The 69800-nt window shown below is 52.3% G+C and overlaps 1 protein-coding gene, 2 long non-coding RNA genes and 1 pseudogene across 7 annotated transcripts; 3 read left to right on the top strand and 1 right to left on the bottom strand.

Annotated features, from left to right (window-relative positions):
• Positions 1 to 4031: 4031 nt before the first annotated feature.
• On the bottom strand, positions 4032 to 42343 carry RPS6KA1 (ribosomal protein S6 kinase A1). Of its 4 annotated transcripts, none has more exons than XM_036089391.2 (22): positions 42215 to 42343; positions 35878 to 35922; positions 27304 to 27420; positions 26958 to 27039; positions 25146 to 25226; positions 24890 to 24969; positions 23263 to 23369; positions 22325 to 22362; positions 21826 to 21968; positions 21348 to 21418; positions 20967 to 21055; positions 19896 to 19960; positions 19563 to 19665; positions 18012 to 18142; positions 16765 to 16890; positions 16466 to 16555; positions 15917 to 16075; positions 7047 to 7208; positions 6745 to 6821; positions 6417 to 6534; positions 5345 to 5482; positions 4032 to 5013 (listed from the first exon to the last, which is right to left on the bottom strand). In XM_036089391.2, the coding sequence occupies exons 1-22, from the start codon at positions 42275 to 42277 to the stop codon at positions 4891 to 4893; spliced, it is 2208 nt and encodes a 735-aa protein (XP_035945284.1). In that variant the 5' UTR covers positions 42278 to 42343; the 3' UTR covers positions 4032 to 4890. The 4 variants fall into 4 exon arrangements, with proteins under 4 accessions (XP_035945284.1, XP_077929728.1, XP_035945285.1 ...); XM_078073602.1 differs by lacking the exons at positions 35878 to 35922; positions 42215 to 42343 and adding exons at positions 29370 to 29447; positions 30124 to 30183; XM_036089392.2 differs by lacking the exons at positions 35878 to 35922; positions 42215 to 42343 and adding an exon at positions 30124 to 30268.
• On the top strand, positions 27793 to 33028 carry LOC144381962 (uncharacterized). Of its 2 annotated transcripts, XR_013448325.1 has the most exons (3): positions 27793 to 27902; positions 28622 to 28754; positions 29558 to 33028. It is a non-coding gene; the product is annotated as an uncharacterized LOC144381962 (long non-coding RNA). The 2 variants fall into 2 exon arrangements; XR_013448324.1 differs by lacking the exon at positions 27793 to 27902 and having other exon boundaries at positions 28554 to 28754.
• A 295-nt stretch (positions 42344 to 42638) lies between the features above and the next one.
• LOC144381963 (uncharacterized) lies at positions 42639 to 53602 on the top strand. The gene is made up of 4 exons (XR_013448326.1): positions 42639 to 42938; positions 44682 to 44900; positions 46806 to 46914; positions 51542 to 53602. It is a non-coding gene; the product is annotated as an uncharacterized LOC144381963 (long non-coding RNA).
• Positions 53603 to 59822: 6220 nt separating this feature from the next.
• On the top strand, positions 59823 to 62861 carry LOC118533912 (cytochrome b-c1 complex subunit 8 pseudogene; annotated as a pseudogene).
• Positions 62862 to 69800: the final 6939 nt, after the last annotated feature.

Below are 69800 nucleotides of genomic sequence, written 5' to 3' on the forward strand. Positions count from 1 at the left end.
AATGTTTGGATATCTAACATATGTAGGAAACCAGGCTTTTTTCTGAGGTTGCCTGCTTAGAAACGATCATGGAGAACATGGTACATAGTGGGTAAAATGCAAGAAATGCTCAGGGACTTTGAGGCCTGTGCCAACAACTGAGAATCTGAGTCTCTGACTCAGGGGGGACGTGTAAGACCATTTAAACAGTCCCGGACTGGGGACTTAGAATCTCTTCTAAGATCCGGACAAGGCTCATTAGTTCTGTGTGAGTGCAGCCCAGGCGATGGGGAACTCACTACCTTATGAGACTGTGCATAGGAAACTCCCCGCATTTTCCAGCATATTCTCTGTTGTTTGCCAGCTGGGAAATGTAACTGCCTAACAACTACATCCTCTAATGGAGACCAGACCCCAGTATTATAGAAACGTTTATGACCACACGAGACAGATCTGTGGAACATTTAAGTAGATTTGGGGCATTCTCGGAAGCAGAGAGATGGGACAGCACACTCGTTGAGTGAGTTTCAGAATCACACAGACGTCGTTTTGAGTTCTGCTCTGCCACTCACCCATGTCCTTGGGTAAATCAACCTCCAAGCCTCAGTTTTCTCATGTATGACGTGGAATTAATCATTTCTCCTTCACATGAGGATCAAATGAAGTAAAGCAAGGAAAACACTTGGTGCCCAGCACTTCCACATAGTATTCCTTTATTTATTTAGTTTTTAGAGAGGGAGAGAGGGGAGGAGGGGCAGAGAGAGAGAATCTGAGCTCGGAGCCCAACGTGGGGCTCCATCCCACGACCCATGAGATCAAGACCTGAGTTTAAACCAAGGGTCGGATGCCCAGCCAACTCAGCCCCACAGGCACCCCAGGAGAGAGAGGATCTTAAGCAGGCTGTGCACTCACACAACCCTGAGATCATGACCTGAGCCGATATCCGAGAGTCGGGATAAGCCACCCAGGCGCCCCTAGTATTTGTTTAACGGATGGGAGCCAATATCTCATGGGAAGGGGTGTCTTACAGGGTAGGCGCTCAGGGATTTTTATTGAGCATTAAAGGGAAAAGTGACTCTAGAATTTAGGGACACATGGATTGACAATTTGTTTCCCCAAGCCAGGTTATTTCTATTAGTGGGTTTTACCCAGGGAGTCAGCACTCAAGAGAAGGAAGTTCCTAGCTGAGATGCTGGCAGCTGGGAACTGTTTCTGGAGTCCATTGAGTTCTTGGGAGTTGTCTTGACTTTGTGAAAATTAGAACAAGCTTAATGGTACAAGCTGCTCTTTTAACTTCCTAAACATGTTCATATTCACTTGCTCATTGATCTTCAGGTACGCTGTGAGATGGACATGAAATAATGATCCCATTTAGCAAGTAGGGAAACCAAGGCTCAGAGAGGTAAAGTATTTTATGCTTTAGAGTTTAGCTGCTGAGAAAACACCTATGGGCTCCCACCCTACCCATCACCAATTCCTGGTTCTTGAATCTTCCCTTTGGTGCCTGGGACAGGACATTAACTGCTCTGGGCCTCAGAGCACCAGCTTCTCTTCCTCCTCCCCAGATGCCTTTCCAGGCTCCTGCAACTCTGAGGACGTAGTTTCTATGCTTCCTCTAGTACCACCCACCATCAAGTCCACCGTTCCTGCTTTCTCTTGTGCTGACCCATTCAACAAATGCCAGCTAAGGACCAAAATATTGTGTGCCAGGCCCGGTGCTAGGTGCTTGGGGTACAAAATGAACAAAACATAGTCCATATCCTCAAGTTCAGTCTGGTGTGGGGGAGGGGAGGAAGACATCATCAGCTGTTTCCAAACAGTGTGACGTACAAAGAAATGGAACATGAGGGTATCTGGGGATCCCAAAGGAGGACTGCCAAAGTCTGTGTGGGGTATGCTAGTTGGTTTCTTGGAAGTGTCATTCAAATTTTCCTAAAGAATGAGTAAAAGTCAACCAGAACACATAGCAGCAGAATCCAAGGGAGGCAGAAGCATGGCAGTTCAGGTTTTGTGAGCAGTATGAGGATAGGTTATGAGAGCTGATGCTCAGCAAGGGCCAGATCACACAGGATACTGTCAGCCTGAGCTCTATCTTGTGGACTATGAGGAGCCACTCCAGGGCAGATGCTGGGTCAGATTTGTAATTCTAAATGGAGGATGTTGGGAACACAAAAGACTGGAGGGAATTAGTAGGCTGTGGCAAAGAACAAAAATATGAGGACAGGGAGGATGGAGAGGAGGGGCTAAATCCCCCAAATATTTTAGGAGACAGAATTGATGGGGCCAGGATGCAGATGGGATGTGGGAAGTGGGGGAAGGGGCCAGGGATGATGCTCAGGATTCCAGCTGGGGTGAAGAGGCCCAGGATGGACAACCTTGGGCAGTGGGCAGGGCAGGACATGTTGGTTTCACTGCACAGATGGAGAAATTGAGTCTCAGGGGAGTGGAACATACCCAGGTCAGGGGCTCAGCACTGTGTGTCTCAGTGGGTGTTCAGTGCCACCTTGAAGTGCTAGCATGCTCCGGGGCTCAGTGGCAGTCCCTTTTCTTCTCTGCTCTCAGTCCCTACAACAGCACTTCTCAAACTTCAGTGTGCACACAAACCGTATGCCGATCTTGTTCAAATGTAGAATCTGACTGAGTAGGTCTGGGGATGGGGCTGAGATTCCGTGTTTCTACCAAGTTCCCAGATGCTGCTGCTGCTGGTCTGTGGGCCACACTTGGAAAAGCCCAGCCTCTTGGCTCTATAAACTTCCTCCCAGCTAGTGACTCCAAGATTTATACGTCCAATCCAGACCTCTCTCCAGAACTCCAACTTCTGGTTACAACTCTTAGTTGACATCTCTACTTGGGTATTTAAAAGGTATCTCCCACAGAATTCTCAAACCTGTTCCTCCACATTTCCCTCCGTGCTCAACTGCTCAAGTCAAAAATCTGGAAGATACCGTAAGAATCTCCTTTCTCTCTTAGTCTCTCTATCCAAACTGCCAATAAATGCTGTCTACTTTACTTATAAAGCATATCCTGCCTGTTCACTCCCTCCCCATGCCCTCTCCCACTTTCCTAGTCCAGGCCACCCCATCTCTCATCTGAGCCACGGCAGTAGCCACCGATCCGTCACTCTGCTTCCTGCCTCCCCCGTCCCCCCATTAACTCTCTACACATGAGTCAGAGCCATCTTTTAAAAATGTAAATCAAATCATGTCACTCTTCTGCTTAAATTCTTCTAGGAGCTTACATTTTACTTGGAATTAAACCCTAATCCCTTTCCCTGGGCCACAAAGCCCAGCATGACCAGCCCCACCTTCCTTTCCAACCTCATCTCACGCAAACCCCCTGGCTCTGATATCACAACCACTTTGGCTTCTCTTTGGTCCCTCCCTGAGCATGCCCAGGCTGTTTCCTCCTTGGAAACAGTGTTTCCATGCCCACCTCCTTTGCTGCGCACTCTGCCCCGCCTCCCAGTCTTGGAGAGCCCCTTATCATTCAATCTCAGCTTCTGGGTCACCTCCCCAAAGAGGCCTTCCTGATCATGCCATCTCCTATCCCAATTTAATTCTGCGGATGTCTTATCCATAGCTGACCTCAGTTTGTTAATTGTCCATTTCCCCTATTAGGAGGAAAGACCCATGAAAACAATGACCTTGTTTTCTACTTGCTTCCCCAGTATCTGGAGCAGGGCCAAGGTGGGTGCTCAGAAAATACTTAGTGTGGACAAAACGTCATTCCCCTCTCTGAGCCTCTGTTTCCCCATCTATAAACAGAGTTGATAATAGACTAGCATTAAACGAGATATACATGTAAGGCCCAGGCACAGTGCCTGGCACTTGGTCGCTGGGGGCTAATAATACCATGACTCTTATTAATACCATAATGGAATCCCCTGGCAGGAATACGCAGGAAGGGCCGGTGGGACTCCCACATGCTCCCCAAATGACCTGAGCTCCAAGCAGCTGGGCTCATTGGCCCGGGTCCATTTCTTGTTGCTGCCAAAGTCCTCAACACCCAGTAGCAGAGAGGGGAAATTCAGGGATGAAAAGCGGAGGCGAGCGTGCTTCAACTCAACTGCAAATTTATTAGAAAGGCCGTGGACAGATGAACCCTGAGTAACCAGCTGAGGAAGAAATGAAAAAGAGCCCCTGCCTCTCTCGGCCCGCCCCACAGGCCTCCTGTGAACTCTGTCCTGGAGCAGACTCCAACACAAGTCCGCCCAAAAGTGCTTCCTGGATCCTCCTCCTGCGGCTGCCCCATCTCCCTGCGGGGAACCCCCTGGCGGAGCCGGTGTAGATGCTGGTGCCTGAGCTGGGGGCCCCGGGGTCCTGGTCCTCTCTTCCAGCAGAAAGAGGTTTAGAGCGACCCCGCCACCCGCCAGCAGAACAGAACGGAAAAGGAGCTGACTGCGAATAGAGCAGGTTCTGCTAAACAGCCGAGGGCTCTGGAAGGTGGTGCCGGACTGCCTCGGAGGTACGTGCAGATGGCTGCAGATGGCTGCAGATGGCCCGTCGTGGGGTGCCCCGGGGTAGGATACCAAAGCTCTAAGGATGCTCAGCCGCAGAGAGCCTTGGTGTGACTCAGTGCCCCTCCTGGGGCTGCACTGGCTATTTCTGCTCCCAGAAAGGCAAATGGATCTTGTAAAAAATCCATGGCGGTTTTTGCCATTTTTTTCCTTAAAAAAAGATGAGTTTGTACAGTGAATTGATTTCAACCAGCAGAGCATGAGCCGAGAAGAGTCCATCCTGGGGAAGGAGAAGGCACTTCTCACACCCTCGGTGGGGGTGATCTGGGCTGGCTGCTTCCTGGGCCCCTTGGGGCTCCGCTCCCGCTGGCCCCGTGACTCAGGCCTGCTCCGTCTGGGAAGTATGCGGCCTCCATCGAGCCAGCGCCGCCCTGCGGCCCGGACGCTCTGGCTTCTCACAGGGTGGTGGACGGCAGCTTCCTCACCCGCCGCTGGGCCAGGATCGATGACTCGATGGGCTTCAGCTGAGGGGTGGGCTTGGAGCTGTTGAGTGCGGAGTAGGTAGCTGCCATGGCCCCCTGGGAGAGAAGCGGGGCGGTCAGACCACAACGGCGGCCGGTGCGGGGACACGCGCACCCCAGCCGCTCTCAGTGTTCCACACCCGCCCGGCCCCCTGTTAATCCAGCCTTGGCGGTCCTTCACGGTCAGCAGTCCTGCCTCCTCCATCAGACTGGAGGCTTCACAGGTCAGAGCCTGGGTCCCCCAGAGGACCGTGGACACCCTCGCATATTACACGGGAGCTCCCTGAGGACAGATAGATACGGCATCTGCAGCCTATGCCGCCCAAGTTCTTGCCCTTGGAACCCTGGCCTGGGCCCCCAGAGGCCCAGCAGCCCGGAGTGGCCGTACCTTCACAAGTTGCAGGTCCTGGTGGGACAGCTGGCTCTGAGGGAGCTTGTCTTTCTGGGTGATCCATGGGTGCTGCAGGACCTGCTTGGCTGTGAGGCGCTGGTGAGGGTCCACGTGCAGCATCTTGGACACCAGGTCCTGCGGGCGCGGCGGACAAGACGGTTGGTGGAGTTGGCAGCGGAGCACACAGCTGTGCCCCCTGATGAGAAGCGGGCGAGCGGCCCCCTCCTGCCATCTCCCGCCGTCTCCCGCCGTCTCCAGCCTGAACCCTCCCGGTCGCCCCTGTAATCCATCCTCCACATCACTCCAAGGCCTCCCCAAGCACATGCCCTTCTTTGGGACTTCTTCCTGGAATGTCCTTTCCTTTCTATTTCACCTTCTAGAAGCCATGCAGGAAGGTGGGGAGAACCTAAGATTGAGATCAGGCAGACTCAGGTTCCAAACTGGCCTCTCCTGCTGATCAAGTGAGTATCCTGGGCAGATTACTTCAACACTCCGAGCCTCAGTTTCCCCTCTGAGAAAGAGGGAGGGCAACAATATCTGCCTCATAAGGCTGATATGAGGCACTATTTATTAAGGGCTCGACCCGTTGTCTGGCACAGAGGCTCCCATAACTGGAAGCTTGCTAATACTGAGAGCTCAAATGCTCCCTCCTCTGAGAAGGCCTCTCTGCTTGACGTGGTCGGTAGCTCGGCTCCATGCCTCCAGAGCCTGCACCCCTGGAGGAGGACTTGCCTTTCTCTGCTGCCTGGCATCTCTGTTCCTTGTATGCAAGCCCCGATCTCTCCCCACACCTGGTTCCCTCAAGGCAAGGGCTGTGATTATGCAGCCTCTGTCCCCTCGCAGGGCTCAGAACATGGGAAGGGCTGTGAATGATCACCAAGTTGTCCAAACAAGGTAGGACGGCAGTCTGCCTGGGAACCTTCCACTTGGAGAAATATAGCAACAGCGATTTGTGGAACATTCCACTTGAAGAAACGAGGTTGCAGGTTACCTCTTCATGAACTGCTAAAAAGCCCTGGGATGGGACCCTGCCTCCCCACCCCAAATGAGCTGGGCCTCACAGACTCACCTTGGCTGTCTCTGAAACTGTGTTCCAATTTCCCCCACTCAGGGTGAACTTCCCACTGCCGATCCGGGTCAGGATTTCCTCCGGTGTGTCACTGGGTCCATTGGCAAATGGAGTGTATCTGGAGAAAAGTCCACCCAGTTGGGGTATAGCCTCTGGCCTCCACCCTGGGGCTAGGGGTGGGGGTCGGGCGCTGTTTCTCCCTTCAGGCTGGGTACTCCCCAGGGTGGTGTCTCAGCCCAAAGGCAGGGCTGAGTCTCTCCCCTCAGCCAGGCACCAGCCCCGCCTGTGCACTAGGGCTGGACGGAGGGCCGGGGGAGGGGCCGCTCACCCCGCCAGCATGGTGTACAGCAGAACGCCCAGGCTCCAGATGTCGCAGCCTTCGTCGTAGCCCTGGCGTTTCAGCACCTGGCAGGAAGGAAGGCAGGCGAGGGTGGTTAGTCTGGGGGGCAGCAGCAAGTGGCCCCATATGCTCGTGTGCTGCTCCCCAAAGGGCAGGACAAGGATCCCAACCATGGGCTGGATCCTCCCTTGGTACCGAAGCCAAGACCATACAGACTGGAATCCTGGCCCACGTGGGGCCTCTGTAAGAGGGCACAAGGCCTCCCGTGCCCGGCTCCCCGGAGCACTCACCTCGGGGGCCACAAAGTTGGCAGTGTAGCAAGGTGTCATGAGGAGCCCATTCTCAGCCCGCAGCTGCTTGGCAAAGCCGAAGTCGCAGATTCGCAGGCACTCGGGGTTCCCAGACTCGTCCACGTACAGGATGTTGCTGGGCTTGAGGTCCCTATGAACAACCTAGGGGCAGGGGGTCCGGTCAGTTCTCAGTGTGGGCAGGCTGCTAGTGGCCCAGGTCAACTGCCAGGGATGAGACAGTTAGGAAGACGGGCCCAGAGAGGGACAGAAGGACCCAGAATCTGAAAGGAAGGGAAGGGGCTGAAATGGGGCCCTTAGTGCTGCTGGTACTGCCGACTTGAATTTCGTGTGGATGTCTGCGAGGCAGCCCTAATTTCACCTGTCCACACCAAACTCTACTTATTTCTCCCCTCAAGTCTGCTCATCACAGTTTTCTCCCTAAAGACAACTCCACCGATGCTTCCCATTGCTTGGGTCAAAATCTTGAGTCCTCCTCAATTCCTCTTTGTTTCTTATATTCCTCAATCAAGGCATCAGTAAGCTCTGCTGTCTCTACCACTGAAATATATCCAGAGCCCAACCACTTTTCAACCCCTCTACTGGCAGCACTGATCCCAACCAGGGACGCTATCATCCCTCACCTGTGTTACGGCAACCACCTCCTAACTGGTCTCCCTGCTTCTGTCCTGCCTCCTACAGTCCTAAATACAGCAGCCAGGGCGCCTGGGTGGCTCAGTTGGTTAAGCGTCTGCCTTCGGCTCAGGTCATGACCCGGGGTCCTGGGATCGAGCCCCGTGTCGGGCTCCCTGCTCAGAGGGGAGCCTGCTTCTCCCTCTCCCTCTGCAGCTCCCCTTGCTTGTGTGCACGCTCTCTCTCTCTCTTTCAAATAAATAATCTTTTTTAAAAATACATACATACAGGGCGCCTGGGTGGCTCAGTTGGTTAAGCGACTGCCTTCGGCTCAGGTCATGATCCTGGAGTCCCGGAATCGAGTCCCACATCGGGCTCCCTGCTCAGCAGGGAGTCTGCTTCTCTCTCTGACCCTCCCGACCCTCCCCCCTCTCATGCTCTATCTCATTCTCTCTCTCAAATAAATAAATAAAATCTTAAAAAAAAAAAACAAAACATACATACATACAGCAGCCAGAGGGATCCTGTTAAATTAAGTCAGATCATGTCATCCTGGCTGGAACCCCCCCAAGGCTTCCCCTTTTAAGAGGCAGAGTCCTTCCAAAGGCCTACATGGCCCCACCTGATCTTTCCCCTGCCCCTCACCCACATCTCTTGCACTCTGTTGTCCTCTAGCACCCTCCTCCTTGCTCAATCAGCTTCAACCACACCAGTCTCTGCACTTCCTTCAACATGCCAAGCACACTCCTGCCTCAGGGCCTTTGCACTCACTGTTCCCACTTTCAGGAACATTCTTCCCTCAAGCATCTGCCTGGCTCATTCTCTTGTTTCTTTCAGGTCTCAGCTCAAATGTTACCTTATCGGTGGGGACTTCCCTGGACCATTCCATATAAAATAGCAAATACCAACCAGTACTCCTTAGGCTCCTCATCCTGCTTTATTTTTATCCATAGCATTTACCTCCATTTGACATAATATTTACTTAATTGTTTTTCTGAATCCACCCACTGGAATATAAGTTCCATGAGTGTTTTGTCCACTGCTGTATCTCAACAGTTAAAACAGTTCCTAGCACACAGTAGGTATTCAAGGAGCATCTGTCCAATGTCATTCGGGCCTGAAGCAAATGACTCCTCTGGCCCCCCTCTGCTCCTCTGTAATCTGAGGGCTGAACCACTCCACTTTCCATCCTCCCCCCGTCCCTCTGTAGGGTTCTATGTAGAGCCAATCCTCCATTACCTCATTATCGACAACTCTCAGATCGCCAACCCTAGCCCAGAACTTTCCTGAGTCCAGAATCATATAGCTGCTTGCCAGAGATCAACCACTGAATGTTCCACAGACCCTCGAACCCAACACATCCCAGACTAAACTCGGTCTCACCCTCTTGCTCCTCCTCCCATAAGCTAATAGGGTGTTGACAAAAACCTTCAATGGCTCCCTACTACCTGCAAGATAAAGCCCAAAGTCCCCATCCTGGTGTGGGAGGCTCAGTTATCCATTCCAGCCTCACTGTCCACCACAACCCCTCAAGTGTCCTGAGCTCAGGCCAGTGGAGGCTCCCTCGACCATAACCGTATCTGTCTGTGGAATGGCTGCTCACCTCTAGCACCCCAGCACAGAGCAAATGCTAAGTGAACTCTGTGCAATGAATGAACAAATCCACCTCTAAAACACATAGAGATCTTGCAGGTGAGGTTAGTTGACTCTCACAGATTAGCTGGCTTTATGAGATGATCCTTTCATAGCCCCAGTTGAGCCCCAAGCCCTCTAGCAGGTGCCTGTGGGGCAGGTAGGTTGGAGGGTAGACATGGCCCTGACAGTCTACCTCCACAGAGGGCACAGTGCCGGATGAGGAGAGGGCTACACCGGCAGGGTGGTCTGGGTGACACCTGCGAACTGTATCCACACTCTTGGGAAGCCCCTTCCTGGGCTGTGCCTGACCAGCTCCTAGGGCTCTGTCCTTCTGATACAATCATATGGCCCCAAAGACAAGGCCAGACCCCAAGAATGTAGACTCTCTTCCCTGCGGAGGGCCCAGCCAAGCTTTCCAGAGGTCAGGGATGCTCAGCCTGGCTGAGGGTATGAGTGATCTTCCTGGTTTCCAAAGTATTCTCCTGCCCATGGTCTCACGGGGGCTGCCGTGATGCCTAGGTCAGTGGGCAGGGCAGGGACTGCCGGCTCTATTCTCCAGAGAAGGAAGCCAGGGCTGTGAGAAGAGAATGGACTTGCTCATGTAAACAAGAAGCAGAGGTAGGGCTTGAACCCAGCTCTGACCTTAATTCCACAGTTTGCAGTTTGGTGTGACAATGACACTTTTGGGAAACTGGGATACGGAAGTTTTCGCTCTTTATCCTGCCGTCACACAACACAGAGAAGCGGCAAACGCCTCCAGGTACTGTGGCTCACTACAGCAGGAAGCCCCCCGGCCCGGTGATTCTGATACCTGTCCCCCCCAACCCCGGGTGTGTGTGGGGGGAGGGGTAGCGCAGGCTCCCATCCCCCTGCCCTGAAGACCACAACAGGCGGGGCAAGCGAGGAGCGAAGCCAGGCCGAGACGGAGCCAGGCCAACCAGTCTAGGGGGCAGCTGTGACCTACTCCACTCCAGCTGACAGTCCCCGCGTGGCAACTCAGGCCCAGGTTTCAAAAGGAGCCCAGTTACCCGACTCAACCAAACCCAAAGCAAAGAAACCACCCCAAGCCTGCAGGCCAAACAAAATGCGCATGCAGGTCAAATGCAGCCAGCGAGCAGTAGGCTGCGGCCTCTGGCAGAGCTGTGATTTCAGTCGGGCCAGAGTGCGAATCCTGCCTTTAGCAGCCTGTGTGATCTTGGGCGTGTCACTTAAGCTCTCTAGACCTCAGTTTTCTCACCTGGGAAATGGGGCTGGTGATAGTGCTGAGGCCAGAAGGAGCATATGAGTATATGAGTTATGTACCGGGACTATTTAGCGCCGGGCTTGGGAAATGGCAGCTGTGGTCACAGTGACTCCAGCACTCCCCGGGCTGACCCCACCGCCGGGCTGGACCTTAAGCTACAGAGCGCGCTTGTTAAGAAGCACTCAAAGGGGCGCCTGGCTGGCTCGGTCGTTTGGGCGGCTGCCTTCAGCTCACATCATGATCCCAGGGTCCTGGGGTCCAGCCCCGCATCGGGCTCCCTGCTCGGTGGGGAGCCTGCTTCTCCCTCTCCCTCTGCCGCTCCCCCTGCTCGTGTGCTCGCGCACACGCTCTCTCTCTCTCTCTCCCTCAAATATTTATTTGAGGGAGAGAGAGAGAGAGTGAGAGAGCATGAGCAGGCAGGAGGAGCAGAGGGAGAGGGAGAAGCAGACTCTCTGTTGAGCAAGGAGCCTGATGCGGGGCTCAACCCCAGGACCTTGGGATCATGACCTGAGCTGAAGGCAGGCGATTAAATGACTAAGCCACCCAGGCACCCCAAATAAATAAAATCTTTAAAAAAAGAAGCACATAAGATTAGAGGACAACAAGGACGGGCAAACTAGAGGACTGGGAAGCCGGATTAGCGAGGAGACTTTTACTTACCCCTGAGCCTCAGCTCCCTCACCTCTACAATGGGCATGATGACAGTCCCCACTTCCAACTGTCTGTCGGAACAGTTAGGTGAGTTGGTATGTAAAGTGCTTAGAACTCTGTCTGGCCTGTGGGAACTGCTGTGTAGCGCCCGCTACCATTAGCAGCCACCTCTGTCGTCCTCCCCGTCACTGGAGGATGTGGCGCCTGGGACCAGCCACACACACACACACACACACACACACACACACACACACTGAAGTTCTTTTATGTAAATCATCTGGTTAAACAGAGAAGCCAAAGTGTGACTCTCTACTGACTTCTCCAACAGGCTGTCCCGGGCTCAGTGGGGCCCTTCTGGCGACAACATGAGGGAAGCTAGGCATAAAAGGACTCCATGTGTTCAATAAAGAACTCTTGCAAAATAAGATGAAAAAGACAGACAACCCAATTTTTAAAAATAAACATAGGACTTGAACAGGCAATTCATGAAAGAGGCTATCCAAAATGACAATAAACACACAAAGAGGGGCTCAACTTCACTGGTCATCAGGGAAATGCAAATGAAAACAGCAACGAGAAAGCCCTCCCCACCTACCGGAACAGCTAGGATTCAAGCCATGCCATAACCCAAGCCTGGGCAAGGACCAGAACTCCCGCACGCTCTGGAGGGGCTGTAAGCGGGCAAAACAGCTTTGGAGAACTGTTTGGCATCAGCTGCTAAAGATGAACATACACACACACACATACACACACACTGCAACCCGGAGGGTCCACTGCTAGGTGTGCACACAGCGTCACAATACCCATGGGTGGTCACCAAAAGACAAGCGCTAGAATGTCACGGCAGCATTATTTACTTGTCATCATCGAAAACTAATAACAATCCAGAGTCCCTTAACAGCAGAAGGGACCACAGAAGCATTGTCTGTTCACACAGCAGAAGTTACACCGCAATGAGGATGAGGGAGCGACAGCCGCACGACGACGTGGAGGATTCGCAGAGCCAGAGGCAACAGGGGAGGGAGGTGTTTGTAAAATTCAAAGACAAGCAAAACGAATCGAAGCTGTTAGCAGTTAGCTTAGAATGGTCATCCTTGGGAAGGGGGCAGGGACTGGCAGGGATATGACGGAATTCGGGGAAACTGGAAAAGCTCTGATTTTTTTTTTTCTTTAAGATTTTATTTATTTATATGACAGAGAGAGACACAGCGAGAGAGGGAACACAAGCAGGGGGAGTGGGAGAGGGAGAAGCAGGCTTCCCGCGGAGCAGGGAGCCTGATGCGGGGCTCCATCCCAGGACCCCGGGATCATGACCTGAGCCGAAGGCAGACGCCTAATGACTGAGCCACCCAGGCGCCCCAAAAGCTTTGATTCTTGATCTGGGTGCCGGTTATGTGGGTGTATTCACTTTCTGAAAATTTACTGACTTGAACGTTGGGATTCGTGTTTATGTCATACTTCAATAAAAAGGTAACATTAAAACAAATAGAAAGTCCCAGTGGACCCTGTTGCTGGTCATCCCCTTCCCATCCCTCTTAGGAGAGTCCCAGCTTCTAAACCACAGATACTGCCAATTCATAATCAGCTCAAAGAATCTCCCTCCAAATACCTCAATGAGAGTTTCCCATTTCCTCATCATCTCCCCTGGTATTTGGAAAGGGCCAGAAACTTTAGAGACCCACAGACTCGCAACATTGGGAAAGAGACCACTTTCTCCCATAACACTGCCCCCCCACGTGGTTGTCTGTACTTGGAGTTTATATGTCCTTAGTAGAGGAGGCAGCTCTCACTCTACAAAGTCCTTCCTTGCTTTGAGCTTGACCCATTGGAAACTCACTGCTTTGGCTCTGTCTTCTAAACCTTCTTGGGGGTAACTTTAACTAGTACTCACTTGAGAACAAAACAGGAAAAGGAAACATTTACTACCTGACCTGACATATTTAAATATTAGTCTATTTGCACTGGCCATTTCAAAAGCCAAAACCACTTCGAACATGACCATTAAAACGGTACATGTGGTAACCAAATTGAAGCTCTGATTTTTTTTTTTTTTTTAAAGATTTTACTTACTTTTTTTGTCAGAGAGAGAGAGAGCACAAGCAGGGGGAGCGGCAGGCAGAGGCAGAGGGAGAAGCAGGCTCTCCGCCAAGCAAGGAGCCCGATGTGGGACTCGATCCCAGGACCCTGGGATCATGACCTGAGCCGAAGGCAGACGCTTAACCGACTGAGCCACCCAGGCATCCCACTCTGATTCTTTTTTACAAAAGAATCCCCCTCATAAATTAGACCGAATCAGACATGGCCATCTTTGCAAACCCTAATGAACTGACTGATGCAGGCAAAGATCGTGAAAGGATGAAACCATTGCATGAGAGGTTGGTGAGGGTCTTCACAGTACACCGTCGGGCTCACCCCCTGCCTGCCACCCATTCACCCATCCCTAGACTGTTACCACCTGAGGGCACCAATGACTAATGGGGGCAAAGTGACGCTGTGCTTGGGGATGTGATGCCGTGTGAAGTACACCACACCTCCCATGAAGTGTTTTCTAACTCCTTGCTTCTGAAAAGAAGTTGAAGCAGAATATAATTAAGATTTTAGAAATACAGGCAATAGAGAAACAATTTAAATGATGCCATAGGGCACCTGGGTGGTTCAGTCGGTTAAGCGTCTGCCTTCGGCCCAGGTCATGATCCCAGGGTCCTGGGCTCGAGTCCCCAGTTGGGCTCCCTGCTCAGTAGGGTCTGCTTCTTCCTCTGCCCCTCCCCCCACTCGTGCTCTCTCTCTCTCTCTCTCAAAAATAAATAAAATCTTAAAAACAAAAGAGAATGCTTTTAAAAAAATGATGCCATAAGGAAGCAAACAGACACATTCAGAATGTGGGACATTCCACAGAACTGATCTCTTCAACTAGTCAGCGGCATAAAAAAGGGAGGTTTTACTATGGAGGTTATGTGGATGTATATATTTAACAAAACTCTTCGGGTTATACACTTAAGCTCTACCGTGTGCAAAATTTATCTCCGTTTTTGAAAAGAGACTTAAGGGATTTAACAAGTGAAGGAAAGGTGTAAATCTTACAGAGATTGTGATTCCAATATACTAATGGCAAAAAGATTTTTTGAAAGGACAATAGGGAAATGTATCTACTGACTAGGTACTATGTGAACACAAGTAATTGTTAATTTTGAGAGTTGTTATGAAAAAAAAGTCTTTTTTAGGGTTAGAGATATACAACTAAGATTGTGTGAGGTCTGAGATATGCTTTAAAATACTTTAATTATAGGTATTTATGGGTCAAGTGTCATAATGTCTGTAACTTCCTTTCAAATGCATCTGTAAAAATATATATTTATATGCAGAGATAAGGATATAGAGGTAGAGACAAAGACAGAAACAGAGATAAAGAAAATGTGGCAGACTGTTAAGATTTGGTGAATCTAGAAGAGAAATGGTTTTCATAAGATTCTTTTAACTTTTCTATAGATTTGAATGTTTTCCTCAATAAAAGGTTGGGAGAAATACTTCAGCAACAACAAAAAAAGAAAGAAAGAGAGGGAAGGAAGAAGAGGAAGGAATGAAAGAAGGAAGGAAGGAAAAGGGAAGAAAGAAAAAAGAAAAGAAAGAGAGGGAGGGAGAGAGGGTAGAAAGGAGATAAAAATCTCAACAATTCTTTAATCTGGGTGATGGGATCTGGAGGTTCATTATACTCTTCTCATAGTTTTGTATATACTTAAAAATTTTGACAATAGAAAGTTAATTTAAAAAAAAAAAGGCACAGCAATGATCTGGCCCTATTCCTCCCTAGGCAGCATTTTCCACGGGGCTGCTGTGGCCCGCGGAGCCTTCCAAGGGCAGCGAGGTGGCAGCTCCCGCTGTCCTGAGTTCGCAGATGAGGAAACGGCTCAGAGGTGAGAGGCCTTCCCAACAGTACACACAGGACTTGGACACAGCCGATCACTGGATTCCAGAACCTGCATTCTTAACCCCAAGGCTGTCTGACCGCGAGCACCCCAAAACATCATCTTGTCCAGAGAGAAACTCACGCTAACTCTATTTTCAGCTTCTATACACACCACAGGAAATCTTCCACCTCCATCCCATGCAATGATAAAGGCCAAGTCGTATGGTTTGGACAAATACCTCTTCTCCAGCACCTGCTGTCTTTCCCGCAGCATTTCCTCCTGCATCCACCTCCTCTGTCCTAGCAGCCGAACCCCCAACCAGATTCAACTCCCTGCTGACCCTGCAGCTTCCTAACTCACAGACCCACACCCGCTCTGCAGCCCCTCAACCACGTTCCTCAGTCAGACATTCTGGCTCTATTCTTCTCTGGCTGTGTGACCTTGGGCAAGTCACCTCACATCTCTGAGCCTTGGTCTTCTTACCTGTAAAGTGGAGCCAATAACAGTACCTACCTCCTAGGTCTGTTGTGAAAATCAGCTGAGATAGCGTAAGGAAAGAACTTAACATGGTGCCGGGCACGCAGCAAGGACTGTGTTAACATTCCTTTTCACCACCCGGCCTCATCTCTCCCTCCTTCCCTTCCTTACATCCATCTCCTTACCCCCCCCACCACCCATCGTCTCCCCTCTGGCTGGCTGCCTGAAGACAGCTCCTGCCTGGGCCAGCCATGGCTCATGCACTCTGCTGATGGTAAGACCCTCAGCAGCCCGCCATCCCCACTGGCTGCCCCCTACCGCGGACTTACCCCCTGGGAGTGCAGGTACTCCACGGTTTTGCTGATGGTGTGCAGGACAAAGCTGGCCTCCCGCTCTGAGAAGAATTTCTGCCGCAAGATCTTGTCTAGCAGCTCCCCACCCCGCATCAGCTCTGTCACCAGGTACACATGTTTGCCATCATCGTACACCTGTCAGAGACCTCACCGTCAGGGCCCTCCCCTCCATGCCAGGCCTGGGTCCCTTGGTTACCCGTTCACCAGGCCAGGAAAGAAGGACATGAGCCTTGGATATGTGTTCTGCTCCGTGCTTCAGTGGCCCTCGTGGGGCCACTTCTCTGGGCCTCTGTCCTCCCTAGACAGGAGGATATTGGCCCTGGTCCCCCAAGGGGCAGGAAAGCGGTCAGAGAAGGCCCGAGTCGGAAGTGGAGAGCCTTGGGGCGCAGCCAGACTGGAGGCACAAAGATCCTTCCCTCCCACGAGCAGAGGAAAATCCGAAGTCAAAGGAATGGCAGTCCTGAGACAGCTCCCAGAGTTGAGCGCCCCAGGCCCCATCCCGGTCTCAAGGACCCTCCCACTCACATCTTTCAGCGTGATGATGTTGGGGTGCTGCCCGTACCGCAGAAGAATCTCAATCTCTTCTGAGGGATCCCGCTTGCTCTTGTCGATGACCTGAGGAAAGGGGGCACATGGGCGACATTCTCCAGAGTTCCTCCCTGCCACAGAGCCCACACGGCAGGGCTTGGAGGGGGGTCTCAGCCGCATTCCTTTCACCCACCCAGAGAGCCTAAGGCACCCCCCCTCCCCCGCCAAAGGGCCAGGGCTACACTGGCCTCCCCCCAGCCCAGCAGCCTTGGCTGAGACATGGTCAAGAAGCCCACCTTGACAGCGTACTCCGTATTGGTGGCCTTGTGGACACAGCGCTTGCACACGGAGTAGGAGCCCACACCGATCATCTCCTTTACAACGTAGCCGTCGCTAAAAACCAGGTTCTTCCCGTGGAGTTGCTGGAGGAGACCAACAGGCGGGGCTGAGCCTCTGCTCTAGAACGCAGCGGTCGTCCCCCAGCGCCCGAGGCCTTGGCGCAGTGGAGGTGGCACCAGGCAAGAGCTGGAGGCCTGGGGCAGCATCTGGGTCCTGTAACCTCGAGCAAAAATCTCCCTCTGGGCCTCGGCTTTCTACTCTATATGGGCACACGCAGTGGCTCCGGGCTGTGGTCAGACGGGGGTGACGAGGGCAGGCAACAGAGTCACCACACGCACGTCAAGAGGTCTGTGGCTCTGAGAACGCTGGGCAGGCCTGAGGGACGTCGGGGCCCTGAGCTGGGTCCCGGCGCTGCCACTTCCTGTGAACCTGCGGGAGTTGCCTCCCCCTTCTGGCGTGTCAGAGCCCGGGTCGTGAGGTGTCTTAAGGTTCTGAGCCATTAACAAGAGCAAATACTTCTGTGGTGCTTAGTGTGGGGCAGGAACCATTCTCAGCACTTTTCAGCAGTGACCACATGCCCTGTGACAGCCCTGGTTCATGCCTGTTGTCCTTACACCCAGTCTGGTGTATTGTCTGTCCTGGACAAAGGTGTCCAGCTGTATAATAAATTACATGGTCACCTTAACTTTCGCACACAACCACCTATGGAGAAGGTTCTATCATCACCCCCATTTACAGCTGAGGGAACCGAGGCCCTGGGAAGGTAAATGTCTCACTCAAGGTCCTTTACCTTAGAAGCTCTGAACCTGGGCAATGAGCTCCGGAGTCTACACTCAGGCCTCTCACTTCTAAATCTCCCATGGAGCTGGGAAAGTGCACTCATGGGGGACAAATGTGAGGAAACCTGAGCCCTCTGCCCCCCGTCCCCGTCAGGGACCTGTCAGCCACCCCACAGCACTAGCACCCTGGGCACCCCTCACATTTATTTATCTAGGCTTTACAACGTCCCCGGCTCTGTGCTCGGACATTTCTATCCACGTGGCCATCCAAGCAGAGAAACTGGGGCCCAAGGAGGTTGGGAGGCCCACCGGACTACACAGTGACAGTCAGGGTTTGATCTCCAGAGCCTGTGCCCTCAGCTGTTCTGCCCTGGTGGCTCCCGGGGAGGGAAGACAACAGAGCAGCAGTCTCCCACCCCCCTCACCTGTACCACTGAGTGCAGTGGGGCCTGTGTGGCCCGAGGCTTGCCGTCGTCCTCCATCAGGCCAGTGGCCACGAAGCTGAAGCCACGGAACAGCTGATGGGCACCAGCACTGGGGGGGATGCCCGGGGAGTCTGCAGGGGTGGGAAGGAGATGTGACCCTGAGAAGGTGCCCTTGACCATGGGGCTTCCAGGCCTGCCTCAGCAGCTGGCTGTGGAGGGGGCTTGGGTAGGCCCCTCATGCCAGGCCTCAGTCAGCCCATCTGTTCATGTGTCTTTAGACCAGCCCAGCCCTGACACACGAGAAACATAGAAGACCCCCCACACTGGGCGTCTGGCCCAAGCCAAGACACTTCATCTCTTTCTGGAGGCCTACTGCCTCAGGTCTGCCCCTTTGGGTCCATCTTCTGTTCAGCACCAGGAGGGATGGTCCCAACTACAAATCTACCCCCTGCCCGAACCCTTCAAGTGCTCCCCTCGGACCTCAGAAGAAAGCCCAACTCCTCAGCTGGGCAACTGAGGTCCTTGCGATCTTAGCTTCCTCCGTCTCCACTCTGCAGCTCAGCCTCACTGGACTCCCCAGGTCCTTAAAGGAGCCCCTGAGCCCCCGCACATGCTATTCCCTGTAACTGGGTACTCCACAGCTCTTCTGTCCTTCAAGGCTCGGCTGTCACGCTCCCCTCTGAGAAACCCTGCCTGAAGCTGCTCCTCCAGCTCCTCACCCCTGTGAAGCTGCACTCGTCACACTGCCCAGTTTTCATGTCTCTCCCCCAAATAGTCTGAGCCCTATGAAGGCAGGGCCAGCCCCCCGTGGCTGATGACTGGCAACAGCAGGAACCTGGTACATATGGGTCAGATAAGTGAATCAAGATGAGACAAACTGTTGGAGAAGTGCTAAGCTCCCTGTCATCAGAGATGTGCAAGCCACAGTGAGAAGAGCACCCCCTCTGCTAAAACCCATCCATCTGGGAATCCCTCCAGAACTAACACTACCCCCCCCCAATATCTGGCCAAAATATTGGTATTTATCAAACTCCCTCCCAGAAGCCCCCTCCTTGGCTTCTCGCAGTAATCCCAGGAACTGAGAAGGTCTGTGGCTGAGCCCATGTTCTAGATGAGTACACTGAGGTCCAGTGATCAGAGCAGCCAAAGGCGATTCCCACACTTGCCCCTGACCTGTGGGCGCTGTCACCTCTGCTCTGCCAGACTGTCTCCACCTCATGTTTCTGCTGGGTCGGATTCTTTAGTCCTGACGTGAATGTGAGCCTCATGTGTTCGGTCTTCCCAGCGGGCTGGAAGATGCCCCGGGGAAGGGGGCCTGACTTTTCTACTGTGGCCTTAACCACCCACTCCCCCACCCCCTCACGCAGACACAAAGAGGCCCATAGAGCCCTGGAGTGGGAGAGTCAGGCCGAATGAGATGGGGACAAAGAGTCGGAGACCTATCCTGCAGTCTGCCCACACACCTGGGCCTGACCACCCTACATCCTGAGGGGCCCCCGACTCCCTGCTCCCTCCTGTACCAGCCCAAGACAAGCCAGACCACAGACGCACCCTTGGGTGTGCGGGACGTGAACTCGGTGTCAAAGTAGAAGGTGTCGTCAGGTTGCGCCACGGCCGGCTTGAAGGGTGGCTTGATCTCACGACGGTACAGCTTCTGCAAGGTGGGGTGGGCACTCCGGTCACCATGGCGCCCCCACAGCCCATCAGGAGCCTCGGGCAGGAGAAGGTAATTGGCCTGGAGTGCAGGCACCCTGGAAGGCCGACCTCGCCTCCAAGGCCATGCCGTCACCCTCTGCTCCACATCCGGGGCCCTTGTTGGTAGAAGCCCCCTCCCGCCACAGGCGAAGCCCTGATGGGGGCTCTGGGGTGGACAGACACACTCACATTCCAGTCAATGGTAGAGTAGAAGGCATGCCGCTTGATTTCCTCTGCCCCATCAGGGCCGGAGCCTGAAAGAGCCCAGATGAGGGGTCTGCCCTTGGACGGTCCAAGCCCCCAGACACCCACCCTGTCTGCTGCGTGACCTCACCATGGTCTGGGACCAGTGACTGCAGCAGTCTACTGGGAGCATGGGGGACAATGGGCTCCCCCTGTCCCCAATCCACCCAGCCATGACCCCAAAGGCCTACTGCCCACTCAGCATTTTCCACTTTCTGGAGACCCTTATGATCAAGCTCCAGTGTCCTGATGGAAGAAGAAAGGCCCAGAGAGGTCAGGCAACTTGCCCAAGGCCACACAGAATAGAAATTGGCCTTGTTCTGAGATCTGCAGAGGCCCCCATCTCCCTCCCAGCCCAGGCCTCCTCTCTATTGCTCTTATCGCATGTCCTTGTCAGCCACCAGGCAGACTCTCACTCCATTCAACCCCAGGGACCCGGACTGGACCTTACAAAGCCGGTCATGGTCCAGAGGAACCCAGGGGCCAAGCAGCCAAGACACAGTGAACATCTTCTACACAACAGGCATGTTCATGCAACTTCATTTAGTCAATAGGGTTCAAGAGCATCATCTCCCATGGATACGGGGACCCGGGGCTCGGGGAGGTGAAGTCAACTGCCTTGGGTCACTTAGCTCATAAATGGCCCTCATTCAACAAATATTTATGGAGGGACCACTGTGTGGGGGCGGTGAGGACCTGACACGGGGCCAGGATTGGGACCTGAGCCTCCTGACTCTTGAGCTCATGCTCTTTCTGTTGTGCCAGCAGCCTTGGCGAAGGAGCTGTGTGGGGGCTCTGTCCTTGTCCCCAGGGGGAGTGGGGATGACTCAGTTCCTGCCTTCCCCCTACACACAGGTCACCCCCCCCAAACACCACACATGGAGCCAGAAAGCAGGGTGGCCCGCGGCATTGTCTGCCCACACAAAGGACAACAACGGCCCCTTTCAGCCCCAGATGTGGCTCCGTGGCCTAGGCTGCAGCTGTACCCCGCTCCCCTCCCGAGCTGGGGCTGCTTACCGAGCCGGTTGGCAGGATTCCGCTTGAACAGGGCCCGCAGGAGGCTCTGGGCTTCCGTGCTCAGAAACTGGGGCATGCCTAGCTTCGCCCTAAAATAGCCCCCAGGTCTCATCAGGGCTGAGCCCGCCCCAGAGGCCCTGTCTCCCCTCCCCACTCTGTCCAGGTCGAATTTCCAGCTCAATCCAGACAAACCATCCACCAACTCACCTCCCAAAGACTTCAGGGATTCCCCGCCCAAGCCCAGGAAAGCATAGTGCTTAACCCAGAGGAGGGTCTCATTAATGGGGAAATCTGAGGCAAGAACAGGGTATTATTCTGGCCCCCAAGCTGGGGCCAGCATCGGGGGAAACCCTAAAGTGTCAGGGCAGGGCTGGTGCTTACTTCAGAATCAGCGTCATGGTCTCCTTCCGGTCCTTCCCCTGGAAGGGCAGGGAGCCCGTCAGCATCTCAAACTGCAAAGGACAAGGGTCTATGAGGCTGTGGTCTCCATCTCCCATGTCCCCCACCTCCTCCCACCCAGGCCACTCAGCTCCATTCCCAGGATTCTTGCTGGACTGTGGCGGGTCCACCTGGATCAAGAATTGTGACTGTCTCTCTTTCCTCTGCCAATCAGAACACCAAAAGCAGTACTAGGGGCTGAGGCTGAGGTGAGGCCCAGTCTCGGGCTGGGGGCAGCCCACGTGGGGCCAAGCCTGGAATCCTCCCAAGGAAGGAACCTGCAGCTGGGTGGAGGGTGAGGCAGCTTGGCTGGGAAAATACAGGAGGAAGTCTTAGAGACTATCAACCCCCTCACTGTACAGAGGGGAAAACTGAGGCCCGAAGCATGGGCTGAATGCTTTACCCCTGTCTGGGCACTCACCATCAACACCCCGTAGGACCACCAGTCGGCACTGTGGGTGTGGCCCTGGCGGTTGACGACCTCGGGGGCCATGTACTCCACCGTCCCACAGAAGGAATAGGCTTTTTTCTCATGGTCAATGGCCTCCTTGCTCAGGCCAAAGTCTGTGGCAAGGAGGGCAAGAGGACACGTCTTTAGGAACCCCCCTGCCTTCCTTGCTGCCAACCCCTCCACACCCAATGCCCCTGCCCACAGGCCTGAGGACATCACCCCCATGACACTCGGGAGGAGGCTAAGGCCCCGAGAGGTTAGGTGACTTGCTCAAGGTTACCTAGTGGGGAGCTAGGGTTCACACCCAGGCCATCCCAAGTCTAGGGCCTGGACTTTTGACCACTTCCAAGTGCCTGGCACAGCCTCTCAGGTAGAACGGACGTCCTGGCACTCAGCCCAGGCCTATCAAGAGCCCATCCTGCCCTCCCCTGGGACTTGATGCGGGGGGGAACAGGGGCCCTCTACTCACCAGTGAGTTTGATGTGGCCCTCCTCATCCAGAAGGATGCTGTAATGGAGAGATGGGTTCTGGTGACACCATGGGGGTTGTGGGGGGCTGGGCCTGGCCCAGAGAAGGTGATCCACCCAGATCCATCTGATGGGAGGCAGGTGGAGTAGACGGGTCCTGCCATGCAGACGTGTTGCCTGCCTTCTTTGCTAATCCTTGAAACAACGGGCTGACGTAGGGACTATTATGGCCCTATTTTAACAATGGGGAAACTAGGGACACCTTGGTGGCTCAGTTGTTAAGCGTCTGCCTTCGGCTCAGGTCATAATTCCAGGGTCCTGGGATCGAGCCTCACATCGGGCTCCCTGCTCAGCGGGAAGCCCGCTTCTCCCTCTCCCACTCCCCCTGCTTGTGTTCCCTCTCTCACTGTGTCTCTCTCTGTCAAATAAATAAAATAAAATAAAACAACCAATGGGGAAACTAAAGCTCAGGGAAGTTAACTGCACATGGTCACAGAACTAACAGATGGTGGAGATAAGATCTGAATTCAGGTCTGCCTAACTCTAAAGCCAGATCTCTTTCCAGCCCAGCGCCTGCTCCCCTGGGCTCCCCCAAGTTACCATTTGAGGATATTTAGCTATTAAGGAAAATTCTAGAGAGGACCATATCAAGGAACGACTTTCAGTGATGGCATCTCAGACATCGCACTGGATTAGCAAAAAATGTAGGCAATCGCCTGCACGGAGGAGCCTCAGCCTCGTCAACGGCAGCAATGGTGATTAGGCAGCCCCCCAAGGTGGGCCTGCTGCCGCCACCACCCCACTCCAACCACCTATTCATGGGGCAGCCACAGAGAGGGAGACTTGGTTGGGGAGAGTCACACCCACCCCTCAGGAGAGACCCCAGGGCCTGCCTCTGCACTCCCTAGGGAGGCTGGCATGGAGCTCGCGCTTCACTCACTTTTCAGGCTTGAGGTCTCTGTAAATGATGCCCAGGCTATGCAAGTGGTCCAGGCCCAAAGCCAGCTCAGCCAGGTAAAACTTCACGTCCTCCTCTGTGAACATCACCTACGACAGGCGGGAGGGGGCGTCAGCGGGGAGCGCCTCTTCGTCAGGAGCTAGGGCACGGGGCAATCAGCAGCTTCCTGGTCCTCAGGGCCCACCCTGGGGAGGACCCTTAGACACCCCCAGGCCATCCTCTCTTCTCTTTATAAAGGGGGTTGAGTATGAAATGACTAACATACAAGTCACTCATCGTGGCATTGTTTGGAAATAGCAAAAGGGTTGCAAAGAGCCCAAGGGTTGAGCAGAAGACTGAAATGAACTGTCTCTCCCCGGCATGATGGAGTGCTATGTAGCCCTAAACACACAAGGAATCTCTCCATGTGCCGATATGGATCGATCTCTAAGATACACTGTCTTGAGCAAGGCAAGATACAGAACGGTGTACACAGGGTAGTGCTTTTTCTGTAAGAAAATGGGGGTTGGGGGGCGCCTGGGTGGCTCAGTTGGTTAAGCGACTGCCTTCGGCTCAGGTCATGATCCTGGAGTCCCTGGATCGAGTCCCGCATCGGGCTCCCTGCTCAGCAGGGAGTCTGCTTCTCTCTCTCTGACCCTCCCGCCTCTCATGTACTCGCTCTCTCTCATTCTCTCTCTCTCAAATAAATAAATAAAACCTTAAAAAAAAAAAAAAAAAAAGAAAATGGGGGTTGGAATTCAGAACACGTATCAGAATGGTTTGTATTACTAAAGAAACATGGGGTGCTTAAACAAAAAATCAATAAAAATGTTTACCTATGGGGGGTAGAGGGACTGGGGTGGGAGGAAGACTTCTCAATGAGATTTTTCTTTTCAATCATGTAAACGTATTACCTATTCAAACATTAAAATAACATTTAAAATTTTTTTTTAAAGTTTGTTTCTCTTCTGAAGGTTGACTTGTATTAATGGTCCCATTTTTATATCTGGCTCAAATTCTTTTACGTCAGTTAAAATCCTTTTGGTTAGGGGCGCCTGGGTGGCTCAGTCAGTCGGGCGTCTGCCTTCAGCTGGGCTCGTGGTCTCGGGGTCCTGGGATTGAGCCCCACGTCAGGCTCCCTGATCAGTGGGGAGTCTGCTTCTCCCTCTCCCTCAGCCTCTGTCCCTCCCACTCATGCTTGCTCGCTCTCTCTCTCAAATAAATAAATAAAATCTTTAAAAAAAAATCCTTTTGGTTAACACATAGGACATAATGTTAAAATATCCAGATTTCTGGGAGGATTTGCGCTTCCCATCCTCAAAGCTTTGCCGGGGGCAGCCTTGGAAGAATGGAGGTGGAGAGGTGAAAGACCCCTTAGCTCCTGGGAATCAGGGTGGCGTCAGACGCAGGCCCTGATCCTCCTCACCCATCCTGGGAGAAACTCTGAGGCTTGGCCAGGGTGTACACTCTGTCCCAGGGTGGGTTCCTAGGTCAGGGTCTGCTAGGCAGGCCTGGGTGGTCCCAGGTCCAAGCCACACTGGTCACATTCTTCACAGAGCTCTGGGATGAGAGGCCTCGTTGTCTCTCCAGCTCCATCCCGGGGCCCTATGGCAGTGGGGTGTCAGCTCACCTCTTTAGAGAGCCGTGTGAAGAGGTCCCCGCCACGCAGGAAGTCCAGAATAAGATAGAGCTTTCCCTCAGTCTGGAAGGCTGGGGAGAGGGGAAAAGGCAATGGTGGAGCCAGCTGGGCCCTGGGCCCTGCCCCTCTACCCTAAGCTCCCTTGGCCTGCTGGGGGTGGGGGCAACATAGGGGGAAGGCAGCAGCCCACAGGCAGGGCAAAGCCTGGCAGGCAGGGTGGGAACTCAAGTAGGGTCTGTGGTCTCACCATAGTGCAGCTTCACCACAAACGGGTGGTTTACATCAGCTAGGATGTCTCTCTCCATCTTGGTCCGAACGCGGTCACGCACTGGCCAGAAGAGAAAGGCAGTCACGGAGAATCTAGCCCCCCCAAAACGGTCATCCCCAAGCCCTGGCTAAGAAGGGCTGCTCTCTTTTCCAAGAGTTCCTCACACCTCATGGCTGTGCCCAGGGCTGGGCCCTAGGCGCCCTGCCCATCCCTCGAGCCCCATCTCCTGCCGTGCCCCATCAAAGACCATTCAATCCAGTCCGTCTGAGCAACCTGTTCTGTCCTCTGCGTGCCCTTAGCTTTTGCCCCTGAGGCTCCCCCGGAATGCTTTTACCAGCCCCCTCCCCAACTGGCACAAAAATCCCTAATGCCGGTCTGGGGGATGGAGAGTATAGTCACCTGGGAGCTAGTTAGGCAGATTCTTTCCCTAGGCCTAAAATTCAGACTCATGGGTCTAAGCGGCCACCCTCACATCCTTTTTTTTTTTTTTAAGAATAAAAGTCCCTAGGCATTCTGATCACCAGCAGGTTCTTCTTTGACTCAGCTCAGGCCTCACCTCCTCCAGGAAGTCTTCCTTAAACTGCTAAGCTGAATTAGGGCCCTCTCTCCGACAGTGCTCGTGCTTGCCCCTTCAGAGTACTTTTCACCCTCTCTGTTAATTTTTTCTTTTCCCTCACCAGATGCGGCATGGACCATGCTGGAGTTGGACTATTCCAGCCACTGTTTCCCGAATATACCTTACATTTTTACACTTCTGCTCAGGCAAACAGCTTCTCCTTCCTGGGGTACCCTTCCTCTACTATTTTTAGCCTGGAGAACTCCTAAATCCTCCTTCAAGGCACAGCTCAAACGGCCCCTCCTTACGTGAGCCCACCCTCTGTGGGCTCCCCGCTCACAGCCCCAGCTGCTCCACACGGCAGGCGTGGCTCGGCCACTGCTGCCCTGGCCTGGGAGACCTTCACAGCAGTGCCCAAGTCCTCCATCCTCCCCCCCCATGGCTCCCATCATCCCTCCTGGGGAATGACTTCTGCCCCTACCAGGTCGGCCTGAGGGCATCAAAGCTACAGCACCCCACAAACAACCCTTCATGGGCCACAGGACCCCTAAAGTCTGCAAGGCCGACACTTCTGATCCTCCCCGCCTCACCGCAGCCAGGGCCCACTCCCCCTGGTCAGTGGCTGCACTGGTTCCCAGGCTGCTCCAAGGGTCACTGCCCAGCCCAAAGTCCACTACCAACCACTGTCATGCCCTTTGTGAGCCTGGGAATTCTAGACCTGGCCTTGGGCTCCCTTCTGAACCTCCCTGCGATCCATCTCTGGGGCCCTGCCTCCACTCCCCCTCTCCTACCCTCCCTAGCTGCCTCCCTGGACTCCCTGCCCCTTTCCTCACACCTTTCTCCACGCTGAGAGGGTCTCCCTCAGACTCTCCAAGCACCGTGAAGCAACTCTGCCCAACTAACCTCAATATCAGGCATGAGAAGGCCCCTGCCACAAGCACACTGCACTCACCCCTTGCCTTCCTTCCAGACATTCACCTTCAGCTATGGTAATTGGTGCTTGGCTTGGGGGAAGAGGGGAAGGCTGAGGTTAATCCCCAGAAGTCTTTTCTTCGAAATGGACCCTGTCTCTGCCATGAGGTAGGAGGGGCGAAGGGGGAGGCTAAGGACAGGCCTCTTTCTCTACCTTTAGACCAGGTGCTCCTCCATCAGACCCAACACTCTGGAGAACCGGGCTGTCTCCCTCAATCCTGTGCCCAGCCTGGGCTCTGCACAGGGAGGTGACCTTCACTCACCTTTCAGCGTTGCCTTCTTTAGTACCTTCATGGCATACAGGTGCCCACTATCAGGTCGGGTGACCTTCCGCACGAGGAAGACCTGAGAAAGCAATGGGGAAATGGCAGAGGAGAAGCTGGGGAGGGGGCCGAGCCTGTTAGCTCCCATCCTCCAGGTCCCAGGCTGACCTCTAACTTCCCTGAGCCCCAGGTTGACCTTTTGCCCTCCCTGGGTACCAAGGTGACCTCCTGTCCTCCCCTCAGACCCATCAACCCTTGCCCTCGGATCCTGAACCCCAAGGTGACCCTTCACCCCCACCTCTGACATGACCAGTGCTGCCCTCCCAGCTGTGGGCTCAGGACTCACTTTGCCAAAGGATCCCTGGCCCAGGACCTTGAGCAGCTCAAAATGGGATGGGTCGGCCTTCTCAGAGCCAGCCTTGACGTGGTGCGTGATGGAGATCTCCTTGAGGATGCCCTCATCCTGATGGAGGGACAGAGCTGGTGAGCATGGTGGGGCCCATCCAGGCCGGCAGGAGACATGGTCCCCATCCAAGCCCACTCCCCCTGGAGACAGGGCCCTGCTGGCCACACCAGACAGCTGTAGTGATGGGGCCAGCCTCCTGGTTCATCAATCCCAAGAGGGCCTTAAGGGCCAGGGAGGGTCAAACTACCAAGGTGCCGAGTCAGGTGAGTCATGGCTCCCACTGCTCCTGCTCTTCTGGCCCAGTGAGGCCCAAAGGGATGCCCAGGCCCGGCGCAGGTCCTGCCTGTGGGACTCCCCTCCCCCCGCTGCAAAGGTTTTCGTTTTGCCACAATAGGAAGTAGAGTTTGTTCTCATACCGGGGAGGCAGAGCCAGGCTTTTGTTCCTGGTCAGAGTAGATGATAGGATCCTTCTGGCCAAAAGGGCAGGGCTCAGATGCACAGGGACCCAAGAGTCAGCAGAGACTACCCCCATCAACCCGGTAAGTGCCAGTCTGGGGTGGACAGGAGCTAAGGCCAGAGACTCCATGACCCACCCTTTGAAACTTCCTTCATAGGAGTCTACCCCAAAAGCCCCTTGCCAGGCCCTAGCTGTTCTGGGACCCTTCTGTCCTCCCTCCAATCGGCTGCTATTGCCCTGGAGCCCTGAAGCGCCTCCCCACTTCCCCAGGAAGCAAGTCTGGGCAGGGTCCAGTCGTCCGGCAGGCCCAGGCCGGGGCCAGGACAGCTGAGAGCCAACCGAGGCCAAGTTCACTGCCCAGGCACCTGCTCCAAGGGCCACAGCCAGGCCAGGACCAGACATCTGGGCACACTCACCGAGTCCCGCCTGGGGCCAGAGCCAGGGCCAGGGGCAGGCAGAGAGGTCTGGCTGGTCCTGGGCCGCTGCTTCCTGGGTAGCCAGGGGAGCAGGGCCCAGAGCCGCAGGCGGGGCGGCTTGGGATCCTGCTCCATTCGGCCAGCAGGGCCGAGGCACCATGGCAGGAGCACGCAGCGTCCGGGGCTGCCTCGGAGGTGGCCGGGCCCAAGGCGGATGTGCAGGGTGAGGGCGGGGGCTGGGCCTAGCTCAGGGCCGCCAATCACTCGGGGCCTGTGGTTTCCCAGCTCCAGGCCTACAATCTTACCACGTTCCCTTCCTCTCTTCCCCCCCCCCACACTGCCTGAGGGCTGCCCTCTGGCCCTTTCCCCCCTCATCCTCCCCCAGGGCCTGCAAAGGGAAAGCCCTACGCCAACGCAGCTGCTGAGGGGCAACAGGTACCCAACGGGCAAAGACAGGCATCTAACGTGTAGAGGCGGATAAAGAGGGACACCCAACAGGCAGAGGCAGGCATCCACAGGTAAAGACAGATGAAGGTGGGCATCTATCAGGCAGAGGTGGGAGAGTACACAGGCCCACCAGGCAGGGATGGAGCTAGGGGAGCTCCACACCCAGCAAGGGGAGCTAGGAAGAACACACACCCAACAAGCAGAGACAGATGGGGACATGTACCCAACAAGCAGAGACAGATGGGGACCCATACCTAACAGGCAGAGGCGCACGGGACATATATCCAACAGGCAGCGACAGAAGGGGACATGAACTCAACAGGCAGAGACAGACGGGGACCCAACAGGCAGAAGCAGATGGGGGCTGGCATCCAACAGGTGGAGACAGATGGGGACACATACTCAACCAGGGAGAGACAGAAGGGGACACAACCCAACAGGCACCCAACATGTGACATGTACCCAATAAGTGAGGACAGGCACTCATCAGGTGGAGACAGAGACAGGAACCCGACAAGAGAGGCAGATGGGCCGCAGAAAGAGAAAGCCAGTCAGTGAGGCCCAAGGAGACTGACAGAGACCCGGGCCCGACACACAGAAAGCCAGACCCAGGCAGGACTCAAGGGCAGAGCTCCGGGTTCTTGCTGGCCTGCCAGGGGCTGGGGGAAGAGGTGAGGGGACATCACCTGCAAACACCCCGCATCTGGGGGAAGAGTCCGGTATCTGTGGCAGGCACACCTCTGAGGTTTCATCCCTGCCAGGGCCTGCAGAAGGCCCAGGACCGAGACAGTGGGCTGAGAGGAACATCTCCTGAATGCAGTCTGATGGCTTTGACTCTGATCCAAATTTCCCAAATCTGTTATCCCCATTGCAGATACAGGAAACCGAGGCCCAGAGGCCAGTGATTCACCCAGGCTGAAAGTGGACCAGCGGCAGAGCCGGCCTACACTCAAATCCTTCCCCTAGTTACTGCCTGGCTTGGGGTCAGCAGGCCTCCAGTGCCAGGAAAGGGTGAGCAGGTAAGTCAGCCAGAGCCCTGCCCCGCCTCACCCCCTCCCTCAATACTGGGATCAGCGCAGGGACTTCCCGTTCTAGGTCTAGGACCTGACAGACACAGCCCTATCTTCAGGGGACCTTGAACAGCCACAAAATCTGCAGCCATCAGAATCTGCAGCCTCTGCAGGCCCCTGAGTATAACCCTGGGCGGGACAGGCAGAAATCCTGGCTCAGAGAGGGGCTGAGCTGAGCCAAGGCCACACAGCAACCCTCGCCCACCCCCGCCCTGAGGTTTTAGACTCCGCTCGCCTGCCTCTGAGAACACTCCCTGGGGACAGAAGCAGTCACCCAGAAACCCCAGGGGACAGGGCCACTCCCAAACCCATTCCTTGCCCAGGGCCACGGTGAGAGATATTGCTGGAGGCAGACCAACCCTCTGCTCACCTTTCTGGGACAGGGGAGTGAGTCTCTCTCACCCCTGGGGAAATCTGCCGGGGTCTGCATGGTGGGGCTCAAGCTGGTGCCCAAAGGGCCCCGTTACTCCTCTACTTCTGCTTTTTCAGCCTTCCCGGCCCAGAAGGCAGGGTCCCTGACCCCCTCCTTCTCACTTCCCCCTCTGCAGGGAGGAGGGACAGAAGATGGGTCAGGTTCCCCTGCCGAGGAGGGGACACTGCAGACCCCACGCCCGTCACTCCGCGGGGGGGCCCGGGGATACAGCCCTCCTCATCTCCTCTGATCCTAAGGAGGGGAGACCAGAAGACAGACAAAAGTCACAAGATAACAAGGCAAGGGCACATGGGGCACCCCAGCACCTGCCAACATCCCCTTGAGGGAGTGCGGGGCAGACGTCAGCAAGGCCACCGTCTCCGAGTGCCCCAGGCCAGAGCGCAGAAGCTCCTTCCCTGGCAAGTGACCTTCCTATGGCTGGGCCCACCCAAAATGGCAACCCTCTGAGCAGGCACCCCGCAGCCGGCCCCGCCTGGGATGGGCAAGGGAGCCACAGGGCCTAGCAAGGACCTCACAGAAGTGTGAGAGGGGGAGAGGTAGCGGTGGGGCAGGCGCCGACCAGGCCCAGCCCCCTTCCACGTGGCCGGGCCGCATCAGTCCCACCAGTAGCCCCACAGGAACGGGCACACCCACAAGTACACACAGGCCGATGATCGGAAACCATTTCCACAGACATGTGGAAACACACGCCCCCACGTACACACGGACTTCCCCTTCCAGCCCTCAGAGGGCCTCCAGCGACAGTCTGGTGAGGGCCTGCTGGCGGTTGTGAAAGGGGCCGCCTTAGACCGCTCGCTGCACCCAGCGCCTGCAGGCAGGGCTGTGGAGGCCGGGACAGCCCGGGGAGCCCCAAAGCTCTCCGTTCCGGAGCCAGTGGGGCCCCCCACCAATCCTCAAATCCCAAAGCAAAGGAAGTCTCTGTGGCTAGCAGGGTGCAAGAAGGGGCAACAGGAAGGAACCGGTCTCAGACCTGCCTTTGCTGGAGGGTCTGTGCTGGGACCATGAGGCCTCTGGTGGCCGGAGCGGGGGAGGACAGCCACCAGACCACAGCCCTTGGTCCCTGCCCCATTCCCCACCATATACTTCCTCTTACTTACTTCCCCCCACAGGGCAGCTGGGAGAGAACCCCAGAGCCCCCCAGCCTGATCCCTGGTCCCTAGGGTCCTTCCACCAGCTGCAGCCCAAACCCAGCTGCCAATCCCCGCGGTAACGGACACCAACAGCCCCTTCCCCAATTGGCAGTATTTGCAGGGCCTCCCGGGCCTGCCCCTTCCGGTGGGACAGATCGCTCCTGATGGGGCAGGTGAGGAGAGGTCCCAGGCGTCCCTGCTGCACTAGGCCAGGACTGGGCCATGAGTGACAACCAGAACTGTGCCCCTTATAAACACAGCGTGTATTGCACAAGGCCGTTCTTTCCTTCAACCTCCACTGGTATGGCTTCTGCCAGGCCCTGTGTCTTAGCTTCGAGAGAGATCCTGTACTTCAGAGACATGAAAACCAGACTCGGACAGAAAGTGACTTGCCCAAGGCCACATGGCTAGAAAGGGGGACAGCTCAGAGCAAAATCAAAGAGTGTTTGCTTCCAAAGCCCACACTCAAGCGTTTCATTATCGCCCTCCATGCAAGCCCGTTTCCCCTTTGGACATCCGTCACAGCTACCGACCCCCTGCTCTGTCCCCAAGCCCTGAGCCTGACACTAGGAGGCGCACATGTTAAGACTCAGGCCTTGTTCTCAGGCAGCTCCTGAAAAGACATGATAACAAAACACAAGTGGCTACAAATCTACAATGGCGTATTATGGGTGCTCAGAGGCAGGAACTATCTGCCCGGGGTGAGGTCCCAAAGGACCTTCTAGAGAGGGTGCAGTCCAGCTAAACCCTGACGATGAACAGGAGTTGGCCAGGCAGAAAGGAGGAAAAGAAAGACACTCTATGCAGAGAGAGACCTGCATGAAGAAGAGGCTGAGGCCAGGAGTGCAGGGTAGGAAGTTAAGAACTGTCCACTCACTAGCTGAGCGCTCCCAAGCAAATTTCCCTCCCCGTCTGAGCCTCAGTTTCCCCCTCTGTAAAACAGAGCTCACAACTAAATATTCCACCCTTGGAAGGTTGTTGCTACAAGTACAACGGGCCACAGAGACAACGGGATGTTGTAAACAGGACTCCTCCCTGGATTGGGTGGGCAGTCTTACTGCTGCAGTCTCCTGTGGGCAGGCTGAGGGGACACAGCCCAGCCGCATGGTCCCGGGGCCTGGGAGGGTAGGCTAGCCTACCCCGGCCAGTCCAAGGGAAGTTCCCCCCAACACCTGAGGCTTCCAAGGCTCCCCGAAGTCCGCAGTCACATCCTGCTTGTGCTCCAGCCAGAGGAGCAGGAGGGATCCGGGATGGATCAGGGTTTCATAAACAGGAAGAGAGGAGGGGAGGGGGGAGACGCCCAGCTCTCAAAATAGACCTGCAGGCGCTTCAAAGGGGTCCAGCTCCGGAGATAGCCAGGGGAGGGGGCCGGGGGTGCCCGGTCCACCCTCATGGAGGGAGGGAGGGTGAGCGGAGCCCCAGTCCGCCTGAGGACCCCAGGCGTGCCAGGGTGCCAAAGGGATCCGGGAAGCTCTTGCCCTGGACTGCTGTCCGTGCTAGGGCTGCTAAAATCCAAATCCCCCTTTCGGCCTAAAATGAATAAAATAAGCAAACATTAAACACCACACTTTGGGGGTGTCCGGCTGGCTCAGTCGGTGGAGCAGGCGACTCTTGGTCTCGGGGGTTGTGAGTTCGAGCTCCCCACTGGGTGTAGAGATGACTTAAAAATAAAATCCTTAAACAACAACAACAACGAAACAAAACACAGCAAACTTTGTGGGACTGTTTAATTTATACATATCACACTCCTCCTCCGGGTGGCCCTGAGGGGTGGACCCTGTTCTTCTATAGGAAAGGCATCTAAACCTCAGAGCAGTACAGTACCCGCCCAAGTCCTACAGCAAATGAGAAAGGGGCAAGGTCCTGAACTCAGAACGCCTGACTCCCAAGGGCCCCCCCCCCCCCGCCTCTTCTCCACCTGGAAGGCCCACTTCTCTCTGGAGCTGCCAAATCCTGCCTTCGGAGGCCCAGCCAAATGCCAGTTCTGTGGGGAAGGTGGCCTGCAGCCCTACTCCCCTGCCACACAGAACCGTAACCATCCATCTGGCCCCTGCTCAGCCCCAAGCGCAGGTGCCCCTGGCTGGTTCCCCAGGACATGCTCCTCTTACCATCTCACTGGGAGAAATGTGGGCACCAGGAAAGGGGTACATTTCTCTGCCCGATATGGGGCCTGGCGCAGAATGGAGATTCTCTGTGCCCACAGTCATGCTCCCCACCATCACGGCACCCACCACCACACAGCTTGCCTGTCTCCCCCGCCTGAGAGCAACCTGAGGCTGGGGGTACTGACTTCATTTTAGGGCCTCCCAGCGCTCCAGCATGGTGCACCGAACATCTCTCTGATGAAGCAAAGGAGAAACTGGCCTGCTCCCAGCTCCTTCCACCACACAAAGTGATGAGGGCCTGACCACAGGCTGAGCGCCCCCTGGTGTGCCAAGCCCAGAAGTAGGCCCTGGAGATACTGTGAGGTTCTGGGGGCAAGAGAAAAGACAGATGAGCAGGTGTCTAGAAATGGTGGAACCCAGAGTCACAGGGACTCAATACTCTCCCTCGTCAACATGCAGTGTTCTCTGGGCTGGGAGAAGTATGGGCTCTGTGGTCAAGCAAGACCTGACTCCATTGCTCACCAGCTATGTGACTTTGGGCCTCAATTTTCTCATCTGTAAAATGGGAATAGTAACAATCTCTACATCAGGGGTGTTTGTGAAAACTAAATGCAAAGCTCCCGGGGTGGTGCCAGGTATGGGTTAAGCTCTTTCTCTTCCTTAATGTGGCATTCAAGGCTCTCCTTGCCCATCCATCTCCAGCCTTGTCTCCCCTCCCATCCCAGGGTCTTCTGCTCGAGAGCAGGGGTCATAGGCTTGAGATCAAATGTAGGTTACCCACCCGAGTAAGCACCTGCCCTCTCCCAACAAGCCCCTCTAGCTCCCGAGGTAGCTTACCACCTGCCCCCCCAAAGCTGCAAGCTCCTCTGCAACCCCCAGAACTTGAGCCCCAACATCTGAACATCCTGGCTGTTCCTTGAATCCCTTCGTTTTGTGACGAGGCAACTAGAAGCAGCTATTTTGTGGAACGAGATTCTCCAGACAAGGGACCCGGTCTCTGCCACTTGGTCTGGCCGCTGTTGGCCACGGTGGCCGCAGTAACCAGCAGAGGAGGGGTAGGGGCCTACTTATCTCACCTTGCCCGACCCCAGGCAGCTCAGCTCCCTTCTCTTAGGAGGCTGAGACGAGGCAAACATCGGGACCAGCCCCAGGTCTATTTTAAAGGTCAAGCTTATGGCAAGTCTGGTGCCCAGGCTGACCCAGGTCTAGAGGGTGTGGCCCCTGGAGGGCACGGAAGCGGAGCAAGACACTGGGGTACCCGCGCGGCTGGTGCTCAAGTCACCGTGCGCTAGGCAGTTACTACCCCATCTGTCCTTGCCACCACTCCCGTGACTCAGGTACCATTGTCCCCAGTTTACAGATGAGGAAACTGAGACTCAAAGCAAGAACGCCTCTGGCCAAATAGTGAGGGTGGAGCCAGGACGTGAACGCAGGTTCGCCGCCTACTGTCAGGACCCACGCTCCGTCCTTCCTCGGCAGCTTCCCGAGCCCCCCACGGCCAGCAGCTCTGGGGCCTGACAGCTCCTGAAAACCGGGTGTGCTCTTTCCCAACAGAGAGATGAGAAAGCCCAGGCCCAGAAGGAACAAGGGACCCACCCAAGGTCACACAACTGCCACCCAGCCCCTGGTGCTTTTGTCCACACACAAAACCAGCGACAGGGACTGACGGGCTAAAGGGAGGCGCCCAGGGTAAGCAAAGACAGTAGTGGGGAGGGAAGCAGGGCTGGGAGGTGGGAACCCAGAGAAACGGCCAGGGTGCCACATGCCGAGCACTGGGCCATGGTTAGACTTGGGGGGCCACCAGGTGCCCTCCCTTCATGTACCAGCACCACATACCCAGAAGATTCTAGGCCCTCATCATGCCCAGCTGACCTGAGCCTCTCCCATCACCCCTTCAGCCCTTTCCTTACAGCCAGCCCAGCTGCCATGAGGAAATAAACCAAGGAAGTGGCCTGGGTGAGGAGGAGCCAGAGTTCTAGACTGGATTCTGCTCCTGACCCTCTCTGGGCCTCAGTCCCCTTGCCTGAGAAATAGGAAGGTTGAGGGGCGCTTGGCTGGCTCAGTGGGTAGAGTGTGAGACTCCTGATCTCAGGGATGTAAGTTCAAGCCCCACGTTGGGTGTGAGATTACTTAATAAAATCTTTAGGGGCGCCCAGGTGGCTCAGTCAGTTAAGTGGCTGACTTCAGCTCCGGTTGTGATCTCAGGGTCCTGTGATCGAGCCCCGCATTGGCGTGCACATCTCTCTCTCTCAAATAAATAAATAAAATCTTTTAAAAATAAATAAATAAAACAAAATCTTAAAAAAGAAAGAAAGAAATAGGAAAGTTGGAGCAAGTGATCTCTGTGCACAGGGTCACCTCGAGGATTTGGTGGGACCAGAGAGGGGGTGGGCCTCCCTCCTCCTCCACAACCATGCGAACGGTCCCTTGCTCAGGGTGCTTGCCTTGGTCCTCACCTTGGACGGCTGCAGTCCAGCTTCTTCCCCTGAGGCCTGTCCATTCTGGAAAAGAGAAGGGAGATTGGGGAATTTAACCAGAACTTACCAGGGTGGGAGAGTGCAAAAACAGACCCACCAGAACGCCCCCTGCCCCCACCCCGTGAGGCTGCCCCCGGATAGCTAGGGAGGCCATATAGGCCAGGGCCCTCTACCTCCACTTTCACTGGGGGGCGCAGGTGTCAGGCCTCCCACAGCAGCCCCTCGCCAGCATGTCCCACTCCTCCCGCCCTCGCGCTCTCTGCCTAGCAAACCCCTCGTCTTTGAAGACTGAGCTCATATGTCACCTCCTCCCAGAGAGAAGGAAAGGGCATGTGTGGCTCCCAGCTCCGCTGGAGACAAACTGTGACTCTGTGCCAAAGAACCAACTGCAAAGAGGCCTCAGTCTCCTGATCTGTAACATGGGGCTAGTTACCCCACCTCCCAGAATTGCTGCAGGGATATAATGAGACCAAGTCTGCGCAAGTGTCCAGCCTGGAACTGGTGGCTGCCCTGTCCTTGCCCCAGTCTGGGACTCCTCCCCTGCCCCTGCCAGGCAGAACCACGGTCGCCACACTGCGCCCCTGCATTCCTTCCCTGCGCCACTGGCCACACGGCAGGGACTATGTACACAGAGGCCTGCCCTTCCTAGTAGAGGTGGGGTCAGAGATTAGGCCTTGGCGCTAACAGCTGCTCTCTTCCAAGCCCCTGCCACATGCCAGGCACTGGGCTCGGAGCCTCACACCTGTGGCACCATTAAATCCTCCTGACCTGGGAGGTAGGTCCTGTCCCCATTTGGCAGACGAAGAAACTGAGGTTCAGAGGAGCATAGTGATGGCGCACCTAAGGTCACATGACTGGTAAGTGGGGATTCAAAATCCGGTCTCCGACACCCAGGAGGTGCCCCAAAAAAGGTCTGCTGAAGAGCAGCCCACACCTCAGCACGGAAACTACCTGTAGAGAGGCGGCCACTGGGGCCCATTTCTAGGCAGTCCTGCTTCTTCCAGCCCCTGGACTTCGCCCTCAGGGGTATACCAACCCCAGCCCATCCCTTTCCTGCGTGATAGGAGGTGAGTAACCAGGCCTGGGGAAGCAAGGAAGGAGCCGTCCCCACCCCTCCTGGCACAGCAAGAGTGTGGTGAGGCAGCCGGAGGCTCCCACCGGTAGTGAGACCCAGCCTAGGGCAGGTCAGGACTTTGGAGCCAGGGGCTGGGTCCACAGGGCCGCTGTGGCTTTGCCTGGCAGAAGCAGGCACAGCTGTGCTCTGCCCATTACATAATCTCCCTGCCCCTGGAGCAGCTCCTCCCTGCTGCTTGCAGAACATCCTGCCCCCTGAGCCCCTTTAATGCCCCTAATCCTCCCCAGGGGCCGCTTTCTGCAGGCCCCTTCACATGCACACACACATACATTCTGTCATCTCTCAGCAACCTGGGGGAGGGCTGGGTTGATCAGGGCCGGGGAGTCGGGAGTGGGGGCCATGATGCATTTATGTATTGAGTTCACCCGGCATTCTAGACTCTTGCTATAATTCCCGCAAATGGTCATAACAGCCTTCTTGCATACCAGCCCCACTCCCTGCCCTCCTCATTCCAAACCCCCATCCTTCCTCAAACTCAACTGTGATCCTTGCATTGAGCAATCAACTCTCTAGCTCACGCACTCCTGATTGAGAACCTTCAATGGACCAGGCCTCAAACCCTGCCATGGCTTCCACTGCCTGCAGAATAAAGTCCCAGCTCAGTCCCCAACTGCCCAACACAGGTGATTAAGTATGTGGGTTCTAGAACCTGACCTTCGGGGTTCAGATTCTGGCTTCTACCACTGCATGACCCTGAGGTTACTTCATTTCTCAGGGCTTCAGTTTCCTCATCTGTGAAATGGGAGATGAAAGTAATGTATCTCATTGGGTGGCTACAAGAAGCAAACAAAATAGCGCCTATAAATACCTAGCCCTAGCACATAACCAGTCCACAAACAATACCCATTATTATTACTGGGTCTTATTCTTGAGCTTTAACCGAATGACCTGGGACCCTGGGCAGACCAGCTTGTTCCATATCCCCAAGCATCTGTATGGTGGCTCCTTCTACCAAGAAAACCCTTCCTGCCTTGTCACTTTGGCAAATGCCTGGCCTTCTTTCAGCACTCACTCCCAGTGTCCTCTCCTCTGTTCACAAAGCCTCAAGTCCTTTCCTCCCTCCTCTGGGCCCCAACGGCACCGAGCAAACCACAGGTTAACTTAGGAAGAAGCCATGGCTTGTCCGTCACCATTTCCCTAGCACCCAGCTCAGGGTCGGGCACACAGTTGGTCACATGAAAGCTCAGCTCAGCAGAGAGAGCAAGAAGACCAGAGCAGCTACTAGTACTCCTATTTTTCAGACGAGGCTCGGAGTTAAGGGACTTACCTGAGGTCCCTCAGCCAGCAGGTGATGGACATGAGGCCATAACCCAAAGTCACATGGCTGCAAGCCTAAATCCCCAGTGGGGGAGGGGAGGAGGGCTCGGATGTACCCAGAGGTGTGGGCTTACTGAGCAATATCTGGACGATTCAGGGGACCCCACAGGTCTTGTTTGGCTGCCTCCGGTCCTAACCTCTCTGGCCTGGGTACCATCCTCATGAAACCCTTTGCCTGTAAGAGCTGATTCACAACGTTTCTAGAAGGGGATGGGCAGCCCTGGAGAAAGGACTGGGAGCACAGAGACCACAGGCGAGCATCCCCCTTAGAGCCAGGGTCCTGGGAAGACAGGGTCCACGTGCCCCTCTGGCCTGACTACCGCACAGGCAGGTGGAAAGAACACAGTTCTGCAGCCACAAAGACAGAGCCGCTAATCCCAGCTCTGCCGGCCACTCGCTCTGACCTTGAGTCTGTCACATCACTCCTCTGACCCTCGGTTTTCTCATCTGTGTCATGAGGCCAGGTCTGTCTTGTTCACAGCTGCACTGTTGCTTGGCAGAGTACTTGTCACATGATAAGTACTCAATAAATATTTGCTGAATGAATGAATAAATGAATGAATGAAAGGGGACAATGATGCTGACCTTGCAGAATCCCAAGTCAAAGACCTTGTCTAAAAAGTCTGGTACAGGGGCGCCTGGGTGGCTCAGTCGTTAAGCGTCTGCCTTCGGCTCAGGTCATGATCCCAGGGTCCTGGGATCGAGTCCCACATCAGGCTCCCCGCTCGGCGGGAAGCCTGCTTCTCCCTCTGCCACTCCCCCTGCTTGTGTTCCCTCTCTCGCTGTGCCTCTCTCTGTCAAATAAATAAATAAAATCTCTAAAAAAATAAAAATAAAATAAAATAAGAAGTCTGGTACAGGAAGGGCCCTCTGGCCTCTCCCACTCTCCCCACTCTTCTTCAGAGAGCACTGCTCCTAGGACAGCTGCCTAGGGCCCCCAGACCACTGTGCCCCATCCCCAGAGGTCAGAGATGGATTCCAAAAAGCATTCTTCCTTCCCACCCAAGCAGCTCTGTCTTGAGAAGCAGGGCTCAGGGCAGCGTCTGGACAAGCCAGGCAGCAGATGGACAAAGACAGCACGTGCCCCACGGGCAGGAAGCAGCCCCAGGAGCTGGGGTCAGGGCCCAGCACTGGCAGCCCTGCACACTGCTAGAGGCTGGGGGACAGGTGCCAGGGCTGGCTGGCACCACCGGCCCTTCGAAAAGGCTGGACAGAGGCCCTGTGGGACAAGCAGACTCGGCCAACATCCGGAGCCGCCTCTCCTGGACTACCTTCCACCTGGGCCAGTTTGATCCCAGCCCTTCCCCATCCTTGAGCCCTACCCCCCCAACTTGTTGGAAGACAGTGGGAGATCTGGACTCCCATCCTGACTCTGACAGTAATTCATACGCCAGTTCTCCTCTCTGAGTTCAGCTGTTTCATCCGAAACTGGGGGTAATAATCCCTTTTTTTTTTTTTTTTAAAAAAGAGGCTCCTCACCTAACATGGTGCTTGAATTCACAACCCTGAGATCAAGAGTCGCATGCTCTACTGACTGAGCCAGCCAGGCGCCCCAATAATCCCTACTTTGAGAAGCTGTTTGGAGAATTATTTTATTTTAAGGAGGTAACAGTGGTGAAGCAGGGCCGGGGGCACACAGTGAAGCTCTGTACATGGCAGGGCTGCGCCCCCTGAGAAGGTTCCTGCTTCCAGCAGGGCCAGGGAAGGCCCAGGCAGAATCCTCACCCACACCGCCACCTGGGCCAGGCCCTGCCTCCCAGCAGCCCATTTTCGGCAGCGTCATGAGGAGGGCAGAGCTGTCCAGGTCCCAGGCCTCTGCCAAATGCCCCCAGCAGCCCCTTGCCTGCCTCCTTCCCGGCCAGGAGCCCGTGACAGCGCCTGTACCTGAGGGTCAGGCTACTATATCGCTTACATATCACCTGGGCTAAGAACAGCAAGGCCCTGTTCTCCAGTGAGAACGGCCCAACCGGCGCCCTGGCTGCCCCATGGCTCCTATTACCCAAACAATAACACCCAGTCGCCTGGCACGTCCATGGAGTGGGGGAGGGGGAGAAAAGGCGGCCCTGCCCAGGGCCCTGCACCTCTCAGGCCCAGGAAGCATTAAGCTAGGACTCAGCACTGGCCACTGGAGGAACAGAGGTGCAGAGAGGCTAAGGGCCGGCTGAGGGTCACACAGTGTTTCCAAGCTGAAGCTCTGAGAAATCACGATGTCCCCAGTCCTAGGAAATACACTAATCTTCTCCTCTCACGGAACTCAGATGCAGTTGTACTCAAAACTGAGTTGAGTTTCCTATTCAAACCTGGTCCCCTGCCCCAGGATTCCCCAAAGGGAAGCAGGAAGTAGTGCCCTGCACTGGGAATCAAGCTCCTGGGTGTCTGCCCTTCCTACGAGTATAACCCAAGGTAAGTCCCTGGGTTAAGTTCTTCCCAGTCTACCTTCCTCTAGGGAGGCCTAAGTCACAGGGGCATGCCAGGGCAAAGGAATCCACCTTTGAGCGCCCCCCCAACCAGGCCCTTATGCCCCAGGCCTCCGAGGGGGGGGGTACTGCAGAGGGCAGTGTTCCTCACCTCAGAGAGTGAGTCAGCGAGAGAGAACCTCCGAGAGTCGTGCAGGGCTTGTAAAAACCCCATGGCAGGGATCCCAGAGCAATTTACTCCAAATTGCACCTTCAGGTTGGTTACCTAATCCTGCCGCGCCCACCCTCCAATAGCCAGTGTCAGCTATGACCATCCCTTTAAAGGGGTAGCACACCCTGGGTGCTGGGGACCTAGGGTCCTCACTCTAATCACAACCTGTGGCCCTGAGAGGCAGGGTACTTGGTGGGTACTGGGTGGTTGCCCCAGGTAAGAGGAGGCAGAGGAGGGAAGCTAGGCAGGGGCTAGGGACCAAAGCCAGGAGAAAATCACCTTGGCTCCCGGGCTCAGAGGTCTTCACACCCTCCCAGTATACCCCCACATCCCCTCTGGAAATGGAGTTTCACCTGCCTCCTTCCCAGCATGAGGCCAAGGGGAAAGTTTTCTTAATCTGCTGGTTCAGGGCCTTGACCTTGACCCTGGGTGTCAAAGGGCACAGGAAGAGCTGGCCTTCTGCATCCTAGGGCTTGGCACCACAGAATCTTCAGAGGAGGGCCAGAGCTGCTTCTGGGAGAGGCTGGGTGACAGAGGCTAAATGCCCCAGGGGCCCAGCCCTTCCTCTGGGAGGGCTCGCAAGAAAGAAGGCAGGCACCAAGGTCCTCCCTGTCTCCGGGAATAATCTGCACAAGGTCTAAGGGCTTTTCCCCACTGTCTTCTCCACAGCCTGGCGTGGGGGACACAGGTATCCTCTGGCCCTAGCCTTGGGGCAAAGAAAACCAAGAGTTCAGCCTTAGACAGGTGGTGTCACCCCATATTCCACAACTGCCAAGGGTCAAGAGGGGTAACCCTGCTAGGGTCAGCAGCGGAGAAGCGGGGAGCTCTCGGGGTAGGGCGCTGGGAGACATCAAGGAGACGTGGGGTTCCCATGACGCTTGTCTCCTGGCACCTCAGCCCTGCCCATCTGCGCTGATAGAGGAAGCTCCGACAGCTCCCGGTACAGGTCCTAGGTGTGTGCGGTGAGGGGGGCCAGATCTCAGGGCCCCGCGGGATCCCCTCTCCGGGCTAAGGGGGTTCTGGGCGCTTGGCGGAACTGTCCCTCGCGCGCACACACACACACACACACACACCCGGGGCATGGGGGGGTGGAGCCGAAGAAGGGCAAGAGATCGGAGTGCACTCGCGCCCTCGAGGGCGCCCTCCAGGCTGCAGCGGCGCCGCGAGCCGCCCCGCCCCCGTGGGGGACCCAGGCTCGCCGGCCGCCGGCGCCCGTCCCCCGCCCCGCTCACTCACCTCCGGGTCCAGCGGCACCAGCTCCATGAGCGGCCAGGGCTCCTTGAGCTGGGCGAGCGGCATCGCGCCGCCGCCGGGCCGCCCGCTCTCCTCCGGCGGCCCGTGCCGCGCCGCCTCCCGGGTCCCGGGGTCCCCGGCTATGCGCCCCCGCGCCCTCCCCGCCCCACGCGAGACCCCCGCGCTCGGGCTGGGCCGTCCGCCGCCGCTGCCGCCGCGGCACTCGCACTTCGGCTCCCTCCGTCACCCGGCGCCGCCGCGCCCATTGGCTACCTGCGCGAGGGGCGGGACCGCCTAAGCCCCGCCCCAGCCCCCGCGGCGCGGCTTTCCCGAAGCGGACCCCCGCCCCCGGCGCGCGGGAGGGCTGGCCCCGCCTCCGCCGCGAGCCCCTGGCGGGTGCTCTGCTCTGCTTAGAAGAGGCCTTCCCGGCTCCTCCCTCCCAAACCTGGTCCTCCCTGTGCGGACCACGCCGGGGTCGTCGCTCTCCCCTCATCAGCTCGCGTGGAATCACGCCCCAGATATTCCTTCTTCCTCCTGCGGGAGGGAGCCCCTGTTCACCTAGCCCTCGTCCGGCCGCCTCACCCCCCGCCCCCAGGCAAGCACTCACACCGAATATCCCGGGCCTGACCCAGACAGAGGCTTGAGAGGAACCTGGGCCCCACGCCCCTCAGGCCCTCACCTCCCGAAGCCCTAGAGATCCCCGGGGATCTTAGCGCCCCAGCTCCAGGTACGTTCCTATTCTTCTGTTGCCATCATCCGTACCTACAGCGCCCCCAGAGTGATTTCTTAATACACATTTTTTGGTAATCTGTCCTTGAGGGGACCCCATTCAACCGTGCCTCCCCAGAATCTCTCCAACTTCAGGCCCAGCCCTGGGTTGATTTATGTTTGTGACTCCCAGGGTTGAGGGACACTTGGGCTGCCCGTGGAGTAAAAGGCCAGGGAAAAGGGTTCCTCTTGGAGAGATTCAGCCTCCATCTAAAGAGGTGTTAGGGGTCCAGGTGTGGTGAGATTTATTCACAGGTGGAGGAGTGGAGGGATGGGGTTGCAGGTTTCACGGGTGGGGAAGAATGGCCAGTTATTTGCAAAGCTGTTCTAAGGCAGGGGTATGGTTGGAGTGCCTGGGTGGCGCAGGGGGTTAAGCATGGGACTCGGTTTTGGCTCAGGTTGTGATCTCAGAGTTGTGACATTGAGTCCTGCCTCGGGTAAGACTCCCCCACCCCTCCTTATACCCCTCCCCCACTCTCTAAAATAAATAAATAAATCTTAAGGCAGGGGGGATGGAGAGGATTTTTTATCAAAAACCTTCTGTGAACCAGCTCCATCAACCTGTGATTTCTTTGAATTCCTACCACCACCTAGTTTACAAATCATAAAACAGCCTCACAAGGATGAGATGATTTATCCAAGATCACACAGCTGGTCAGGAACAGATTAGGACTTTTAAGAAATCAAAGTGTATGAGGATTTCTCCTAAATCTAGATGCTCCCCTTATTCCACGACTTTTCTAGGGTAGCAAGTGAATTGAGTTTTCAGTGGAAAAGACTGGAATCCAACAAAAAACTTTTTTAAGATTTATTTATTTATTTATTTATGGGGGGCTAGACAGAGGGAGAGAGACTCAAGCAGACTCACCGCTTTAGCTCAGAGCCCTACTCAGGGCTTGATCCCACAACCCTGAGATCATGACCGGAGCCAAACCAAGAATATGTTGCTTAACCCACTGAGCCACCCAGGCGCCCCCCAACAAATTTTTTTTTGAAGCAGGCTCTGTGCACAGCATGGGGCTCAAACTCACAACCCCAAAATCAAGACTTGTATGCTCTATGGACTGAGCCAGCCGGGTGCTCCAGAACCCAACAAATCTTAGCTCTATTACCTCCTTAACATTGGAAAATTAACTCGCTTTATATCTCTAAACCACAGTTTCTTTATCTGTGAAGAATTATAATCCAAATCTTTTAGGTATATACTGAGCGCAATATTCATTTTATTTTATTTTTTTTAAAGATTTATTTATTTATTTGAGAGAGTGTGAGCAGGGGGAGGGGCACAGGGAGAGGGAGAGAATCCCCAAGCAGACTCCCCGCTGAGCACAGAGCCCAATGCAGGGCTTGATCCCAGGACCCGGAGGACCATGACCAGAGCCGAAATCAAGAATCGGCCGTGCAGGGGCGCCTGGGTGGCTCAGTCGGTTAAGCGTCTGCCTTCGGCTCAGGTCATGATCCCAGGGTCCTGGGATCGAGCCCCGCATCGGGCTTCCTGCTCCGCGGGAAGCCTGCTTCTCCCTCTCCCACTCTCCCTGCTTGTGTTCCCTCTCTCGCTGTGTCTCTCTCTGTCAAATAAATAAATAAAAATATTAAAAAAAAAAAAAAAAAAAGAATCGACCGTGCAACCGACTGAGCCACCTGGGTGCCCCTACATTCATTTTAATTCAATAAACATTTATGCCTGTATATTACATGACAGGCCCTCTTCCTGAGCATATATCGTATACCGGGACTGCGTCTAGATCCTAAGGATAGAGCAATGAACAAAACCAAGCCCCTGCTCTCACGGAGTTTTCGTCCAGTCTGGTGTGATTACATAGATAATTACAGCCAACGCACACCCAGTCCTTCCTATGGACCAGCACTGTTCTAAGCACTTTGCCTGTATAAACTCATTTAATCCTCACAACATTATGAGGTAGGTGCTCTTACTATCTCCAGTGAACAGATGAGGAAACTGAGGACAGAGAAAGTAAGCATCCCATTCTCTGGGTCTCTCTGAGTTACACAGCTTGGAAAATGGTCGAGCTGAGAGACCACCCTGGCAATGTGGTCAGACTCTGTTCTCTTGTTCACTCACTCTCCACCACCCTGATGAGAATGGGTGGGGTCTACACCAGCAGCAGCTCAGACCAGAGGGGGCAGCCATTATTAACATCCGTGTTAGTATGGGCCAGTTCAGTTGCCTGGAACCAGTTTGCAGTCTCCCGGCCCCTGCTTCTCAGGGCTAGCATTGTAATATGTGGACTTACTTGCGCTAAAAAACTGTTGCTGTCTATCTGAAATTCAAATTTAACTGGGCATCCTGTATTTTGATTTGCTAAATCTAGTGATCCTACTTCGGGTATAGAAGAGATGGCACATGGTGCCAAATATCTGACTGCAAGCTGGACTGAAGGGAGACAGGAAGAGACCCCAGAGCATTAGGGCAAAAGACTGGGTGAGGGAGATGGGGTAGATGGTCAGGAGGAGAGGAAGTGAGGGGAAAGCAGGAGTAATTTTGTCTTCAGTCTGCCCCTTTCCTGGGGCCCCTGGCCCTCTTCCTTTCCCTTCTTATAGGAAAAGGTTCCCTATCAAGTGCATCATCTCCACTTAAGGACTGAGTAGTGATTGTGCTTTCCTATGAATAAGTTTCCCTTCCTATGTCCCCTCTCCCAAAGGTATTGGAAAGACAGTGGTGGGTCATGCTGGAAAAAGGAAGCCCAGAGGACACCCGGGCCCAGCCTCGGCAGCTTGGGCCGGTCAGCTTGCCTATCTACGTTGTAGTGACAGCCGTCACTCAGCAGAGAGCTATGGAGACCAAACCATCGCCTACACGGCAGTGACCCTGCTATAGGATCAGCTCACAATTTTCCCCATTTCCCTCTAGACTCCAGCCACACTGACTTTCCTTTGGTTCTCCTGCCACAGGGCCTTTGAACATGCTGCTCCTCGTACTTGAAACTGTCTTCCCTCTTCCTCAAACCACCTTATCTCCACAATCACTTCCTCCAGGACATCTTCCTTTACCCCCTGGTTATACAAACTCATAGCAATGGATACTTCTCACGGTTGTACCTTTCCGTGTGTTTATGTGATTATTTGATTAACACCTGGCTCTTCAATTAGACAGTAAGCTCTGAGAGGGTAGGGGTCGCATCTTGGTTCTTTATTGTCTTCCTGGCACCTGACATACTGCCTGGCACCTAGTAGGTGCTCAAAGAGGCTAAGTGATATTCCAGCATCATCTAGGTATGAAATGGTAAATCCAGGACTCAGACCCGGGCAGTCTAACCCCATGCCCTGAAATTCTGTACTCTGAGTAGTGGATAAATGTTAGCTAATAATAATAATAATAATAGGGGCGCCTGGGTGGCTCAGTCGTTAAGCGTCTGCCTTCGGCTCAGGTCATGATCCCAGGGTCCTGGGATCGAGCCCTGCATCAGGCTCACTGCTCAGCCGGAAGCCTGCTTCTCCTTCTCCACTCCCCTTGCTTGTGTTCCCTCTCTCGCTGTGTCTCTCTCTGTCAAATAAATAAATAAAACTTAAAAAATAATAATAATAATAATAATAATAATGGGGTTAGAACAGGCTGTTCTGGGCGGTCACTTGAGGTGTTTGTTAAATGAATGACTCATGAAAGGGCTTTGCTGGACACAAGTGAGGTTATTATTTTGTATCCTGTTGAAGAGATTTTTCTGGCATGGAGCAGGGGGGCTGAACTGACAGGGGCTGAGGGCTGGGTTTTGGGTCTCTCTAATGCAGCCTGGGCATGTGCTTGCTGTAATGTTCAAGAGCACAGGGCATTGCCTCAGGGAGAGGGTCTGTCATTACTCTTTCTTAGCCTTTCAGTAGAAGAGGGTCTCCTGGCAGCAGGTGGAACACAATGAGAGGGATCATCGTAATGGCAGTCCGGTCGTCTTTCACAAGTGATTACAAAAGGACAGAGCTTGGTAAGTATTTGAATAATAATCACCAACTATGGAGGCTTATTGAGAGAATACAATATGGCCTGCTTGGAGCTGTTTACAAACAAGAGCTCATCAAATCTTCCCAACACCACCATGAGATAGAAATCATTGTCCCCATTTTTCAGATGAGAAAACTGAGGCTCATAAAGGGCCAAGATAGCCCATGGTCAGACAGCTGGTAAGGAGTGCAGCTGGGCTGAGAACCCAGTTCTCTCAGACTCAAAGCCAGTACTCTTAATCACTTCACTACACGGCAAGCCCAGAAGGGGAGCGCCGGGGTGCACAAGGTAGACAGTGGGTAGTGAACAGGTGAGGGGGTGGGGTCTCTCCTCTGCTCCATCCAGGTCTGGGGGATTGGGGTGGCATCACTGCCCTGCCTGAAACCCTCCTGTGGCTCCTCCATCACATTTCAAACAAAATCCACAGATTTTGCTGGGCCTGCAAAGCCCCACAGGACCTGGCTCCCTGCTGCCCGGGACATCTCCTCTCCTATCATTCACTCACTGCCTTCCTGCCAGCAGGCATCCTTCCTGCTCACTGACACGCCAGGTGGCTCCCACCTCAGGCTTTCACTCCTGCTGTCCTCTCCACGTGGAACATTCTTTTTCCGGCTCTCTGACTTCACTCCCTCACTTCATTCACACCTCTGCTCAAATGTCACCTCTTCAGAGAGAACTGGCCCTATCTAAAATAGCTCCCCATCAGCGACATCACCTACATGTTATCTTGTTTTCAGGGCACACCTCTCCACCAGCAATCACACTGCCTATTTACCTATTTGCTATTGTTTGTTTCTCCCAGTAGAATAAAGTTCCACGAGGCAGGACTTGTCTGTTTTGTTTACCCTTGTATCCCTGGATACATCTGGCATATGGCAAACCCTCAGACATACTGATGAATGGAGCCACACCAACCTGGGCTCTAATCCAGACTCTGCCACCTCCTAGCTTTGTGACTCAGAGCGTTTAGTGAACCTCAGTTTCTGCATCTCTAAACTAGGGGTGTCTGCATTAAGTTAGATCGGGCAATAAAATATCTGTGTGGTGCCTGGCACATGGTAGGTGCTCAAGAGAAATGGCAAGTAACAACCGTAGCCCTTCTCCCCTAAATCTTCCCCCTGCAAAGGAGGGGAGGGCAGGAGGCTGGGACTTGGAGAGTTCACTGGATGCGTTGTCCATTGGTGTGAGATGAAGATGTGAGAAGAGGCTTAGGTTTAAAGGCACCGCCATGACTGTGGTCACGAGGCTGGTAAAGAATGAGGCCAGAGATGGAGTCATCAGAAAGGACAAGGAGGAACAGGAGCGTGCAGGTGGGACAGTCCCAGGACTGCTGGAGAACTGGCCAGGGGGCTCCCCCACCGCCCTGGAGCCTGGGGGTGAGGCAGAAGCTTGCTGCTATTAGTTGGGGAGGATGGAAAAGGGATTGGAGTTTGAGGGACAAAAGAGGAGGCAGTTGGTCGTCAGTAGATATTATCGGGCACATGCTATGTGCCAGGCACTGTCGTGGCCACTGGGGATAGAGCAGAGGAGGAGACAGAGAGCGTCTCTGCCCTCTAGGACACGGGTGGGCGAATTATGGCCCATGGGCCAAATCTGTACACCTGTGGGCTAAGAATGGTCTTTACATCTTTAACTGATTGAAAAAATCAAAAGAAGAATATTTCCTGACACGTGAAAATTATATGAAATTCAAATTTCAGTATCCACAAATAAAGTTTTATTGGCACACGGCCATGCTCCGTTTACGTGTGGTCTAGAGCTGCTTCGCACCGCAACAACAGAGTCGGAGTAGTTGCAACACAAACCATATGGCCTGGAAAGCCTGAAATGGTTTTTTTCTTAGGAAAAAAAAAAAGGTTTGTCAACCCCTGCTCTAGGAACTTCCATTCTCTTTGGAGAGACAGTTAAAGAAGCAGGTAAGCAAGTTTCAGGATGCATCTGAAGACGCATCAGCGTGTCCTCGTACCCAGCTTCTGCCTCCGCCACCTACCCCTGGAAGGGAAGTGCTCCATCCAGCTGGGCTACATTAGAGCCCAGAGGACCGGGGTCATTGTCATCAGCTCCCCGCCTCTGGGCCAAGAGGAGCTAGCCTTTTCCTGAAAGGAAAGAGTCATACTCAGTGATTTGCCAAGTCTAGCGCCCACTGGATCCCCTGTGCCCTCTCCCAGATCCTCAATGCAAGAACAACTAGATAACCTCAGAGGAACATCCCCTTTGTCACCAAGGCCTGCCACCTACATGCTGTGCCTCCCTCTCTATAAAAAGTCTTCTCCCACACTACCTCATGGAGCCCTGACAGGGATAAGGCATAGGTTGGGGTTATTGTTCCCATTTCACAGACAAGGAAACTGAGACTTAGAGAAATTACCTGAATTACCCAGGGTTACGCAGCTTGAAACAGCTTGCAGATCCAGAATTAGAAAGTAGTGGAGTGTCAGCTTTGAAAGGGCCTTTGGGATTGTCAGCGAGCCATCGAAAACTGGTGGCCTGGGGCTGAGGTGAATCAGGTGAGGGTGGTGGCAAATCCTCCCTGTGCGAGACATAAGGCGTGCATTGTCTGTGGAGAGTTTAAAAACATGAATGCAACTGGGTAGGTCCGCTTTTTATTATCACCATGCCCTGGCACTTCCAAACAATGTCGGTGATAAAATCCTCCCTCCTGAAGAGATCTTTTTGTTGGTCTAAGTTCTAAATAATTGCTGTGATTATTAAGAGTTTTAAGAATGTAATATATCTGTAGGCTTCAAATTAGTACATTTATGTTACCTAACCTTTAATAAATAATATATGCTACGTGGAAGCTAATTTGGAGAGCTCCCCGGGTACACAATTGGCCCCCAACATATGGCTTCAATTTGAGAGTTCATAGCAGGTCAGAATCATTGGAGCTCACTTCGGGAGTGTTCAGGTCCCCATAGCCCTGTATTTAAGCAAATTTGAAATCAACAATGATGGTACAGTGACTGTGAAAAATGAAGGAACAAAACTTGAGTTACTGCAATTCTCTCATTCTCTGTGCAGATCATTCTCTGAACCCTGCCCTGTTGCCTCTTTTGGAGGCACTTTTTCTTGCATATGTGTGTGCATGTTCCTTTTTGTTAAAAAAAAACCACACACAAAAAACGCACACAAAAAAACTTTAACTAAAAAATATTGGTCCATTACTTTTTTCCCTTTTGTGTTGTAATTTTTATTTTTTTTAATTTTCGTTGGTCTGACTGTGTATATGAAGTCAATAAAAGGAAATTTTTACTGTGTTTTCTGGCCATTATTATTTGTTTTATTTCACAATTATCATTAATGATAATTCTGTCATGTTGTGGTTAAAAAATGATCCATGCTGGGTGTTAAATACACACTAGATTCACCATTGACCTGAAGACAGAGGAAGACCCACAGACAACGGCATTATTTTCTCAATCATGATCATCATTATTATTTTATTGAACACCTACTTGGTGCCATGCCCTGTTCTAAGGTTTGACATGTATCATCTCTCTCTCTTTTTTTTTCGACATTCAACAAATATTTGTTAATATCCTACCCTGTGTGAGCACCATTGTAGGTGCTGAGAATATGGCAGTGAACAAAGTCAAATGTTTTTTCTCTATTACCCTTGAACCACTGGGCCTGGAGGTGTTTCCTTATGTGTCATCTCACTTTAAAAATGAAGACAGGCTCCCACAGGGCTGGAATTAGGGTAAAGTGAGTGAGGCCAAGTCATGCAGTGCAAGTTCAGATCCTGTCTTTACTTAAAATACTAGTAGTTTGTTCATCATAAATATTATAAATACTTATTGCATTAGTTTTGACTTCTTTTTAAGGATTTATTTATTTGAGAGAGAGAGAGAGAGAAAGAGAGTGGGGGGAGGGGCAAAGGGAGAGAATCCCCAAGCAGACTCCCCATTGAGTACAGAGCCTGACTTAGGGCTCTATCTTATGACCCATGAGATCATGACCTGAGCCAAAACCAAGGGTTGGCCGCCAAATTGACTGAACCACCCAGGGACCCCTACTTTTGGCTTTTTATTTATTTTTAAAATTTTTATTTTATTTTTAAAAGATTTTATTTGTGAGAGAGAGAGAGAGAGAGGGAGAAGCAGACTCCCCTCTGAGTGTGGGGCCCAACACGGGGCTTGATCCCAGGACCCTGTGATCATGACCTGAGCCGAAGTCAGATGCTTAACTGACTGACCCACCCAGGTGTCCCTACTTGATTGTTGAGTTTTTTGGTGCCCCCTTAAATCTTACACCCAAGATGATTCCTCATTAACCTCACCCTAGTCCTATCTTTGCTCATCTAACCCTCATAGCAATCTTGTGAAGCAAGTGCAATAATTATCCCCATTTTACAGATAAGAAAATGAGGCACAGAGAGGCTAAATGGTTTGTTCAAGGACACACAGTTATTAAGTAGTAGAGCTGGCACACAAACATCTCTTACTTTAGAGCCCATGCTCTTAACACTACTTTACATTTGTTTGGTCCACACAGGTTGCTAAATAACCCAAATAACTTGCCATTGCTTTAATTTAAATTAAAAATACAGCTAGCTAGCTAGCTTGTTTGCTTGCTTGCTTGCTTCCTTTCTTCCTTTCTTTCTTTCACAGGCTCCATGCCCAGCTCATGACCTGAAATCAAGACCCCGAGATCAAGACCTGAGCGGAGATCAAGAGTTGGACGCCTAACCAATTTACCACCCAGGAGCCCCTCCAGCTTCTTTAAAAGTCTGGCAACCTGGGCTCACATTCCTGTTTTGTAAGCATCAGCAGGATGAGTGGCAGCCCTTCTTAAATCAGGCAAGCTCATTAGGTAGCCACAGCCCCCACCACCCTCTATTGTCTCAACTCGTCCCCTGCTTTACTCTCTTGTTGCCTGCCTGCTCCTGGGGGCATCTGGATTTGGATCCCTAATCTGGCCATTTCACAAATGGAGGAATCCAGGCTCCAGAAAGGAAGAGGCTTATCCAACGCACCTAGCACTTCTATGACAAAGCTGGGCTCCAAGCCAGGCCCCACAGAGCCCCTCAGTCACAGGAGACAATTGTGAGTGACTTTACTTTTAAGGGAAGCTCAGAGAGGGAGCTCCTAGACTCAGATCCAGCTAACACTCATTCCCTGAGCTCCCAAAGGCTGGCACTGAGATGGGCACGCCCATGTCCACACGAACAACTCCCAACAGCTCTGACAGGTCGCCCTTGACAACCTCCATCTTACAGGTGAGAAACTATGGCTCAGGAGGTCAAGTGACTTTCCCAGGATCTCACTGCAAGTTTGTGGCAAAGCTGCCTAAACTTCAGTTTACTAGCTCTTGACATAAGACCAGAGGAATCTACCTCCTGCTCCCTCCCTGCAACCCCCTCTCTCACTCTTGCTGGGGTTTTCTGGGGCTGAGGCTGTAGTCACCCAGGAGTAAAGTTACTCTCTTCCAGGAGGATATTGACACAGAGCAGCCTGAGAAGCAAGACTGAGCTGTCAAAAATACCTGCTAGGGACGCCTGGATGGTACAGTTGGCTAAGTGTCCGACTCTTGGTTTCGGCTCAGGTCCTGATCTCAGGGTCGTGAGATGGAACCCATGTTGGGCTCCATGCTCCGCAGGGAGTCAGCTTGAGATTCTCTCCCTCTCCCTGCGCTCCTGCCACTCGGGCTCATTCTCTCTCTCTCATTCTCTCTAAAAAATAGATAAATCTTGCGGTGCTGGGTACCTGCTTTATGTCAGGCATGTGTTAAATGCTTTTCACAAGGCTTATATTCCCTTCTTTTTAAAAAAAAAAAAAAGATTTATTTACTTATTTGACAGAGAGAGACACAGCGAGAGAGGGAACACAAGCAGGGGGAGTGGGAGAGGGAGAAGCAGGCTTCCCGCAGAGCAAGGAGCCCGATGCGGGGCTCGATCCCAGGACCCTGGGATCATGACCTGAGCTGAAGGCTGATGCTTAACGACTGAGCCACCTAGGCGCCCCTTATATTCCCTTCTTTGTGTTTATCTGCATCCTCTAAATTTTCCACAATGAATACATTTTACTTCTGGTACAAGGAATTGCTTGATCATGGCCTTGAAATGAGTCTACTAAAGATTTGGGGAAGTTGGGGATCAGTATGCCCAATTGGCAATTAAGGAAACTGAGGCTGAGGGATTGCCCAAGGTCACACAGGTAGTAAGTGATGGAGTCAGGATGCTTTCTGAGTCTAAGGCCAGTGCTCCTTCCACTCCACTGCTCTGCCTGCCTTCTCTTCACATCTTGTTCCACAAAGGAGTTCACGCAAATTATAAACCTACATAAGAGAAATCAAGCATTTATCCTACTATATTTCAGGAGGATCAAATAATGAATGAGGAAAAGTTCTTTATGTAAGAATTTCAGGTAATGAATGCAAAAAAGAATGACAGAATGAGAAAATTACCTTTCGGGACGCCTGACTGAGTCAGTTGATAGAGCGTGTGGCTCTAGATCACTGGGTCATGAGTTTGAGCACCACGTTGGGTGTAGAGATTACTTAAAAATAAATAAAAACTTGGGGTTCCTGGGTGGTACAGGCGGTTGGGTGTCTGATTCTTTGTTTGGGCTCAGGTTGTGGTCTCCAGGAATGAGATCCACCCTATGTCATGCTCAGTGGGGAGTTTGCTTAAGACTCTCTCTCCCTCTCCTTCTGCCCCTCCACCACCCTCTCTAAGGTGAATAAATAAATCTTTTAAAATAAATAAATAAAATATTTTAAAAAGAGAAAAATTTTTTGTAACAGCTAAGGAAATGATGGATCATAGGTGGATGCTAAAACTAATAGATAAAAACATTGATGAGGAATTTCATAATGAGGAGAGCAGGCCAAGAGCCCTGACCACAGATCAATCAATAAAAATGTTTCAACTAAATATGTGCCTCCAGATGTGACTTAATAATAAGTACACAAATAAGTTATTCTTGCCAAAATCATTAAACCTAATCTAATCAAGCCGCTAGATCTAACTTTCAGTTTACTGAAATACAAAGGACAGAAGAACAAGTTAAACTACACCATTAGGAAGCAATCAGCCCAAACTTCTGCGACTTGGGAAACCTCTCAGGACAACGCTCTGGTTTCTTTTACAAATAAATAGCATGAAAAAAAAAAGGAAAGAAAGGTGGAACTGTTACAGACTAAAAGTTACTTAAGAGACATATCAACAAATGAAATGTGTGAACCTCATTTGAATCCTGATTGGAACAAACCAACTATTAAAGAAATTTGAACATGAACTAGGCATTGAGTGATTTTAGGGAATTTTTATTAATTTTGTTAGGTATGATAGTTATGTTTGAAACAGACCTATCTGTTAAAGATATATGCTGAAATAATTTGGATGAAATGATATGATGTCTCGGATTTGCTTTATAATACTCCAGAGAGAGGGAAAAGTGGGGAGGTAATTAAAACAAGATTGGCAAAACATTGATAATTATTGAAGATAGATGATAGGAACATGACAATTTATTTTATTTTTAATTTTTTTTATTTGACAGAGAGAGAGACAGTAAGAGAGGGAACCCAAGCAGGGGGAGTGGGAAAGGGAGAAGCAGGCTTCCCGCCAAGCAGGGAGCCCGATGCAAGGCTTGATCCCAGGACCCCAGGATCATGACCTGAGCTGAAGGCAGACGCTTAAAGACTGAGCCACCCAGGCACCCCGGAACATGACAACTTATTATATTGTCTCTACTTTTTGCATGTTTGAAGTATTCCATAATAGAGAGGTTTGGGGTTTTGTTTTTAAAGCTTTTATTTATTTATTTATTTATTTATTTATTTATTTATTTATTTATTTGAGGGAGAGAGAGGGAGCACAACTGGGGGAGGGGGAAGAGCAGAAGGAGGGGGAGAAGCAGACTCCCCGATGAGCAGGACCCTGAGATCATAACCCGAGCCCAAGGCAGATGCTTAACTGACTGAGTCACCCAGGCGCCCCAATAGAGTGGTTTTTTTTAAGGCTTAAAGTCAATAATTAAGAAAATTGGGACAAAGAGAAAATACAGATGAAGAAATAGAAAAGTTCTGAGCTTTTTAGCAGCCAAAGCAAAGAGGGAAATAAGAGTCATGCTAGCCAAGTGTTGAGAAAGGCAATCTCATGCTTATAGTCATTTGATCCCCACTCATAAGAATGCACCCCAGGGGGCGCCTGGGTGGCTCAGTCGTTGGGCATCTGCCTTCAGCTCAGGTTATGATCCCAGGGTCCTGGGATTGAGCCCCGCATCGGGCTCCCTGCTCCGTGGGAAGCCTGCTTCTCCCTCTCCTACTCCCCCTGCTTGTGTTCCCTCTCTCGCTGTGTCTCTCTCTGTCAAATAAATAAATAAAATCTTTAAAAAAAAAAAAAAAAAGAATGCACCCGGGGCCTGGAACACTTCCTAACCAAGAGACAAAGAGCCCACACAGCTTGTGCTGGGTTTATCACCTTGTGTGGTATTATCTTTCCTTGTCTTAAGTGCAATGAGTATTCTTTTGTTTCTTCTTCGAGCATGTGCATCATATGGCATCTGGCCAACCCCACTGCTCTATCTGTTCTCTGGAAGGGGACGAGGTCTTTCCACCATGGAACGAGAAGAGTGAACATATAGGCAAATTGCCCGGCGTCCACCACTGGGAGAGATCCACTGGCCATCAGGGACCAATGCCCAAGGTTGAAGGTGATCTCACTCCGTCTCTTCTCTATGTGAGTAAAGCATCGTTCCACCCAATGCTTGACTGCGTGTGTTTTCTTTGGCGACTCAAATACCAAGACGAGATGGGTTAGAAGGGTTTAGAGTTCTCCCCTGGGATTTGTAGCAGGTGCACAGTACTCTACTCTCTTGGGATTTATAATAGGTGCACGGTACTTCACTTAAACCAAGAGATATAGAAAACCACCAAACCCACACAGTCTCTTATTTATTTATTTAAATTTTGTTACTTAACATATAGTGCAATATTGGTTTCTGGAGTAGAATTCAGTGACTCATTACTTATATACAAAACCCACTGCTCATCATAACAAGTGCCCTCCTAAATATCCAACACCAGTCTAGCCCATCCCCTACCCACCTCTCCCCATCAACCCTCAGTTTGTTCTCTATCGTTAAGAGTCTCTTATGGTGGGACGCCTGGATGGCTCAGTCCGTTAAGCATCTGCCTTCGGCTCAGGTCATGATCCCAGGGTCCTGGGATCTAGTCCCACATCGGGCTCCTTGCTCGGTGGGGAGCCTGCTTCTCGCTCTGCCTGCCACTCCCCCTGCCTGTGCTCTCTCTCTCTGTGACAAATAAATTAAAAAATCTTTAAAAAAATAGTTAAAAAAAAAAAAACAGTCTCTTTTCGTTTGTTTCCCTCTTTTTCCCTCCTTCCCATATGTTCATGTTTTCCTTCTTAAATTTCACAAATGAGTGAGATCATATGGTATTTGTCTTTCTCTGACTTATTTCACTCAGCATAATACACTCTAGCTCCATCCACATCATTGCAAATAGCAAGATTTCATTCTTTTTGATGGCTGAGTAATATTCCATTGTACATACATACCACCTTTTCTTTATCCATTTTCGTCAGTTAGTGGACATTTGGGCTCTTTCCATAGTTTGACTATTGTTGATAATGCTGCTATAAACTTCGGGGTGCATGTACCCCTTGGATCTGTATTTTTGTATCCTTTGGGTAAATACCTAGTAGTACAATTGATGGACTGCACAGTTTCTTATAATCAAAGAGATTCCACTGGTGGCAAAATTGCTACTTAATATGAACTACCAGGTCGGGATGCCTGGGTAGCTCAGTCAGTTAAGTGTCTTACTTAGCTCTAGTTATGATCTCGGGGTCCTGGGATTGAGCCCCATGTCGGGCTCTGGAATTGGCTTGTCCCTCTCCTTCTGCCCCTCCCCCTGCTCATGCTCTCTCACTCTCTCAAATAAATGAATACAGTTTAAAAAAAATATATGAACTACCAGGTCACCAGTAGGGGGGCCCGTCACCTGTGCTTACCTGGGCTATGAGGGACTTGCAAAGGGGTGGGCCTTAGAGGATGAGGGAAATGGAGAAAGACAGGGGAGAGGCAGGACATTCCAAGTGGAGGGCACCCAGGGAGCAAGGGCAGGAAGGCTATCTCGTTTATGTAAAGAAAAAAAAAATATGTGTGTATATATATATATAGCCCACAAAATGTATGTGAACCAAAATAAAGCTGGGCTTTTTTGCTCCCTCCTCACCCAAAAGAAATCGATCCAACTCCGAAAAGCACTGTCAGAAAACAAAAGTCTTTTTTAAAAAAAGATTTTATTTATTTATTTGAGAGAGAGAGCACGGCTGCGCAGGAGAGCAGGGGGAGGGGCAGAGAGAGAGGGAGAGGGACTCTCAAGCAGACTCCCCACTGAGAGGGGAGCCTGAAGCAGGGCTTGATCCCAAGACCCTGAGATCATGACCTGAGCTGAAACTATGAGTCACCTGCTCAACTGACTGAGCCACCCAGCTGCCCCAGAAAACAAAAGTCTTTACCAAAGGTCTCTGGAGGACACTGCAAAGGGATTACACAGCACATCTCAAAATCTGCAAAATCTCTCTTCCTCAAAATTCCATGCTATCAGAGTAGCTCCCCAAACCTCTTCTTTTTCTTTTTTCCAAATTCCTGGCCACCCAAATTCTGCCAGCTCACTCCCCTCCCATCTCTCAGTAGCAGCTTTTCCTGAGTGGGACTGGGAGGAAATTTCTCCAGGTCGCTCCACTCCTTTGCTTAGGTCTGTTCCTCTCTCTCTGCCTTCCTTACAAAGACTCCTTAGAACTGTCTGGGAAGGAGGAAAAGCCATGAATATTTACATGTGAGTATTTTTGTCCTGTTGCATAGAAAAAAAGATTAGAAGGAAATACACCCGGATGTTAACAGTAAGAGACCAGCAGAGCTTTGGAATCAGGTGAAGTTGGGCCCAGGTCCTGGCTCTGGCACTTTCTAGTTGTGTAACCTTGGGCAAGCCTCACAGGGGATATTTCTCTAACCCTCAGATTGCTATTCCATAAATTACTTAGCATGTATCTGGCAGATAGTAATTTTTCTGTAAAGTGTACCTTACAAAATAAAGACGTTACCGCTACCTGGTAGGAATATGGTGAACTTCATTTTGTCTTTATCACTATTTTTTGCCTTTATCAGTATTTTATTTGAAAATTTTTACATTGAGGTGTGCCTGGGAGGCTCAGTCCGTTGAGCCGGCAGAATCTTCACTTCAGTGGCTCAAGCGACCGAGCCCCCCAGGCACCCCTAAATAAAATCTTTTAAAAATTAAAAAATAAAAATTTTTACAATGAGCACACATTGTAATTTAAAATAAAACACCATAAAGATTATTATAAACACAGGCATAAACTGTTTATCAGTAGAGGACTGAATGAATTATGGGGTACCCATATTCTGAAATACTACAAACTCGTTAAAAATGTCAGTATAATGACATGGAAAAAATGTCCACAGAATAGCAAATTGCCAAAACGGTATGTGTAGCATGACCCCTTTATGTATATTTTTACACACGTTAAGGATGTAAATGCACAGAAAAGGTGTAAGGATACTCAACACCTTAGCTATCTCAGCAGTGAGGATGAGGGTTTTTCATTTTTTTAAATCCGTATTTTGTAAGGTTTAACTTTTTAATAAGACGCATGAATTACTTTTATATAAAAGAAAACATCAGGGCGCCCAGGCTCAGTCGGTTAAGTGTCTGCCTTCGGCTCAGGTCATGATCCCGGGGTCCTGGGATCGAGCCCCTAATCGGGCTCCCCGCTCCGCAGGAAGCCTGCTTCTCCCTCTCCCACTCCCCCTGCTTGTGTTCCCTCTCTCGCTGGGTCTGTGTCAAATAAATAAATAAAATCTTAAAAAAAAAAACAAAAACAAACATTTAAGGGACATTTAAGGGGGGAAAATGGTCAGGGTTTCCCGGAGTGTTTCTCGGGCCCAACAACAGAGCATGGCAGAAAGCCAAGGACTCCAAGACTATCCGCTCCGCAATCCTATCGCTGTGCAGTCCGCTCCAGCAAGCTACTGGGTGGGGAGGGAGGGGTTAACAGTCGCACCCCGTCTTCAGCCCTCAAAGTCCACCCCAGCCAAAGTCCTCTTTTGCAAAGGCTGCAACAGAAAGGAGCTAGTTGAGGTTGCTCCCTCCTCCCTCCCACCGCGGACCGCTCAATACCTCCGCTACGGAGAGTAAGATTTGCGGGAGCCGTGAAGAAGGCAAGGGGAAGAGAAGGCCCTGGGGCCTGGAGATCTTTCTAGATGTGGCTTGTGGCCCCGAAGACTTCCGTCCTCCCCCAATCTTTGTTGAAATATAAAAAGAGGAAGGATCCTGGAGGGACAGCATGGCCTCCCTGGGTTCTCAGGGTAGGGTCCGCCCCTTAGCGAGGGAGCCGCTAAGTCCTCAAACACTTGGGGGACAAGCCTGAGCAGTTCCTGGAATGCAGGGGAAATGAGGGCGATGACACACCGGAGGGCCCCTAGCAGCGGTTGATCTAGCCCCTAGATTGAGTCCCAGGATATCCTGGCTGGTTCCAAGAACCCGGCCCGGAAAATGGGCGGGGTTCCTGCCCGCTCCACGCCCCCCCCCCCCCCCGGCCCTTCTGACCTGTGGGCTCCAAATCCCAGGCCAGCCCCAAGGCCAGCCCATTCAGCCCATTTACTCGGCCCCACGCTCCCTCAAATCCCCCCTACCCGGTGCCCGCCCAGCCCCAGACGGACCTCTGCCCAGCCCCCCAGGCCTGCGCCTTCCCCTCAACCCCGCGTCTCATTTCCGCATAGTTCCCGCTCCCGGCACCCCGCGCGCGCCTCGCGGACTCCGTGGCCCGCGGGAACCCAAGCCCGCGGACCCCGCCCCGAGGCCACGCCCCCCACAGGGCCCCGCCCCTGCACTGCCCGCGCGTGCTCCGTCCGGTTCTCTGGGCCTGCAAGGGTGTCCCTGTCCCTATCTGCCCCTAGGGCCCCCATTCGGAAGGTTGGCTAGGAGGGCGTTCTGAGAAGCTCGGGGAAGATGCAGGCCCGGAGGCGGAAGCAGAGGATGGGAAGGCCCGGGGTCAGGCCAGTGAGGGCCTCAGAGATCGAGCCACGCCCACCTCCTTTCCTCCAGCGGGCGCAGTTGGGCCCCGCGACTCGGAGCCCGAGTCTGAGCAAGGGTTGGCCCGGTACCCGCCAGGTGCGCTGCGCGGGATGGCAACGAGGCGGGGCGGCCCGCGGAGCGCTGGTCCGGCTGGAGGGCGAGTCACGTGAGCTGGGGATGTCCGACCCAGGATCTGGAATCCAGGGCAAACGGGAGGTATTGAGGTGAGCTCCGGCCCAGCGGCTCTCTCACCATGGATGCCACGCCCTGTGCTGGCAGGGGTGGGGAGCAGGGCCCAGGAGGCCCAACTGATGGGGCGCTGCCTCTCCAGCGCCTCCCGGGTATGGGGAGCTCGGCTCTGCGTCGCCACCGTGTGGCCGCAGGAAGCAGCGCCTGCCTAGCACCCGGGGACTCCTCAGGGCTGGGGAAACGGACCTTGGCGACCAAGGGGCGGGCCGCCGTCGGGGAGACCGGCTTTCGAGATCCCGCCCCTCCCGAACCGGGTTCTGGAAATGGGGTTGAGGTCGCCCTGACAGTCCTTCTTTCGGCCACTGTGAATCCTGCTCAGGACTGCGTGGGACGTGGGTGTGGACACCCCGCATCTGCCCCCATCATGCTCACCTAGTAGCTTGTGTGGGTGAGAACGATCCTTCCCAAAGGCAGCAATGCCCCCAGTAACCCACCAGCTTTTCCGAAGCTCCTGCTATGTGAAGGACACACAAAAATGAATAATTAAAATAAGTAGAGAAAGTCTTTTCAAATTCGTGGCTCCCTATTCTCATGAAAATAACAGGTAACATTTAAGGAGGGCTTACTGTATGCTGTGCATTTACGGAGTACTTTTATATGCATGACGACACTGACTTCTCACCACAGCCGTCTAAGGGTAGGCTATTTAACAGATGGGGAATTTGAAGTTCGGAGAGGTCAAATAACTTGTCCAAAGTCACACAGCTAGCTAACGATTGAATTTCTGAGCCTTGGCTTTTAAATTATTATTATTATTTTTAAAAAGAACAGTTTTAGTTCACAGAAAATTGAGCGAAAGGTGCAGAGCGTCTGTGTAAGCACCCCACACACATGCACCCCCACTGTCAACATCCCACACCACAGTGGTGCGTTTGTTAAAATTAATGAACCCACACTGACACATTATTATCACCCAAAGTCCAAACTTTACTTTTGATAAACCTTGGCTTTTAACCACTGTGCCAATCTCCTGCCCTAATTGAAGACCACTTTGCTGAGGGGGGATTCAACTGGGACTTTGAATTATCTGTAAGAATTTCCAAAGCAGGGGTAGGAAGGGCATTCCAGGCAGGAGAGCTATGTATATAAAGATGTGGAGGGATTCTCATGGTATTTGGTGAGTTTGGCTTGAGCAGGAGATCCCAAATTTTATTTTATTTTATTTTTAAAGATTTATTTATTTGAGAGAGAGAGAACGCCGGCAAGGGTGAGCAAGGGGAGGGGCAGAGGGAGAGAGAGAATCCTCAAGCCAACTCCCCACCAGTGGGAGCCAGAGAATGGAACTGGAGCCAGGTCTCCATCTCTGGATCCTGAGATCATGACCTGACCTGAAATCAAGAGTAGGCAGCTTAACTGACTGAGCCACCCAGGTGCCCCACAAGGTCCCAAATTTTAGTCAATGGAGTATCAACCTCATGAAGTTAGTCCTAAGCAATAATGGCCATGGAGTCATGGGTTTAATATGCACGTTTTATTTTTTTTTTGAATGCCAACTGAAATAAATATGTAACTTTAAACAAAACTTATTTATTTTTTAAGTAATCTCTACACCCAACATGGGGCTCAAACTCAACCCTAAGAGTCGCATGCTCTGTGGACTGAGCCAGCCAGGTGCCCCTAAAATTGTAACTATTTAAAACATATTTGATCATGGGGAGACTGATGGTTCCTGCAAGTGAGGGGCTGCCACGACCATGGGACGCGAGTCTGGGAATCTGACACGGATGTGGCATGTGATCACCTACAGCTTGTCGCCCTCTGAGCGACACATCTTCTGGCGCTGCTTCAGCCAGGGCATCCCCAACATGCTGCTCCGCTCACGGGCGTGCATTCTTCACATTGTGCCATTTGTAGTGTTTTATCCGGTCTACACATGGGGGACCCAGGAGTTTGAGAAATCCAACAGGAAGAATTCAGCTGCCTATGAAAATGATAAATGAGCCACTCATCTGGATAATGGTTTCCTGCATAGGAAAGACCCTTCTCTGGGAGAAAAGTCTACATTATAGTATTTTTTAAAAGCTTTTATTTATTTATTTGAAAGAGAGCAGAGAGAGAGAGCACACAAGGTGGGATGAAGGGCAGAGGCAGGAGAAGAAGGCAGGGAGCCTGATGTGGGGCTCCATCCCAGGACTCTGGGATCATGACCTGAGCTGATGGCAGATGCTTAACTGACTGAGCCACCCAGGCGCCCCTACATTATAGTACCTTGAAGGCGTAATAAACTTCTTATGGACTGAAAAAAAATTGTGCTCACACATCATTAAAATTATCCCTAGGATAGTGCTAGTCATACCCCATTCTGTAAAACGACCATAGGAAATTACTGGAGAAGCCCTGGGGAGGTAGGATGAGGTCACTTTTTGTTGAGCAAGGGTCCACGTGTCCCAAGTAAGGGGCTTGCGGCTTTTCGTAATTTTTTCTGAGTCTCAGACCTACCAGCATATCTGATCTTATCTTTCTTGGCTGGCTCCTCATTGTCTTCTGCATAAAGAGTAAATGCCTGGAAGGACCTTTGTGGCTCAGTCAGCTGAGCATCCGAATCTTGATTTCTGCTCAGGTCGTGATCTCAGAGTCATGAGATTGAGCCCCATGCCAGGCTCCATTCTCAGCGGGAGCTGCTGGAGATTCTCTCTCCCTCTCCCTCTGCTGCCCCCCCCCCCCCGCCGTGCTTGCTCTCTCTCTCTCTCTCAAAGAAAGAAATATATATATATTTTTAAAGTGAATGCCTTAATATGGTCTACAAGGTCCTTTGGGATCCTGGGATAGTCCCACAATGGCCCCATTAGGCTGATGAAGAGAGGGAAACAGGAGATAGGGAGATTCTTTTTTTTTTTTTTTAAGAAATGTATTTTTTTTTTAAAGATGTTATTTATTTATTTGACAGAGACACAGAGAGAGAGGGAACCACAAGCAGGGGGAGTGGGAGAGGGAGAAGCAGGCATCCTGCTGAGCAGGGAGCCCGCTGCGGGGTTCTATCCCAGGACCCTGGGATCATGACCTGAGTGGAAGGCAGACGCTTAACGACTGAGCCACCCAGGCACCCCGAGATTCTTTTTTTTAATGAAAGTTATACATATACATGATTTAAAGAAATAATGAGTATTATAAGGTTTTCTATGAAAACAGAAGGCTGTCCATCACCCTCTTCCCCCATTTCCACTTTTCCAGAGACACCATTTTCAATTCTTTCAGCTGACTGTATTTTACATTTATCTCCATCATCTCTAAGTAGCATGCTTGTTTTGCCACTTCTTGATGTTTCAATTTTAAGCACTATCTCTTGATTTTCTACTGAGAAAGATAAAGTTTTAACTCTTTCCCTGCCACCTGCCCCCCCATACACATAATCTGCTTCCCCAAACTGCCCAACACAATTTTGGTTGGTTCAGTAGTCATTGTGCACATTATTATATGTAAGCTATGATTACTTTTCCTTTTTTATTTTTTTAGATTTATTTATTTGAGAGAGAGGGTACAAGTGGGGGGAGGGGCAGAGGGAGAGGGAGAGAGAGAGGGAATGAAGCAGACGCCCCACTGAGCACAGAGCCTGATGGGGGGAGGAGGGCCTCTGCCCCACAACTCCCGAGATCATGACCTGAGCTGAAACCAAGAGTCGGATGCTGCATCGACTGAGCCACCCAGGCGCCCCCATTTTTCCTTTCTTGTACAGCTGTTTGTTTTCCCCAGAGTTAATAATTGTCCTGTTTTGTCACTTGCTTAGTTTTTATGAATTCCACTCTCCACCAGTTATCTAAATGTCTTCCCAATGGGGCGCCTGGGTGGCTCAGTCGGTTAAGCGTCTGCCTTCGGCTCAGGTCATGATCTCAGGGTCCTGGGATCGAGCCCCACATCGGGCTCCCTGCTCTGCGGGAGGCCTGCTTCTCCCTCTCCTACTCCCCCTGCTTGTGTTCCCTCTCTCGCTGTGTCTTTCTCTGTCAAATAAATAAATAAAATCTTTAAAAAAATAAAGAAATAAAAAAAAAATAAATATCTTCCCAAAATGTTCACACACATCAGGTGTCTCAGTTGGGTATCTCTGGAGGTGGACGGGGAGACAGAGGTATTTATTAGGGATCAACAGCTGGGAAAGAAAGTGGGTGGAAGCAGGATTGGGCAGAGGGAAAAGGAACTTCAATGAGGCCCCCAGCCTGGCAGGGAGCTTTGGAGCAAAGCGTTGCCCATCAGAGTGTCCCAAGCCTGGCTGAAATGCTCGGGCCCTTAGACCCTGCCTGGCTCAGTCACAGTGTGGGGGCTGCCTCAGGGAACGATGCTCTCTTGCAAGGCAGCTCTGCATCTCGGGCCGACCCGGAAGGATCAGGAGTTTACACCTGGTGAACAGTTATCATTCTGGGCGGGAAAGAGCTGGATTTTGTAGGGTTTAAAGTTTTAAAGTTTATACAGTCTGGGAGCCCTTAAAAAAAAAGAATATAAAATTAGGTATAATTTATTTAGCTTGATAAGATAAACCAATAAATTCCTAGAGCTTCGAATCCCCTGGAGACTCAGGACCTTTTCTTCTGAGATCTCATCAGGCAATCTAGCAGAAATGCTTTCTGATTACAACTTGGCTTCTCCTGCCCACCTAGAACCCTCTACAAGTGCCAGCACTCACAGGACGTGCAGGAACGTGGAGCTTCAGCTTTAGGAGCTTCTCAGGAAGTTCGCCACTGATCCTGGGATGATCTTCTGGGATCAGTCTTCCTAGGGATTCCCCTGGGGTCACTTTTTTCTTGATTTACTCCATCCTTTTTGTGGAGCACCTATTCCAATAGTTTCTTGGGAAAGAGGGTGTGGGAAGTGACATTTTGAGACCTTGCATGTCTGCAAATATCTTTTTTTTTTTAAGTGTTTCTTTTTCTTTATTAACATATAATGTATTATTTGTTTCAGGGGTACAGGTCTGTGATTCATCAGTCTTACACAATTCACAGCACTCACCATACACATACCTTCCCCAATGTCTATCACCCAGCCACCCCATCCCTCCCATCCCCCACAACTCCAGCAACCCTCAGTTTGTTTCCTGAGATTAAGAGTCTCTTATGGTTTGTCGCGAATATCTTCATTCTACTTTCACCCTTAATAATTTGGCTGGGTACAGAATATATTTTAAAAACTCCTAGAACAGTGCCTGCCATAAAGGGGCGCCTGGGTGGCTCAGTCGGTTAAGCATCCAACTCTTGGTTTCGGCTCAGGTCATGATCTCATGGGTCTTGAGACTGAGCCCCGCATTGGGCTCCACGCTCAGCCAGGAATCTGTTTGAGGATTTTCTCCCTTTTCCCCTCCCCCCACTCTCGCTCTCTTTCTCTCAAATAAATCTTTTTTTTTAATTATTTTTTAAAAAGAACAGAATCTGGCATATTTTAAATGCCATTGGAGTTTTGGTATCACTATTATAAAAAATTCTAGTTGGAGATTATTTTCTTTTAGTGCTGTTACTGAGAAGTCCAAAGGCATCCTGATTCCTGGTGCTTTGTATGGGATGTCTTTTCCAATTTGGAAGGTAGAGGATCTCTTTTTCTCCGGGGTTCTGACATTTCACGACAGCCTCCTGATACTGGTCTATTTTCATCCAGGCACTGAGCACTTTGGAGATACCTTTCAATATGGAAGCGTGTGTCCTTCAGTTCTGGGAATTGTCTTCAATCTTTAATTGATATCTCCTCTCTTTTTTGTGTTTTCTCTTTCTGTAATTTCTGTTGTCTACATGTTGAGTGTCCTGGACCAGTCCTCTAATTTTCTTTTCTTACTTTCCTCTTTTCCATTTATTTTTCTCTTTGTTTTACTTTCTGGAAGGTTTCCTCAAATTTATTCCAACCCTTCCATTGACTTTTTAATTTGCAAGAGCTTATTGTTGTTGGGCGCCTGGGTGGCTCAGTTGGTTGGGCGACTGCCTTCGGCTCAGGTCATGATCCTGGAGTCCCTGGATCGAGTCCCGCGTCGGGCTCCCTGCTCAGCGGGGAGTCTGCTTCTCTCTCTGACCCTCCCCCCTCTCATGTACTCGCTCTCTCTCATTCTCTCTCTCTCAAATAAATAAATAAAATCTTTAAAAAAAAAAAAAAAAAAAAGAAGAGCTTATTGTTGTTGATGATGTTTGTTCTTTTTTTTTTTTTTAAAGATTTTATTTATTCATTTGACAGAGAGAGACACAGCGAGAGAGGGAACACAAGCAGGGGGAGTGGAAGAGGGAGAAGCAGGCTTCCCGCCAAGCAGGGAGCCCGATGCGGGGCTCGATCCCAGGACCCTGAGATCATGACCTGAGCCGAAGGCAGACGCTTAACGACTGAGCCACCATCTTTTTTTTTTTGATGATTGTTCTTTTTAAAATAACATCCCGCTCTTGCCTCACAGATGCCGGATATTCTCTTCTCTCTATGAAGATATTAACAGTAGGTCTTCTTGGCCTGGTCAGATTACTTTTGAGAAAACTTTTTCTGATCCCCTGCCTGGAGCACAAAGCCCCGACTGCCAGCTTTCTCGGGGGCCAGCTGGGACACAGGGACAGTGCGTGTCTCAGCATTCCCAGCGTATATGTTCACGTCACTCCTGACTTGGGGAGGATGCTCCTGCCCTCCCCTGCACCTGCACTTTCCCCATTCCAGTGAACTCCTGTTATCCTTTCCAGAGAACAAACCTCCAGTCTTCTGCCGGGATTGGGGAAGGAACCCCAATGTCAGGTCCCCAAGGGACCTGATAATTCTGATCTTGAAACAGCTTCCAAACTCTTCTTATTTCAGACACCCCTGCGTTTAAACAGGTACCTGGGGGAGTCTGTGATCCTTCTTCCCCCATCCAGTTTTCTTGGGATCACTGTGTAGTTACCACCCGACCATCTGTTTTCCAGCTTCCCGATGCTATGCTCTGATCTCTTCCCTCCTTCTCCTCCTCTTAGTGGGTTTGTGCCTTAAACAAAATCTCTTTACTGTAGTTTTTGCGGGGTTTTAGGAGGACGTGGAATTAGACAAGTATGTTCAATCTGCCATAATTTTCAGAACTTCCATTTTTCCTAAACCAGTAAGCAGGTTAATAATTACAGATTTGAGGGCTACGGAGGGAAACAAACCTGGGGCCAAGATGAGCACAGCAGGCAGGATGACTCAGGCATAAGAAACTCAGAGTTGTGTCTTTTTATTTATTTATTTACTTACTTAGAGAGAGAGCGCGCGCGCTCGCACCAGCGTGAGTGGGGGAGGGGCAGAGGGCGAGAATCCCAAGCAGACTCCCCGCTGAGCCGCTGAGCGCAGAGCCTGAGGTGGGGCTCGATCCCACCACCCTGAGATCATGACCTGAGCCAAAGCCAAGAGTTGGACGCTCAACCGGCTGAGCACCCAGGCGCCCCATCCGATTTCTGTCTCTAAACTACACCCCTCTGGGCGCCTGGGGGCTCAGTCGTTAAGCGTCTGCCTTCGGCTCAGGTCATGATCCTAGGGTCCTGGGATCGAGCCCCACATCAGGCTCCCTGCTCAGCGGGAAGCCTGCTTCTCCCTCTCCCACTCCCCCTGCTTGTGTTCCCTCTCTCGCTGTGTCTCTCTCTGTCAAATAAATAAATAAAATCTTCAAGAAAAAAATAAACTACACCCCTCACTGCTGTGAAAAGAAGAGACCATCCAGGAACAGATGTGGAGTCGGAGCGGTAAGGAAGCCACCGTGAAGGTCAAGGTGAATGCGGTGGGCTGAGAAGGTGAGGCCTGTAGAGCTGGAAGGAGCCGGTTAGGACAGGGGCCATGAGGGCAGGAACCTCCAAGGGGGCACGGCCCGCTCCACGTCTGTTTTGTCCCCTGCTGTGTGCATACCCAGGGCTTACCAATGTCCCTTGCTACCAGAGACACTTCATAAAATGTTTGTGAATGGACACAGTGAGGGTGGGGAGTGAGGAAGGGAGGAGGTGAAGACCATCTACAGGATTCTCCTGCTAGTGTAGACCTTGGAAGCCAACGAAGGGCTGTGGAGTGTGCCACCAAAGGGAGCCACGGAAGGTGTGGGAGCAGGGGACTGACCAGGTGAGAGGGGGTCTTTCCCAGCACACAGGACCAGCGTCACCATGTCCTTTCCCCTTCCAACCTGTCTTCTGTCACACCCTTTCCACTCTGGCCACTCCTGCCACAGCCTGACTCATCCTGCCACTTTGGCCTCTGTCTGACGCATCCTCCCCCCAGCCTCACCTCTCCGCCTCGCCACTCCTCACTCTTGCACTGGCCCCAGGAGGCCACAGTCTGGTTCTTCAACGCTGTTCTTATGCTGCTGACTCTTACCTCAGTCTGCGATTGGATTCTGTGTTTAATGTCAGATTCCCCCACACAGTGTGAGTTCACAAGTGAGGGAATCAGCCTGTTTCACTTGCCATTGTGTCCCTAGCAGCTAAGACTGGGCCTGGTGTACAAAAGTGGGCTCAGTAAGAAAAAAAAATTAAAAATTAAAATAAAAAATTAAGATTTATTTATTTATATGAGAGAGCACAAGCAGGAGGGGCAGAGGGAGAGGGAGCTGAGCACGGAGCTGGTCACGGGGCTCGATATCATGACCCTGAGATCACAACCTGAGCTAAAACCAAGAATCTGATGTTTAACCAACTGAGCCCAGGCGCCCCTGGCTCAGTAAATTAAAAAAACAAAACAAAAAACTGTATTTATGTTTTATTGAGATATGATTGACATATAATATCATATTCATTTTTTTTTAAGATTTTATTTATTTATTTGAGACAGAGAGAATGAGAGAGAGAGAGCACATGAGAGGGGGGAGGGTCAGAGGGAGAAGCAGACTCCCTGCCGAGCAGGGAGCCCGATGTGGGACTCGATCCAGGGACTCCAGGATCATGACCTGAGCCGAAGGCAGTCGCTTAACCAACTGAGCCACCCAGGCGCCCAATATCATATTCATTTTAAGTGTACAACATAATGATTCAGTACTTATATATATATGTTACAAAATGATCGGCACAATAGGTCTAGTTAACACCCATCACCACTCATAGTTGATACAGTTTTGTTTTGTTTTTTTCTCGTGGTGATAACTTTTACATCAACTCTCTTGGCAACTTTCAAATATAAATACAGTATTATTAACTATAGTCACTTGCTGGACCAATAATTGTTGAAAGAACCAGATGAAAGTAGGTGTCATCTCGCACAGATGGGTTGGAGAAGAGGTTGAAGGGGAGACCATGGACAAAGCATGTGACGTGGGAAGGAGAGGGCACAGCCTGAGCACAGGCGAGGGGCAGAAGTCCTGAGAGTGGAAGTGATAGGTCTCGGGACCTGGCGGACTTAGTGGAATGAAGCCATCCCTAAGCCTTTGCTCGGTGCTTGGCCCTGGGCCCTGGGCCCTGTGAATGTCTGTAACACAGGACTGGGTGAAATCAGCTACGGACTAACTGTGCTATGGGCAGATCACACCTGGTAAGGGTGTCAGGAAGAGGAGGATGCCCTGGAGATGGATTTTAAAAACTGAGGGGGACATGGCCAGGATGGGGGGATGATTCCAAGGCCTCCAAGTTTCTGAGCCTGGCTGAGCGGGGCCACAGGCAGAGGCAGGGGACATGGGTTTCA

This window comes from Halichoerus grypus, chromosome 5 (genome assembly GCF_964656455.1).
Source record: "Halichoerus grypus chromosome 5, mHalGry1.hap1.1, whole genome shotgun sequence".
Taxonomy (NCBI): domain Eukaryota; kingdom Metazoa; phylum Chordata; class Mammalia; order Carnivora; family Phocidae; genus Halichoerus; species Halichoerus grypus.

Excerpts from the sequence above, each read along its gene's own strand:
- RPS6KA1 (XM_078073602.1), bottom strand. The coding sequence starts at position 30,183 with ATGCAGACCCCGGCAGATTTCCCCAGGGGTGAGAGAGACTCACTCCCC. Across the intron at positions 29,448-30,123 it reads CACTCCCCTGTCCCAGAAAG|GCCCTGGCAGGGATGAAACC; the intron begins GTGAGCAGAGGG and ends GGCCTTCTGCAG. Across the intron at positions 21,056-21,347 it reads ACCATGACGCTGATTCTGAA|GGCGAAGCTAGGCATGCCCC; the intron begins GTAAGCACCAGC and ends GGGCTATTTTAG.